The following is a 58,683-nucleotide window of genomic DNA, read 5'->3' on the forward strand; positions in this document are numbered from 1 at the left end:
AAACCTCTGTGAGAGTTGGGATGAATTTTCCTGCATCTATAATTTTTAACATTATCCATGATGAAGACAAGTTATGACCAATGCAATTTTTACTGTTTGACTATCGAGGAGAGAAATACTCTGGTCTGAAGCTGATTTCAAGTTCATATACTTCCTGTCAATCTTTGATTTGGTCACCTGCCAAGAAAACTTGAAACCACTTTGATGTGTATGAGTCATCCTCGAAGAATTAATACACGTTTCAAGTTATTCGTTGCAGAGTCCAATATCCTTTTTTATTGGTGACTAATTCTTAGGTCACCGCTACCGAATTCTGAAAATGACTCATTGTTTGTGCAGTGTTTTCTTTCAAGGAAACACACCTGTAGGAATAATGGACTTACCCTCTGAACTTTAACTCCTCCAGTCTTACGTCATGGTCTCACAGTGCGCATGCGGATTGGAATGAGAACGAGGCTCCAAACGTGGCGGCGATAATACTGCCTGAGAACCCTGATTTTCCGAAGAGAAATTTTTGCGAATTGAGGTTGAAGAGTTACCAACGTATTTAAGTAGGACAGTTTTAATTTACAACGACCAGCAAAAATGTCTTCTTCGGGAGATTTCGGGAATCCCTTACGGAAATTCAAACTAGTTTTCCTCGGTGAACAGAGCGGTGAGTAGTCTACTGAAAAAATGCCGGTTGAATGAATGATTAGAAAAGTAAGGTGTGATCCATTTCGCTGAGACGGTTTGCTAGCGTGTCTTGTGCATTCTTACGTTACCCCGACAGCGATTGACGTTATGTGAAAACCTTTACATGACGGAGGAAGTAATCATTCTGGTTATTCCTCCACCATGGTACTATAATCACTACGTGGACATCAAGTATTCGTATTAGTTCGGCTGCGATGTGACGGTGAAGATGCCCCTCCTCTTTTGAATTGTAGTGCGATGCGATGACAATCTGTGGCAACAACTTCCGTCTGTGTCTGAATTTTTTCCTTTCCCATGTAAATTTAGAATAGCCTTAAGTAGTCTGACCCCAAAGTTATGCGATACGGTCAGCACAGAAAGTCGTTGCCGTATTGTTTTATGATAACTGCCCAAGCTCAAGTGCGGAACACCGGCAGGGGATGGTTTTTCCGTGGAATCATGGGGAAAATGATGAAGCCATGGGCAACATGCGTGGAATAGACAATGACTTGAGTATAATAAACTCACCCACGTTACTTTTACTAAGACAGTGTTCAACGAGGACGCACCTCTTTTTTCCCTGGGAAAGACATCGTCTTTGGAATCTCAATACAAACAGAAATGCCCTTAGTGAGTGACCCACGAATTGCTTTACTATAAGTGTTTATTGTTTAATGATGCACTTTCTATGTGAAGAAAAATATAAACAACTGTTGACAAATCACCATGCACTATAATTTTTGACATCTTTTGACACTGAAGTCCCTATTGACCATCTTTCAGATGATTTTAAGACTCAATACGAAATAAATGAAATCAATTACCTGTTTCTCCGTCAGCTGTTTGTTGCTAATTAGAAAAAGTAATCTTAATTAAGTTAATATTAGTTTGATATACATGTATCATAAGTCATTTTTGTCCAGTATGTTGACAGTTAGTTACTTCTTTACTGAATTGGCCTTTAGCCCATGATCATCATGATGATTATTGGAAGAGTTCCAGGGTCAGGCCTCATTTACATATAATCCAGTTCAGTGGGACTAGTTGCAGCTCGTTTCCGGCCATTCATTATTTTATATGGGCAGTCTGTCTGTCAACGTTGTTGTGAGCAGCTTTTACTGAAGTCAGAGCTAGAATATGTCAGAGGATTGTATCACAGCAACAGTTTCAGTAAATTTAAGATGGGATGAATAATAGCCTAGAAAAGTATTTATTATGCACTGTTTTGTTGTAGCTTATGCAAATTTTCGGTTGAGCTTCTGGTATTGAAGACATCAGTGATGATTGGACTAGTTATATGTGAAATATTTTGGTACCTCATGGGATTTTATTGAAGACTATCGATGTAATATCATCAAATATTTAATTTGAGGATGTTTGTTCATGAATTTATAAGCCCACTTTATTAGAGAGAGATTTTATCAATTTCATAATTTTCATGCATAATGTACGGCAAGTAGGAATTGTACCATCCATGTCACCAGGTAAATCTTCCAATATTATGTTGTAGCCTCTCAGGGTATCAAGTGAAAGCAGCTGTACTCACAAGGAAAGGAAATTAAATGTCTCAATTTTTCAGTTCGTCTGAATTTTGAGAGATTTTTGTCATTTTTAAACAAATCACTTCAAATTCTTAATACCTAGGTATTGTTTATTGCAAGGGCGTAAATCAAATGTTTATCACCCTTGTCTGATCAGGCCAGGTTGGAAGATTTTACGTGTAATGATATGTCAGTGGATGTTTTCATCGGCAATAGGCCAAACCCGGAATTCGAATCAACCACGGTACAAACAAAGCCATGTGCGCAAACGCGCACAGACGTACGTGTATTTCCATACGCGTTCAGTACACATGTCATGCATGTGGGTTTGTTTGTACCGGCATCACGTGATTATTTTGGCGTACTGAGTATGTAGAAAGGCGTACGCATCGCGTCCTTTTTATTCCGGAGTAGAACCATTGTGGTAACTACAGCTTCGTAACAAGGAAATGAAACATGGTATTTTTCAAATGTAATACAACTTGTTTGTTTAATAATATACATCTCAGTTGACAGTGACCATGGTAACAATCCTCACATCTGGTCTATCATGTCAGTATGCAGATTTTGACAGTTACAAAATGGAATTTTTTCCTCTTCAATGGCTTTGTTGCCATTATACCAAAAATGAAATATTCACTAAGTTGTAAAACTGAAATCTAATGAATTTACCTATTCATACGATGATGAATTGGTAAATTATCTTCACTTGAGATTTGTATCATCGAAAAAGTACCCTCTGCCCTGATTTTGATCGCTCCGTGGTTAAAGATCTCTTTAATAAACATTAGCATAGGTTCATTTATTTCAAGTGTTCTGATCTCTGCCTAGAACATATGCCCGCTGTGTTCCCTAGAATGCAAAGTTGCGTTTTAATTAAATTATTAAGTAAGGAGATGACAAGGTCAGCGACTAGTCGCTCATTGCTGATTTTATCAGCCTCTTATATGCACAGCAGTTTTTGCTGATGTGCCGTATACATGTATCATGCTTGGAAGTTTTTTACAATTTTCACAGCTGATATTATTCTTTGTGATAGACTAGACACCCAGTCTCATCTGTGTCCAGCAGAACCATGCATCAGAGCTCAATGTATGAAACAATTTCAGAACGAATGAACTGGAAATCTGCCATTTGGAAATCCATGTCACTTTACAATTATTTTATTTGTGAAACAATAGTGATATATGTACTGAGCTTTGTTGTAGAATTAACACTCCGTGCTGTTATGCTATACCATAAGTATAACCTGTCCTAAATAGCACAAGCAGTTATGTGATGCAATGCCAAGGTCATAGCAAAAGCTTTCTTCGAATAACTCATTGAACAGCTGTTTGGGTCTTGATGTAAAAGAACACCAGGCATTCATGTGGTGGTATTGCTACTGTAGGTCAGTGTAAAGATGAGTAGGAAAAACAGCCAGCTGCTTATGGTTATGTTTCACATTTAGAATGTCACACCAGTCACCCGCTGTGTTGTGAGGTATCATGAGTAGTGTACCATTTGTAGGATTTTATCATCCAATCAGCTGTGGTGTACTATACTTCATTCAGACTGACACACCAATAAGCTCCAATGTACTGAATTTAAAATGTTTTACACCAATCAGATTTGTTGTATTATACTCTCACATACAGATCACCTGTAGTTTCAAGGGTTCAAATTTACTTCTTGTTTTGGAAAGATGAAGTGCCACATTGAAATCAGTAACGAAACTGAAAAATTATGGTAGGAAATATCATGGTGCGTGTCCATTTAATGTATCTTTACTTGACATTGAAGTTTATTTTATACTTGTCATCTGATTAGATAGATAGATATACTTTATTGTCCATAAAAACAAACATCCGGACCGCTATAAAAACACCAAATACGGAAAACACCCTACAAAACAATACAATAGTTACAGACAAACACAGCACTATATTAAAAAGGTTTACAGACTAGTGTATGTGTCAAGATTAGTGTATGTGTCATTTTGTTTCTGATAGACACTGGGATTTTTGTCATCATTTTCGTTATCTATTCTGTCTGTAAGCTCGGTTGAATGTATGGCTTGTCAGCAATACTGAAGAACCCTGGGCCTATTCTAAGCTACAGAACAATTTAAAGGCTATCCTGGAGGGTATGTTTGTATTTGTTCATCACAAAAAAGCACTCTTAGAACTAATTACTACCAATGTTCTTCACATGTGCCAGATTGTCAACAACTCATCATGTATCATTCAAGATGCTAAGCAACATAATGAAATTACTTCTAAAATGCTACAAAATTGAGGAAAATAAAATTTCAAGCTTTGAAGAACAACAAAAATAGTTTTTTCTGGTCCAACAGCTATGTTTGTAAGCCAGTAATCGAGATGTCTAGACTGCTTTCCAGCGTTACCGTATTTCAGGGCCGACAACTGTCTAGACGATAAAACCATACTGGGTATACAAAGATTGAAGCGAACCTGCTTAAATATGAACTGACAAGGTCAAATGCAGCCATAATACGAAGATTAATGCATCAAATTAGATTTGGCGATGACAAGGACAGTAACTGGGATTTCTTAAGATTGCCAGATATTGTGGTAATAACTATAAGGCATTTGTATGCAATGGGATTCTGATTTTCCTATATGAAATGAAATTGGAAATTATTGTAAACACAGACAGGTTGAGTGGCTGTATGGATCAGAGGGTGTGGAAGCTGTTTTGCATAATATATTTGATACCTCAGACAATGTTCATATTCTATAAGCCAAAGTAATTAACGGTAGTGTGATACCGACACAGTATCTGTGGCAACACCTACTTGCCGTTGCCAATCACTTAAACCACTCCGAGCCCTCCCTGGTGTACACTGTATGTATACATGTTTAATGTAGACAATCAGGCCCTGAAAATTGGGACATCGATTAAGCTGTAGTTCATGACCAAACATCAAGAATGCCTATTAGATGGCTTCTTTCATTGTGTGATAAATGACAGAGTTCAGAATGCTTACTGTCTGACCTAATATCTCTGTGCTGCATCAGCACTGAGTCGATTTCTCCCCATTCATTTTAATATCAAATCAAGACCTCAGGTGTCGCATAGCTCAGCACAGAGGCCTGTGCATGTGCTTTGGGATGCAACACATCTCCTTGGCCATAAAAAACAGACGTGATAGCCACATCAGGTGATGCTGCTCCACGTCAAAGTGCGTATATATATTTTCAACGGAGTCTGCAACAGCCGATAATTTAGCCCTGGCAGTAATGAGATTTCTGGTGAACTGACCCATATTCTTGGACTGCATACTGATGCATGTACTCATTAAATATTGAGGAAGCAGCCCCTTTGAAAAAATCCTACATTCATTTCAGAGTGCTATTCAGGATGGCTGCTCCTTTCACCCTCTTGTATAGAAGATAAATAAAGACTTTAGTTTTCTTTGACATAGTATTATCTCTCAAAAAAGTCACTTTACAGCAAAATATGACTGATTTTTTTTTCAGAAAATTGTTATTCTTTCCCACTTATTCTCCATTTTATTAAATCTGTGATTTCTTAAAATAGCCAGACATCTTGTATTTCCCCTCTCTCTCTCTCTCTCTCTCTCTCTCTCTCTCTCTCTCTCTCTCTCTCTCTCTCTCTCTGCTTATAATATGTAAATAAAGATAGGCTTTCAATGAGATGTTAGCATAGTAAAAAATATGGTAAGATAGAAGTGAGTAGAAATGCAAGGAAAGTAAGATATATGCAGGTGGAATGCGTACAAATGGCAAAATATATAAACTGGGAATGAATGAATATTTAAATTTAATGTGTTCAACTTCTGCAGCGTACACTGTAGGTTAATATAACTTTCTACATTTATAGATGAGCAGTACAGATGTCCACTATGTAGTCAGGAACAGGTTGCATTTAATATTCTGATTTTACAGATTGTGCTTTCCGTTTATTTATAAACGAACTAAGGCATTTGTTTATGGATTATTGTAATTTTGGTTGAGTACCCCAGAAAAACTAATCATGGTTCAGGATCTTTCAGTTGCTGGTTATTTCCCTTGATGGAAAGCAATGCAGGATGGTGTAGACAGAATCAGAACAGCTCAATTAATGTTGAGGAGTACAGATGATCAAATTTGAATGAGAGACACAGCAAGAGATAGACAGACAGATAGATACATGTAGATAGACATACCACCCAATAATGGGTATCAACATATATATAATATATATAGAGAGAGAGAGAGAGAGAGAGAGAGAGAGAGAGAGAGAGAGAGAGAGAGAGAAAGGGGGGAAGACATGGACAGACAGACAGACAAAGACACTCAGAGACACACAGACAGACAGATCCTTGGAGCATGTGTGTTCTCACTTCTAAAGAGACCGACTGACAGACCACAAATTAACAGGTGTCTACTTACAAAGGAGAAGTTACTATATGTCTAGTTCTTGCATATACCATAATTAAAAAATATTCATACATGATATTTTTCAGTAATGTTATGGCATTTAGTGAAGAAAACATGATGATACATTGTTCTTCAGATGTAAGATGAATGAGGTGCCCGATCAATGTACTTTTCACAATTTTGACAATAAATCAGGGAAGGAAGGTTTATTATTTTGCAAATGTATTCATCAAAGATGGATGATTGGTGACAAATTTACACTGCTAGTAATGCTGACATATTCAGACTTAACAGTTCCAGTCAGGTGAACTGAAGTACTGTATATTTGTCTGTGTCAATGCAATGCAACGATACATCCACGTTAATGTATCCCTATCATTCCCTATGTACCATGCAAATGCCAGCCTCCTCAACAATTTGCGTAAGTTGCTATGTGTACAGAAACAAACATTTACACAACACTTAAGTGCACACTACATATACCATGATAATATGTAGGGTTATGTAAAAGTAAGTGGTAACATAGCACCAGTCGTGACAATTTTGGCAGGTTATACGTCATAAAATCATAATTTTCTTTCAAATGTATATTGACAAAGGAGTCTGCAACATGATATACTCATTTAGTAATTATTATAAATGTTAAAAAGTTTTCAAGTAATAAATGAGAGGTTTTATTAGTGAATAAATATTTTTCTTACATGCACATAAAAATATCCTTTTACAATTCCAGGAACTCAGGTTTTATAGAATAGAATTCAATATAATTAAAATCTTTGCCAGTTGAATTATATAGCTATGTTGTTTGAAGTACCATAATACCAAAGCCATTTAGCATTATTAATTTTTTGTGTTCTCAGCAATAAAACTGCATATTTCCCCTTCTTAATATCTGTTCTGAGCCTATGTAGACATCGGGTGTATACAGTATTGATTCAGGACTTCCACAAATTCAGATATTCCAAATTGAGTATCTATCATTGAAAAGTTTGCTCAATCAAAGTGCATTGATGCGATCAAGGGAACAGTTTTGCCAATCTTTGACAATAAGTCTATCCACACATTTGTGAAGCTCTGGAGTATATTGCATCCACTTATATGTCTGTTATTTTGTTGTGTAGTTGACCTCAAAGAAACACAAATTGAGAGAGGGGTTGGGAGTAATTGATGACCATGGCTTATCTTGGCAAGCAGTATTATTTCCCCATCAGCCAAGTCAGTAAAATGCCGTATTGAGGCAAAACATATACATATTTACACTACATGACATGATAAGTGATATATGTATGTTATAGCAGGTTTAGTCAGTTAAAATCATATGCAATATCTATATTTTCAGGGGCCTTTCAAAAATGTTTGTCTTTTTTGAAATGCATTACATATAAGACATATTCTGCTTGGTTTTCACCAACATGACCTGGTAGTAACATGTGAATGTGATGTGGTCCCCCACCCCCTTGACAAATTACTATGGGGTGTCAACATATCAACAGAGGGGAATCCCCATCCCCCTCTCTAGATGAAACCCTGAACCCTAAGAGATAAAAGTCGAAGTCAAAGGAGAAGAAAATCAAGGAAGGTGGTATAAGGTTATCAAGTTAGCAGTATAGAATGAAATAGCAAGTGTCAGCTATGTAGTGAGTCGTCTGGGTTTTATGATATGAAGCTGTCCTGTTGAAGGGGAAAAATATGGGGGGATACATTAGCCTTGAGGGCGGGGGCTTATATTTGTGGTAGTAAAGAACGGAACCCATCAGCCACGTGTAGTAAAGCTCACAGACTTTCGATCTAATATTGATTCCCTATGTGCTGTACTGTGTTGAATGAGTGGCAGCTTTTCCCAATAACATGCTTTAAATATAGTGATGTGGCACATGTGTGGATTCATATGATAATGTATTCAGCCAACAGATGTGACAGCGAGAGCTGTTACTTTAATGCCAGTATATCTTGTATGATGGCCTAAATATACTGTAAAATTCTATGTTTCTGCCACCCTGTGTAATCAGATTCTAACAAAATACAAATAACATATATAATTTCCAATGAAAATTCATATGGATTGCAATATAGGTTGATGATCCAGGCATTCAAGAAATTAAAGACAAGCAGTTTGTATACGTGAAGACAGTCTCAATGTTATTATGAAATCATATGCAAATGAGATTCATTCATACTTTTACACCATAAATAACTTGCAAATGCTATGCAAATTAGATTCATTCATACCTTGACTCTTGCCATCGACCCTGGAGATCTCAAAGGTCTACATTGTATGCTGTAGCAAATGTTGCTTGAATGAGCAGGCCAATACTTGATTTTTACAAAGAAATTAATATATGTAATCTAATATCTTTAAATTGTTCCTAGTTTTGGTGACCCTTTTAATTTGATACAAAAAGAAATTTGTTGTGTTTTTTGCAGCTACATATATCTGCTAAACTTACAACAACCAAGACATGTTTGCATTAGGACTGGAACATCACCATTTTAGAAGTTCCAAGTATCATCAGACAATGACAGTGTATCTCTTACAATAGATAGTTGATCTCAAAGTGAAATTTTGACTGTTAAAAAAAGAGATACAGTGGTTCATGATGTCAAATTTGTTCCATGATGTAGAGTGCAGTTGTCGTCTGTTCTTTTAAAACTGTACTTCCATGGCTTTATTTTGCTTCCTAATGAATTTAATCAGTAGCCTTTAGCCCTTTCACCACTGTAGAAAAGTATAACCCTACGGCTTTGTAAGTGTGCCATTATAATGTGAAAGGGGATGAAAGTGTTGGTGGTAAATCTGCATTTTAACACAAGCACCTTCCTGTTTTCCTTTACCTTTGCAGCCAGGTTCATCCGCTACCAGGTCAAGTTGGTCAAAACTAATAAAGCATAACATGTCACCTGTGGCATATGTTTAATAATGAAAGATTTGACCATTTTTATGGTCTTTAAAAATGTACATATACAGAAAATAATTTTCAACAACTTGTCCTGATATTGAAGTAAGACATACATCGACATTATGATAAACATGGTGACTTGACCCGATAGCAGTAGTGTATGCTACAGCGTTGTTTTTCACAGAACTTACGTTCTTGTGCTAATTTTGAACAACTTGACCCAAAAGGTGTTAATGTCAAGTCCTCCATTGATGATACATCATCCCTTTGAATGCCAAAGTCAATTTTTGTTGCCTTTATATTATGTATAACCCAGACAAATTTTTTTAGATCAAGACAATTTTTCTTCAAATTTTTTTCTCAAAATTTTTGATCAAAAACTGTAGCCAAAGAAAAGTGATATCAATATGGCCCAAAATTATAAAAAAAATTGCATGAAAATAATTATAAATGGTAAAATGTTGCACTAAAATTTTGGTAGGAAAAATTACAGCACTCATAAGGGTTAAGTAGGCAAATGACTGAACATTTGTGAAACGCATTTTGGATTTTCGCTCAACATGTAAATACTCATGTTATGATGGAGGCTAGTATTACCAATCATAAATGCTTTCATTTGGTGAAACTACTTATCGTTACTTTGGTTAGAATTACAGGAGATTACCTCCAGTAGTGCTGTTGATCACATCCGCCATTTGCAGGAAAACGGTAATAGAAGAGAAATTATGCATTTAAAAAACGGCAAATTTTGATAAATTGGTCTATTTAAAGTTAAGTACATGTATGTATGGTACAATTGTAATGAAGATTGACATTGTTCGCTGTTTTTGTGATCAAATTCACCAGAATTATTGTTTTTAAACAAACATGGCAAGCTCCCTGATTGTGTTTTAATTTTAACAAGAAGCTTTATCAAACAGGTTAACAATTTGACGCGTCTCTGCGCTGCCATATTCCCAGTAGTTTAGCTGACTTGCATATTGTATATAGATTCTGCTATTGGAGTATTTTTGAAGGCATTATGTTCAAAATGTTACAGTCAGTATCTGAGCTTTTAGTTTTTTTGATGTGGTAGAAACACCAGCTGACTGTACCAAACCCCCAAAACATATTCTTCTTGTTGGTCAATACAGCTGTTCATTGGATGGCAAAAATATTTAGTATCACAATTCCTTATATCCTAAATTATATATTGAAGGAAGGGTATCCAGTGTGCATTTTCAGCCTAGTTGTTGAAAAACTCACAAAAAATATTCTTTCAATCAAGAAAATTTATGTTCTATGAAAACTGGTGTCTGATCACTCAAAATTTTCAGAAACTCCTGAGCCGAGTTACATGTACCCTTTCACACCTACTTTCCTGTGTAGAGGTCCAACTCTGCTGCAGTAAACAATGGGATTATACAAAACTTTGTGATTTAAAGGTTGAAGAGATCAGAAAAGTCTTATTTCGGAGGGCACACAACTAGTACTGTACTCATGTTGCCAGCTTTTGTAATAACATGCTACAGGCAGAGCAATACAGCTGATTGCTGGAAGCAGACAGTCTGATTGCCTCTACAGTAGTCTTGACATGTGCGTGCAACTATTATATTATCTCAGCGTGCTACTGGCTGATTCCTCAAACCTTCTGAAAAGAATATACAACTGTATCTATCCATGGATGTTCATATTAACATACTTATTTGAATGAGCAGATGTTTCCCTAAAGTGACCTCCTCCACCAAATTGGAGCTATGCCAGTGATTGCCACACGATACCATACATTGAAACTCAGCTTGAGATCAGTGTGTCCTCTATTAACAGGATTCCTAAACCTTTTTACTGGGTTTAACTTAAAGCATTCACCCTCATTTACCTATATATAGGTCCATCCACCCTGCTTAAAACAATTAGGTTATACTAAAATCTGGCAGTGAAAGGAGAATAATTTCCAGAAGTCTGATTATCAATTTACAGATATACATATAAAAACATTTCATCGTCACAGAGAACGTTTAATAGTCTATGGCATCTCATATTGGCTTAGGCATTCTGCTTGATACTGTATAGCATACACTTTGTGAAATGTACGTGCAGTGTATCATAAACCACATCACTTGATACAGTTTAAAATGACCCAGCTGCTGTTTCTCAGTGCTACTTTTATATTACTTCATAATTATTTGCCTTTTTCTCCGAAAGGGAATATCAGAATCCTGCCTGCATACATGCATTTACCTGTGCATGTATCAAGATTTGAGTTAAAACAGAAACACTTTCTTTTTCTCACTGGAAAAATTAAAACCACAGCAAGAAGAAACTGTACGTGCTGTAAGATCAAACAATTTATGATCAACTATCAGCGCCGTCATGACAAATGACATAATCATCACTGTTCGTCAAAACCAGCTCAACACCACAGCCCTCATCAGTTCACTCAGGTATAGACAAGCCGCAGTCAGTTAGACCTTTTGATTAAAGCTGCTATTAATGTCTATAGTTATTTTCCCAGCTTTTCACCCACCATCACCGAGGCCACTCACGGCAAATTGGATTCCATATGTGATTAGCAGCAGGGATAATTTGATTAGTCGGTAATCAGTATCAGGTTCAGCAAAAACTTGTCTCATTTTGCTGTGATAATTTTTACTCCAATCTGTGTATTGATTGGATGTAACCTTTGAGTCATTGGAGATGTATCATCCTCATTAAATTGTAAATTATTTCCGTATCTACAATGTAGATATTGAGTGTACCTAAATTGTACTTGGTGTATCTGTCCGTTGTATGTACTGGTGCTGTAAACTATATGTGCTTGTATTTATCCCTTTGAATGCTGTAATTTTTGCCACCAAAATTTTACTCAGTGTTTTCTCTGCATGTTCATTGAAAGGGGCACTTTCTGCCCCATTCATCAAAATTAGGGGGCGACTTGACACTTTAGGGGGCAGTCACTTTTGATGTTGATGTGCCTTCCTAGGAAGCGCCTCCCCGATATCATTACGATCGTCACCAAGTACGGTTGCAACGTCTATGTCTCATGCAGCACCCATGCTAGCATCGACACCATGATGTTTGTCAGCTTGTGATGTGCTCGCCTGCTCTCCATCTTCTGTCGATTTGTCACACACAGGTTTTCAGAACTCGACATATTTGTTCCATTGGACACGATTTGGTCCTAATTTTGGGGTTTAAATCTATGAAAATATGCTCCGGCCGAATGGGTCACTTTTTTACGAAAAAATCCCTAAACATAGGTCGATTTTTATCCCAAAAAACCCCTAAGCATGGGTCAATAACAAAGCAAATGTCCTATGCTTCAGGAAAACCGTCACGTGCAACAGAGTAAAGGTGAAATTCCTAAACTTTGTAAAGCACATCCCTAACAGTTGGCCATAATTTCTGAATATACGTGGGTTGATGTAATTGGCAATTGGCCAGCACATCCCCGTATGAAAATATCAGGTGTAGGCCTACCCCTCCTGGGTGCCAATAAAACGATTGTGTTTTATTGTGATCGAGATCGATCGTCTAAACCTAGAATTTTATTCATAATTTCATCATTGATGATTGTTTACTGCTTTCAAACTTTAAAAACATGAACATCAAATTGCACTAGTATCCGTGGAGACTGAACCGCAAATACGTCGTTGGCTGTTATTTTCGATGCGTACACTCCACGTCATGCACGTCACCAAAGCTGAATGACAGGCGATATTTTGCCTTTTCCGAGGGAGTATTATGCCTAGAAACAACAGCAAATTCACATGTCGCTACACTATGCGCTTGGAACACCCTCAAATAACAAATGGACATCTTTGCTTACTGTGTTTTGTGCGCGATTTCCGCGCAGTCAGTAACTTTTTCAGGGCAGACAATGGCTCGAAATGCGCAATTTGCGCAATTGCGCAGTCGAGAGAAAACCCTGTTTACTGCTACATTTTACCAATTTTAATGAATTTTTCTGAAATGTTTTTGATAATTTTGGACCAAATGGACATAATATTTCATTGGTTACAGTTTGTTATCAAAATTTTGGCAAAAATCTTAGAAAAATTGACTTGGTATTACAAAGGCAACAAAACTTGACGTTGGCGCTCAAAGAGTTATTAATGTGTGTACATGTTATGTCAATAACTCGTATGATATATGTATGGATGTCCCATGGACTTGCTTACCAGTTTCAGTTTTTTATCAATTACAATTTAGTTGAAGGATCTTTGTAAAATATGAAGATCAGTTTGCAAGTACATCCATAGTAATTTATAATCATTACAACGGTCTACCTCTGTATCTACATTTATACTACAATATGCTTGTTACAGTTGTGTTCAAGAAAACAGTTTTAAAGTTGCAGACTACCAGTACATGTACATTGTATTGACAGGATCCTCCACTAGCATACATGTACCGGTAGCAGACAATCAATAAATTGATTGTTAATCCAAAATAAATTGTAACATGGCACTAGCATAATAGTTGAACTTGCCGTGGTGAAATGACAAAATTCATCCTATGTATGGGACTTGTGGCCTGTATGGGCATTGAATTGGAAATGAAAGATTTCCAGATTTGTATGGCCCAGACATTGGATATATATATGGCAGCAATGCTTCAGATGAGGCTTGCTTGTTGTGCTCACCCCTCTCAGAGCACCAAAAAGCATGTATGTGTGTGTGTGACTCCATCTTTGTACTGGGAGTGTAGATTAGTCTTGTTCTTTTTGCTATCTTTGTTTTGGTAGTGTGACTTTGAGCACTTATGAATGAGAAAATGCATCATGGCTGGGACTACAATTTTAGGATGTACACATGTACATATTGTACATGTACACACAGACAGGCAGACAAGATACCTACATACATGTATATATACACAAACATCCATACATCCATCCCCACACACATGTACATTGTACATATGTAAATACATACAGTAAATGTGATGGTTTTCAAATTGGTTCATTTCACTTTGTTTTATTGGGTGTATTTTTTTTTGTTTTATGTTTGACGATATAAATGATTTCCATTAATCTGTGTTGTCTGTCAACAGACATGTCTCCATGTAAATGTCAGTATTGATGGTTTTCTTTCGGTGATTTTTCTTTACACTGTGACAACCTTTCTCTGTGCCTGCATTAAATTCACATATTGTAGAAAAGCACCTTGTTTACCTCTTACTTTTCAAATTTATATGAAAAGTGTAAAATTTATTGCCAGCATGTATAAGTAATTTACTGTAAACTCCGTCTTTTGCACGCATCTGGTTACATTTATACTGGGGCCCTGTACAGGTAAATCGAGAGCTGGAAAACGAAAATGATAGACAGAAGATTCATGTGATAAATACTCATTTGTACATTATTATTACAGGTGAAGAGACTAGAAACAGTTTAAGAAACTATTGCTTTTTAAAAGGTTGTGTATAAGCTGCAAGAGCATACTGTACGTTTTAGTGTCTTGTTTGTTAATAAATATATGAACTCCCTATCAGTGATTTTGTCTTCACAAGAATTGTCGTCTAACCCGCTAGATTTCTCTTAATAAATCTGCAGTGAGCTTGACACAAAAGTATTTGTCTGGTCAGTAATGCTAGGCAAGATGACAAGTTTAATAACCTGACATTGCATGCAGTATGCCAAATACGCTACCTTTAATAATCGAAAAAGAATTAAAAGCCTGATGATGAAAGGGCGTGTTTAATTTTAAAATCAAGGAGGGATGTAATTACTTTCAGTGTCATTGTCAATCAATTCTCTGCAACATTGCTGATAATATTAGTCAGCTGAACTTTTAATGGATGGTACTTTTACAGATTAACTTTCTCTGAACCAGATATTTGTACAAATTGCAGCACCATTGTTTTCTATCGTGAGGTACATGTTATTAATGTAAAGGGACAGTTGCTGTTACTTTGGATGATATTTTCACTACTTTTTTATGTCAATAGAAAGTTCTTGTTCTTCTTCCCAAAGCATGTTGAAACACCAACTATTTACATGTGTTGACCCAGTGTCTATATTTGTATAATGCATTGTTGTTGTTTACATTTAAATTCTAGTGCAGACCAGAATTTACCTGTCAACAATAACAATACAGTCTATACATTATCAGGCTGAGTTGACAAGCTGAACAATTGTGTATGTTAACATGTGAACAACTATTTTGTTTTACAAATTGATTGTCAATGGCATATTAGCAAGGAAGGCTATTTATCGGCCAGATTTTACATTTAGAGACTTTCTTAGGTATTTTCTAATCAAAAAAGTAATTTTGGTAAAATGTAAACAATAAGGTTTGACTCGTTCACATCTGAACATGCCTTTACTCTTTGATGATCACCTCTTTTGCTTCTAATGTATGGATGTGATGAATTCATGTACAAGTGCAAAGAGTTTTTGACGGCTAGAGGTGAACTAAGTAACACACTTTACCATAGCTTTATATTACGCGGTTGACATGAAATACAAGTATTTCTGAAAGCACTTAGATTATGTGGGAATGTAGCCAGACAGTGTTGTGAGTCTACATTCAAATTAGCATCATGTGTTAGCTAGTTTATTTAGATATACATATTGAAAACCTTGTACAACAGTGCTTACATCGTACCAGTATGTTGATAGTGCAAATACAGCGATCTGATTGGTGGAGACATGAAAATGACTATGCTATTTGTAATATAGCCAGATTGGAATACATGTATGCACAAGCTCTCAAGATAAGAAAGACTTCTTTTTTAACATTCACACGAGACTTTCAATAAACTTTTATGATATATGCTGGTAATAACAATAAACCACCTCTGCAATGGGTGTACCACTCGTTTTGACCAGTTCACCCCACACTGTATACATGTATATACCCTTGCTATTGCTCATGCATACACACTGCACATGTTCATGTATGTCGTGAACTGGTCAGAATCTCATGGTATACATGTACCGTCACTTGTTGTTGTTGATTGCTTAATTGTAGATTCACTGCAGTGATATGTGGTGAGAGTCAAAATCCTCTGTACAAAAAGTCTGAAAATTCTGATTGGCCGCCATTTTGTCGCCTCGTCCATACCATCAAATACTGCAATAATAAGCTACACGGCTGCATTGAAATGCAGTGCACCGTTTATGATGTTGACTTACCGGGTCCATCATTTGATTGGAACGGATTAGAAGCATTCAGGTAATTGACTTGGAATTTAAAATGTCAGTAACCTGGTCACCGCTGGGAAAGCTGTCATATGGTTTCAGAGCATATGTACAAGTCTAGTAAGGTAATTAAAATAGTGCAACTTTAAAAGGGCGTATTCTTGATGAAACAGAAAGCAAATTGTTTCAATAGATTTGAAATTCAATGGAAAATAGAGGATTGCCCGGTGTGAATAAGATAGATACTGTAGGTACCGGTACATGTACATACATTGAACTATAGGTGTACCTTGTCAAGAAATATGTTCCTTTAATTAAGTTAAAGAAAAAGCCCGTATAATGATGCAAAAGTTTGTCAGATTATACACCGGTATATGCTGTGAGGAAAAATCAAAAGATTTGAATTTAAAAAATTTTGCCCAGCATTGTATCATAGTTAGCAATGTAATAATGCTGATCTATCAGCTTAATCATGAACAGCTGTCCAATATGGAACCTAGACAGTGAGAATGTAACATGAATCATAAACTTTATAATATAAAATTCAAAAATCCATGTGTATATTCACCGGTAGAAACAAGAGCATGACTCAAATTTGTACCAATATGTCAGCAGACTACCAAGTAGATGACAAAATGAAGATCTTAATATCCTGTGAAGACACAGGTGATACACAGAACAAAGTCCTTTATCAGATATTTTTCATGATAAATCAATATTGAGCGCAAGCTATGCATGTATGTTGCCACATCAATGCACCATACATACACATTGCCAATAGATGGTTTATACAAAAAACATGACTCCTTATGAACCGAGTTGGCGAATACAAGGCCCATCTTCATTGGAGTGGCAGTTATCTCCTTGCCTAAGGGTGCCTTTTAATCGTAAATTAATAGCAACATACCCCCCAGGAGAATGCTGAATTGTAATATGGCTTAGTGTTATTCCAATATTCTGTGGTATGGCTTTTCCAAAAATTCAATGGTTGTGACTGATATTTTGTGACAGCCAAATCTCTGGTTTGACATCAGGCATAAATATGATTGGTTTAAGAAAAACAGGCAAAAAGGAAAGATCTTTGCAATGAGTAAATTTTGGCTTGCTACTGATGGATTAATGATATTGCGTTAATTTATAAGAGGCCTGAAGCATAAGAAACTTGCCGAATTTCAAACAGAAGCTATCCAATTATATGCAATGTCAGAGAAAATGTTTTGCCATTAATGTCCAGACGAACAATTTCGCTCATGACTTCCAGACTATTATTTCTTGGAAATGTTGCCTCAAGCAATGTACCGTAATGTTGTAATCCAGTGTACAGTATTTTCTGTGTGCATTGACCTCTGTATTAGTTAACCAATCCCATCTTCCCTTTCAAAGAGATACACTGTACACCTAGATCCCAAAAGATTTTGTATACCAGTATGCCAGCACAGCATAAATGCTGTTTTTACATCATCTTCTTTTTTGTACATTTCAGTGCATGGGATACATAAAATATTTATAAGTGTCCGTATTTACAATAATAATATATATATATAATATATATATATATATATATATATATATATATATATAATGTACTGCCCCGAGTGATACCGGTATGTAATGTTTCTTGTTCTTTGTCATTTGTGGACAATAATATTAAACTTCACTCATCGGTACACACAGACAGCAGTCACTGGTTGAACCGTGATTTTGGTAGGAGAACAAGAAACTATGCGTTACAGACAGAGCAATACACTGGAAAACACATCATAACTTATGGCGAATGAATTTGAACCTTTCTCCCCATTAATTGGATAGAATCATAAGTATTCCACTCAGCCTGCAAGGTGTGTGTCTGCAGTCATTTAGCTCATCTTGAATATTGGAATATTATGTGTACACGAATGCAAATACAGTAATGCAATAGTAAAAACAAAGCAGTTCAACCGGTCTTCAATCTTCAAGTGATCTTCATTTTAAACCAACACTTCGGTGACGCAGAAGTCGCCATCTTTAGGGTATACACTAACACGGAGCAGAAAAAAAGCAATGTATAATTTAGACTGACTCTTCCTACAATATAGACTTAAGAAGCGTCAATCAAAATATCCCAGACAAGGGAGGTTCATATTTCTGAAGATAAAAATAGTTGTGTAATCAGATGAGAGTCAGCCTTACAGATGATATTTTGTGTGTGAAAGTTGTCCAGGTAGTCTTTACAGTGTTCTGATAAAAAGACATACATTATAAGATTTAATAATCCACATGTAAAGTGGAGAATTTTGAGGGCAAATGATAGTGTACTGTACAGTACTGCCTCTGATTCTGAAGCAGAGCTTAACTACTTGTTTCAGACACACTTGCCTATGAGCATGGGCATAGAATACATAATATGGCCAAGCAGGAAATTTATTTTGGTAACGTTGTCAGTGACTACACAAACCAGCAGGAGCTGTCGGGCCAGTGTTCAAAAATTAGACTAAAATGTGCCTGTAAACGTAAGATTAAATTTGTGTCGCTTGTAGTCTGCCGAGGATTGGCATTGTGATTGTATGACAACCATGCCTGAAATATTAAAAGTGCCTGTTCATATCACCTTCACACTTTGCAGCATGACCTGTGTCAGTCATGTCTGACTGGATACAGATTTTCCCAAGAAGCAGAGGGATTTCTTTCTCAGCCAATCAGATTGCAGAATACATAATTTTGAGAATTACAGCCAATCAGACTGCAGGATGCCAAATGTTTTTACCTCGTAACTTCTACTCTGTAATCTGTCATTTTTACGACAGCATGAAGTTAAAGATTCACTCAGGTATTTGGAATTGCATGGAAACTAGCCCAGAATGCCTCTTTCATTTGTGTATCCGAAAAGAAAGATTTTGAAATCCTGGAATATGGGGTTACCTAAGGTATTGCCTTTGATTAGGGGTTGTCTTCGATAAGTAGGAAAAAAACATTCACTGTGGTGGCTGTGATGCTCAGTAGACTTGACACAGATTCAGAAATTACAGAGATGCACCAGCCACTCCTGGCGAGTACCTTCTGAATGCCAATAAATGTTTATAAACAGGGCAATTCTCCGAAGAGAGCCCTGCATTATGGTTTAGATACGTGATGAATCTCAATGAGACGTTACCCGTCAATGAGAGGCCGCAGCCAAGGAGATATATATTTTGCTTACTGTCAGTTTTCCAATACACAATATTAGGGTTTTTTTGGACTTAAAGTCAGCTCCAAGAAGCTTTCTTCAGTCTGAATTAAATTTCTTGTGGTTTCCATTTATGTTAAATGTGAAAATTTAAGCCCCTTTGAAGGTTTTCTTTTTTTCTCTGACAATTATGTGTCAAATTTTGTCATACATCTTCAACATTTTATTTGATGGTGAAGATTTCAAAAGCACTGATACTGCCCATTTGATAACCTTAAAAGATAATTTCAGATTTCAACCATGATATCTCCTGTAAAGTTTATGCGTTGATGCAGATTTTATCTGAAATGTTGAGAATGCACATAGTGAAAGCAAACAGGCAGTTTCTGACAAGTGTCTTCTATTCCTTTTTGCACATACACTACCCACTTGATCAACACCTACACTCTAAGGGTGTTTCTCTTGAAAGGTGAGCCGGACTCGTGGCGCCTATTCAGCTAACTGTCCTACTCTCGAGCATTTCACATTAATTGAAAAGAGGAAGTACCTGCTTACATCAGGTAGATGCAGATCCGCCAGTAATTGAATTTTGTGACAAGGGTATTTCACAGGCTGTGTGTTTCCATAGCATTTCAACCTCAAACTCTAAAAACAATTGTAACATTGCCATGGATTCTGGGTATTTAAAATTAAGCCCCGTTGCTCAAAAATCTCTAACATCACAAAAAAGCAGACAGAAAGTTCCCGTCAATACCTGCTTTTCTCTGCAGGTTATTCACATCACAACTGCCAGAGGCATAATCCACAGACATAAAAAATATTGAGAAGCAGGTGTCTGCCTTGGTTTACTGTCAAGCTACTTTCTCAGTACAGTCATATAAATACGCAAATCTACAAAAATAAGAAACTGCAATTGAAGGTTGACTGCCTTTTTTTTGAGTTGCACATATTGATTTCAGCAACGTCAATAAAATAAATCTTTTGTCGCTGCCAATAATTGATAACTGGAAAAAGCAGAAAACTGTATAGTGTGAGTATTTTTAAGCTTTTGACTCCTGTGGTCTAGTGTTTGGGTACGATATCACCCTAGAAATCAATGAGAAATTGGCCAACCATTGCTGGGAACAGGTTTAGGCACAAAATGTCCATTGATTTTGACACCATAATTTTGCATGTTCCTGTCAATCACTGTGTGGAACACAACAACTGAATATGCAGAATACTCGGAGTGTCATAATCTATTCATGAATGTGAACTTACTCTACGGTATATATGTGACAATAGACATAACGTTTGATAATATTTTCATTAGTTCTGTTTTTGAAAACAAATGTGATTTCTTCTTCTTCCCCTAAAAGTACATTCGTGTATTTTGAAAATAGAATTTATCAGCTTTTGCCAGTGCAGTATATTGTGGGCAAATGAATTCTGGTCCAGACTTGAACTCACTTGTCAGCAATAACTTTACACACATATAGACTCTATTGACGAGTAACAGTAAAACACAAAACATCTTGTCGTGATTTTACAGTAGAACACAAAACTCTTTAAAAGTTTGAAAATACAGCAAAATACATCTCGTGGAGCTTTTATTTATAAAGATATAGAAATAATCTGAATTTCATGAAGATTTGACAGTCATTGGCAGGGAATACGCACCTATCCTTTCACCCCATTTCCTTGTGTGGAGGTCCAACTTTACCATAGGAAACAATGGGACTGGGTCAAACCATGGTGGTAAAAGGAGGTTAAATGGCCTGTAGTTGAAAGCAAAACCAAAATATTTTGTTTCTAATACTGACTGAAGAACATTTGTGTCTACCGGTATTGTCTCACCCTTGTCATCACTCTCTGACTGATAAGATTTTACTCAAAAGCAGAGTGAAATTTTTTTGAAAACAAAAAAGGAAAGTACATTTAACCTTGTGGAAACCTTCAGCGTTCAGCCTTCGCTGGCCTTTATGTGGGAACACTGACAAGTCAAGGCCATTCGATGTGAATAATATTTCATCATAACGGAAGTCTTGATGGTCAGATCAATAAATTAGAATAAATCTTATTGGCTAATTTACATTTCAAGTGTTGCCATTGATCATTCTGCCCGACAGTTAGTTTTCAAAGCGATGCTTGTTATCAAAGGCAACTGGCTCTTCAGCCCTCTTGAGGCTATTTGAGGACATTAATGTCTGCACAGTGATTTTCCTCCGTGTGATTTTGATGAGCATGTAAGTTTGCCATTCCAATAAAAAGTTATGTTTCTTTTTTTATTGCAAATGGACATGGGCCTTTGTGGAGGTTACAGAATGTATGACCATGGTGTCAGTGACTTACGGTTTGAAAATACATGGAACAAATAGCCTGCTGAAATCACTGTGTCATGATTGGCTAAACGCTGAACACATGAGAAAGTGAAGCTTCCTGATTGGTTGGGTCAAGTAGTAATTTCCCTGTTGTTGGAAAATTATTCAGGACCAGTTTCCGTATGTTAGCGCATGATTATAAAAACATTAAAAAGTGCACAGAAACTTCTTTCATTTTATAATAAACGTATTGGCTCGATAAAAATAACAGTCACAGCCCCAGGGTACATGCTGGTTGGGTTATTGCTCAGACTTGGGTCTAATGATAAACTATGATTTATCTGTGTAGCGTAGCAGTAAATTGCAAAGATGGCCAAGCGCAGCGTCCTTCCAAGATATTAGATTAATTTACCAGTAATATCCCATTACTGTCGGCATATTGGCATGTTATTGTGTTCGATGTTCTTCAAAGAGAGTGATTTTATCCAAACACATTGCGCTGCTTCTTTGATTTGAAAACTTACATACCAAGGATTTGCCTCAAAAATCTACGAGTTTTACATGTGATCAAGTTTTCATGTCATGTCTGTCATATCAACATGATCAAAAAAAATTTTAAATCTGTTGAATTTCTCAGCGTTTCATATACTACAGGCTGCCGTTGAGCAATTTGTAATTTCTTGTTGAGGAGATCTATGGGTCAGCCATCTGGTGAGATGATAACTTACAAAGGAGATAGCAGTTTGAATTCAGGCACAGTTAGAAGTCCATGTCACTCTAAACCTTTAGCTGTAAATTTCAGGTAGACTCGATCACACTCCTGCCGTGTGTATGGCATCCTTAGGCGCGTCTTGACCCGATCGGAGCAATGGGAAAATGCTAATGTATTCTGCCCTTATTTCCATACCGTTCAGACAGTGCAGCGAGAGACATCTAAGTGGCTGCCATCAGATAATTGATTTGCCTTCAAAATAGATCCATAAACAAATGGCTCCTCGTCGTTTAGTGTACATATACATGTATACGAAATCCATCGATAGAAAATTCTTCATGAAGTAATTTCAATACACCAACAACTGTAAATGACAGAGATGTATTGAATATTAATTTTTGCAAAAAAAATGAATATTTCTTCTAGGAAGGGGGCTGATCAGTGACACTCAGAATATGTATAGTTGAATAGTTGAACAACTCCATGATTGGGACAGGAGCATTCAGAAATACAGTCCGAGTGCTGTAAATATGAATGGATAAGAATGTTGAATACCATTGCATCAGAAATTTTACGATTCTCTTTAACCCTTTGAGAGCTTTAAATTTTCCCGCCAAAATTTTAGTTCAACACTTTACTAATTTTTATGAATGTTTCTGTAGTTTTTTGGATAATTTTTGACCAAATGGACAATACATTTCATTGGCTACACTTTTTTATCAAAATTTTGGCAAAAATCTGAACAAAATTGACTGTGTTATATTCTATAAAGGCACCAAAAATGGACAAGATTATAGGTCAACTTTTGCTGCCTTTGTAAAGTACAATATACCCCAGTCAATTTTTATCACATTTTTGCCAAAATTTTGGTAAGTACCTGTACCCAATGAAATGTGATGTCCATTTGGTCCAAAATTATCCAAAAACTCACAGAAAAATTCATTAAAATTGGTAAAATGTTGCACTAAAATTTTGGTGGGAAAAATCTTAGCACTCAAAGGGTTAACAACAAGGAGGGGTTGGAACATGAAATATACAGATACATGTGCGTATAGACAACTCTATGATTGATTACAGAGAGATTGCATTTACATCTTTGTAATGATGACTATGCATTACATCTATATTCATAAAGACGTCATATCAAGCTGCCATCTAATAGGTTATCTCCAGAATTGACCGTGTCTCTCAAAATCATCGACTTTTACACAAGTTGTTGGATTTCAACCCTTGAATGAGTGCTTACATGAAAATCACATCTACTTTAGAACACTTATTAAAATTTACCATTGAAGGGTTGTACACTGTCATACCAGTGGATTACGATAATCTTGTCAACATTCCATCAGATCTGATTATCTTGTAGTTTCCAGTCTGATAGAAAATTGGATGACTAGGATGTTACTGTCACCGTGGGCTGGATCATTGAGCAGTACATGTACCTTATTGTGGCAGTGAATTTTCAGTCTTTCAGTGCACTTAAGATTCAGTTTGACAATGTGACGAGTAACAAACCAGTCTGTGTGCGGCAAATTTTTAACATTGCAATCTATTCAAACACCTACCATATAACCTGACAAACCACAAGGCAATGAGCACGGAAGAGAAGAATGTGACCCATTCAGTGTCTGTGTATTGGTACATACCCCGCGAGGCGAGACGGCAAATTTGATTTTCCTAATAGGATCCAGCAAAATTGAAGTCTGTCCCTCCAAATTTCATTTTGGCATATTGAGCAGACAGAGGTCAAAGGTCACAATACAGAAGGAAAGTACATTTCTATTAACATCAATGGCAACATGCAATAGAGTCGTACATGTGATCCTTGTATTGCAAATATGGTAGCTAGGTACATAATTACCTGCGTTGTTGTACTTCAAATTTAAATGTTTTGTACTTAATAAACAGGTTATCTGTTGAAGCCAGCTATTTTAGACTTCTTCTTCTGTTGATATTTACATTGATCATCATACCTACTGGTACCATGGCTACAACCAATTAAATGAACCAATTCATCAAAGCTTTGTTGTAACAGCCAATCAGAAACTGTCAATTATGAACCCTATGATAAATATTCAGTCAGCTTTATTGATGCGTCAGCAACAAAATGCTTGCAGAATCAGTTCCTAAAGGAAATTTTTAATTTGTAATTGAAATTAATTTAAAAAATGCTTCCTCACGCAATTAAAATGTATTCTAATATCAAAACAATAGTCGCAATATAATAGTTTGGCCCCATGAGGTCAAAATTTAAAATCAAAGATCGTTAGCTGTGCACAAAGTTGACAAGAACTATGAGTGTTTTTTTCCAGTAAGACTAGAGAATACTGGTAAATTGTTTGGTTAGCATGGTAACATTTCTGTTGTCCTCTGATTAAGTTGCTCTGATATAACTAGGAGAACCCCTGTAACATAAGTTGAGGACTCCAGAAAAATTTACTGAGGTACTGCTTATGACAAAACACTACAACATCATTTCATCAAATCACTTGCTGGCAAACTTTGAACAGAATCTACTTGTACATATACATGTTTCTCACTTTAGATTTTTTTTCTTTTTTTGCAATTTTCAGTGGGCAAGACATCACTTATTACAAGGTTTATGTATGATAGCTTTGACAACACATACCAGGTAAGTCTATCTCACTATGCTATCATGCTTATTACTAAGATTTCAATCAATGGAGCATTTTACAGTAGTTACATGTAACTAACGTCAAGTCGTAAAGCACTCTGCAAATATGTATAATGTTCATTCTCAATCATTTGGCAATTGTAACATTTATGTTAATCTTTCTTCCCTTATTTCTCAGTTCAGAGGTCCAATAGCAACATTTAATGACGAAAGGGTTGATGGTGCTACCAGGGATCACTTTGGGGCGCGATAACGCGATATTTACGCTCAAAAATCAGAAAAATTGCATCCAGAAAAATCAATTGGGCAAAAAAGTCTCGCCGATAATGCAAATGGCACGTACATGATACATTTACGCGATCTAAATTCATCGGTAATATTTGGCAGGTTTTCAGTACAGAACCACTCACTGTGTCGCCGTAGAGAGCGCTATAATTATGCGACAAAAAGCTGTTGCAGAGTTACCCGTTTCAAACAGCGTTTGTGATTGGTTGCCAACAGGAAGTTTTGCGTTCATTGACAAATCATTGGAGTCGATACAGCAAGTGTTCATTGCTGATGTACAGTGTGTTGTCGTCGCTCAAAATGGTGCTTTCGAAGGAATTCGTGTCCAGTACGAGTGGTAGTGCGAAGAAAAAACGAAAATGCACTATTCTGGACTACTGTACTTCCGTTACTCCCGCACTAGAAAGTATGGATTCGATCGCCTCCGATTATAACTACACTCAGTGTGACAGTTTTCAGACAGGGCACAGTCACTCGTGAGCTATTCAGCTCTGGGACTATTTGCCCCATAGACGTGTGTACATAAGCGAGAAAAAACTTGCTTATGTACACACGTCTATGGGGCAAATAGTCCCAGAGCTGAATAGCTCACAAGTGACTCTGGACAGGGTAGTGAATTTTGCCCAAAGCTGTTTCATAAATGACGAGCACTACAAAATCTTATTATCATACCTTTCGAAACTTTATTGTGTTTATCCTCAAACTGTTAACACTGACAGAAGTGGCATTTAGGGGATCAAAGTTGCCAAATTTTTTACCCATGTTGAGTGCGTAGTAATCGGACTGCTATCGCAGTAATCAGACGTCGTATTTGGAATATGATTATAGGGGCTAAATACTGATATTTTGAAACTTCGAACCCCGATTTTCAATTTCAATGTGTTTAGAAAACTATATGGAAATATTTCGTGATAATTAGTTATGTTTAATCCATGGACGACGCAACTATATTTTGACGTGTATAGCGCTTAGATATCGGACACTGGCTGTCTCTGTATGTTGTGTTCGACACCTTGTATCGTACGGTGTGGCTAACTTCACCAAGTTTGTAGCGCCCAAAATAGCTTCTACCAAAAACAAAAACTATCCAAAACGGGACGGCAGCGTCACCTGACTTAATATGCTGTAGCATGACTTGTAAAACGCTATCAAAACGGAGTGAAGTGAGTATAACAAACAGCATGTCATTAAATGTCTGAAAACTGAGGTCGTCCGAAAACTGTCTCACTGAGTGTATTGTTATGCAAATTAACCATCAGGGAAAGTTAGGTCCGGTTCCCACAGACTTTGAAATTCTCCCACTGTTTTTTTTCATGTGGGATTTTATCTCATGCAGTTCTTGAGCTAGGGTAATCCCTGTGCTAGGTAGACAAAAATCAGCTAACAGATCCAAGATAGGTAAAAGAAAAATTCAAATCATGTTGAAATTTGACAAATTTTAAAAAGTTATAGATGTCTGTCCCAAATGGTTTGTTATGGAAATGAATTATCCATTTTGTTTGATTAATTTGTAAATTATCATCATTTTTCATGAGTTACATATTTATGATGGCAGATAAATGACCGGATACGCTGACTTCAAAAATTTCCAAGTCAACACACCCTGGAAAGGAGCTCTCCTGTCTTTTGCTAGGTACCGCATGTCATTGAGAGTGTGTTACTCAGGCAATGCTCAATAGAGCCGACTAGAATGATTGAGTGACTTGCAGACAGGACGGTCTGTCGGTTCAAAGCTCATGTATTTGCACATTTTTATGCAATAAGGTACATATCCAGCTGGTCATTTTTCATGTTGGCGATTGCCGCGCCTCAAACAGATCTGAACACGGCACTGCAGTGAGGTGAATGAACCGTCATTGCCCCAGACACTATTATGTAGACGATCTAGATGAATAGCATGCAATCTTCAAAGTAGAGCTATTCTGTGTCAGTCTCTAATAAGCTGTCTGAAGATTCCTTATGCTCAACACACTACCGATATTTATCTAGTCTACTCTTCTCTCATGTCTACACTTATTAGATTTTGATTTGCCTGCCAGCAAGTGTCCTACATACATTATTTCTTTAATATTTTATTCATGACATTAAAAAGATAAAAATTTTCCCAATGCTCTGTCGACTGTTCCACCTTCGTTGAAATTAACAAAAGATTTGGATTCATGTTGACATCTAAATAAATTTATATTGACTGCCTGTCTTGTCAGGGAAAGTTCAACAGTCAGTCCACATTTAGAGCTTGATAACCCAGATAACTGCCGTTTCGACTTTCAGCAATTGGTAATATGTTTCCATAGAACCAAAATTTGCACGGTATTCCTGATTTTTCTTCAGTTTGAAAGACAGTGCTTGAAAGTTTCATTGAGGAAAGTTTGAGCAAACGTTGAAGTCTTTCACTTTCAAGGTGCATAAAAACGATGTTCTCTGAATGATTGCTACATATGTACAGTGTATGTGTATAAGGTGTTATTGAAGTAAATTCAACCAATAGCAAATGATCTGTCTAAAAGTGATGGACACTGATAAAGTTCTCTGAATCCTCAATTTGGTGTGTCATTTAAAATAAAAAGACAAAAAGGCAAACTCATACAAGCTCATGTTTCTGTGCTCTGAGCCTGCTTCATATTTGCCCTTCTGTAAAATATTTCACGGTGCTTTTGAAATTCTAACAGATATTTATATTTAGCAGCATCTTTGCAATAAAAAATTTACAGTGTTTCTGAAATTGTTTAGAATATTTCTTAAGTCTTCAAAACTTTGCTCATCAATAATTATACCAACAAATTTGCTACTTGAATTGGAAGCATCCATCATGATTGTGAACAGTTCAGGTTTGATATCTTCACTTTTAGGGTTTGCGTTTTAGCTTTAGGTTTTGAACACTAACAGCAATAAAGAGATATTCCTGTTCGGCCGTGTAATACAAGATCCAAGTATGAAAAATCTTTGAGAATAGTGAACAGAACTACAATGCAATCATTCATTTTTCGTTCAAAATCAAATACTCTCCATGGTATTGCACTATTTATGACTGGAAACCGGAGTAAGTTGCTAAGTAGCGCAATTTACTGACAAAGTAATGCAGTGTGTACTAAGCTGCTAATATACTTTAAAATGCAATCATTCTCGCTCTTTTTCTTATATTCATGGTCTTTTCCAAGTCAGGAATGAGTTGAAAAATGAGATATTGTGTTACAGGATTGATACCGGTGTAGACATTAGTTGGACATTAGCGTTTTGAATTATCAAATCAACATACACTGTTAAACAAGAAAACTCTGTCATTGTCCAATATTTTCATTCATGGCCACTCGTCTAAGTTTTCAATGGTTGAGAAAATACATTGTAGTTTTTCATGTGTTCAAGAAGTCAATTTTGGCAATTTCACGTTTGACTTTTTCACAACCTACCATAACGGTAGGATCAGTGATGTTTTTAGGAGTCTACCATAACGTCTAAGAGGCTTCATTTTATTTAGATTGTAGTTTTCTTTTAGCTCCGCTGTCAGTGACGCGGAGCTTATCAAATAGGTTGATTTTCCGTCGTCGTCCGTCGTCATCCGTCGTCGTCCGTCAACAATTGCCTTCTCCTCTGAAACCACAAGTCCAATTGCTTTGAAATTTTATATGCAGTTCACTTGGGGTGACCTCACCTAAGTTTGTTCAAATCGTGGTGAAATTTGCATATTTGAATTTTTGGGGCATTTTTTGGTGTTTTTGGTAAAAAAATCTTCTTCTCTGAAACCGCTTGTCCGATTGCTTTGAAATTTGATATGCAGTTTACTTTGGGTGACTTCAGTCAGATTTGTTCAAATTGTGGTGAAATTTGCATATTTGTATTTTTAAGGCAATTTTTGCCATTTTTGGTAAAAAAATCTTTAAAAATCTTCTTCTTCAAAACTACCAGTCAGATAGCTTTGATATTTGGTACATATGTCCCTAGGGATGATCTATTTGAGATTTGTTCAAATTGTGCAGAAATATGCAAATTTGCATTTTTAGGCAATTTTTGCCATTTTTGGTCAAAAAATGTATTTCTCAGAAAGTACTGCTCTGATAGTTTTGAAATTTGGTATACAGGTTTCTATAGATGAACTAAGTAATATATATTGAATTTCTGATGAAATCTGTAATTTTGTATTTTTGGGGCAATTTTTGCCATTTTTGGTCAAAAAATGTGTATTTTCAAAATTACTCATCTGATAGCTTTGAAATTTGGTATACAGGTTCCTACAGATAAACTTTATGATATTTATTGAAATTATGATGAAATCTGCAATTTTGTATTTTTGGGGCAATTTTTTCCATTTTTGGTCAAAAAATGTGTATTTCCAAAACTACTCATCTGATAGCTTTGAAATTTAGTATACTGGTTCCTACAGATCACCTTAATAATATTTTTTGAAATTATGATGAAATCTGCAGTTTTGTATTTTTGGGGCAATTTTTTCCATTTTTGGTCAAAAAATGTGTATTTCCAAAACTACTCTTCTGATAGCTTTGAAATTTGGTCTACAGGTTTCTATAGATGAACTAAATAATATTTATTGAAATTATGATGAAATCTGCAATTTTGAATTTTTGGGGCAATTTTTTCCATTTTGGTCAAAAAATGTGTTTCTCAAAAAGTACTGGTCTAACAGCTTTGAAATTTGGTATACAGGTTTCTATTGATGAACTTAATTTGATCTTTTGAAATTATGATGAAATCTGCAATTTTTGTTTTTGGGGCAATTGTTGCCATTTTTGGTCAGAAAATTTTATTCTCAAAAAACTACTCATCAGATAGCTTTGGTTGACATGTTCTTAGGGATGATCCGATGTGATATATTCAAAGTATGATGTACATCTTCAATTGTGTATTTTTGCCACTTTTTTCTGGCCACTGCATTGAGCTTTCAAAAATTTCCACCTTCTTCATCAACATGTGTCTAAAATAGTTATTCTCTACATAAACACAGCGGAGCTATATCGGCCGCTAGGTCGCTCGTTTTAAATGAATATTGGTTTCAACAGCTATTTGAAAATGCTGTATATCACCAGTCTATTCAGATGTCTGCTTTAGTGAAAAAAAAATGTTGTTGTAAATATAATTTTTATTTTCCAACAAGAATGTGTCGTTAAATGCCAGAATTTTCTAAGAAATGAAACTATCAACGGCTGATCATAGCATATTAATCTTTCACAATATACACTGGTGTTCTACATACAGAATACAAGATGAATCCGGCAATGTAGTGCACTGTAACGTGAGATCAAAAGGATTCTTGCAAAATTTATGTGCTGCATCCGAGATGATGTAACACAGGGTGACATCATTATTAAAGGAAGGATCTCTTCTTAAGTATTAGCAATAACTCACAGTATTTCCAGGCCATTGTGGTGAAAGTGGGAAAATGCATCACCTGTGCAAGTGATGCGTAGTGTAGATTGCATGTCAAAATGCTATCAGGGAGCGAAATGAACCTCAATCCTGCAGAAAAATAATGTTTTGTAATTCCCCGACGGGGATTACGTGTGCCTGGACACACTTTAAAACACACGTACTCCCAAAGGTTAAGAAACCAGTCTGAATTCCAATGAGGATTTAAGACGGTAATTTCACGGGTGTGTAAAAAATATGAAAAGGTATTGGTGAGAATAAATTGCTACAAATAATGATGCGTGGATTGTGTCTACGTCTGTGCACATACCGGCACTGTCTCACAACGTTTTGCACCAAAAATACTTGTGTACCATACCAGTAAATCCACTCAACCAATCTGAGGTTTCAGAAAGAAAAAAAACACACAAGCATTTACAAAAATTGATAAGGCTTAGTGGCTGATTATGGCAGATTGCGGGTGTTTGATTGAGCAGAAGTGGCGTAGCAGTGTATTAAACTGTCATGGGTAATGGAAGGGATGCCATAGCTGATAACACTCAACCATTTAACTGAGATGTTCATTTCAGCATTGAAATGTCAATAGAGGGCAGTGCATAATATTCAAACATCGTATGTTGATTGACTGTCTTGGCAATGGGAGAGGGATATATATATATATAAGTTGTCTACAGTGTGTCTATCTTATATATGTATGTATATGTATATATATATATATATATATATATATATATTACAGTGTGTCTATCATTTATAATATATATATATATATATATATATATATATATATATATATATATATATATATATATATAATATGACTACGTATATATATCTTAAATGAACTGTACCTGAATGTTTTTAATAACTAGGTAGAATGATACATTGTCATATGAAAGTACAGATATATATATATATATATATATATATATATATATATATATATATGTAATTTTGACATAATTTGTTTTTAGAATGGATACTTCTGCAGGCAGTAAGAGCATCTGAAGGCAGGGACTGTTTTCAAATAATCGTATTCTTGCATGAACTCTGACATGAAATGTGTAGACAGTGTAGGCGAGACATGCATGCTAATTTCTGAAATCTCAAGACACTGTAGCTTGTGTGTATAGACCGTGATTATCCCATTGTTATTGTTAATAATGTAGGATTTCTGCATTTGATAACTTTCCAGATAACAGATAAAACACATGTAAAATGACAGAAATACGGTCACATAGCAATATTCAGTGATACAAGTGTGACTTGTGTTAGCTGCTGTCTGCTCTAAGTGTGTACATGTATGTGTACTCAACCTCTCTCGTATCCTCATACCGGCAGTAGATTTGTGTTTTACCGGACAAATGTCCTTAACTCATTAATGATAGTAAACCTTTCAAATAGTTTTACAGAACCATATTTTTCGATGCAGTTGTTCACATAATTTTCTCAAAAATGTTTTATAAGATTTTTATAGCTTAAAATATTTGACAGCAATGTCATGACAATGTGTTGTGCCTTAGTCCTAGATCTAAACAATCATATGGTATGTATCGGAATGATGGAATAAGTTCAGCAAATAGTATCATTCCCAAATATTGGTACAATTGTGTTTCTTTTCATGGAAAAGTGGGACCCATTTACTTTGAAATGGGAGGAAATTGTTAACTTTAAAATGATAATGTAATACTGATAAAGTTATTGTGTTCTCTTTTGATGTGGATGTGTGGTGAAACGTGTGTCCACTTTTCTGTCATTAATAAAATATGATAATTCTTTCATGCGTTAATCACACACTGGTCAAAGTCGCTATCTTTCCAAATTAGTTACGGTAGCTCTGGTTTGTTTTAGATGAACAACTATTCATGACATTCTGCTCATTAAAACAAGCTAAATTGTTAATGGTCAGATCTCTTCTCCCTGCCTACATGTAGATATATGAATGCTTTGATTACATAATGCTGGAAATTATGTCATCAGCATATTTACATGTTATATGAATACGCAAGGTGTACACAGAGCTCTGATGATTCGTAATACAGCATTCTTCAGTACGCAGGACAACATATATAACTTCTTAAATGAAATAAAAACAACCAAAGCAATTTAGAAAGACTAGGATTGTATCCCTTTATTGTTGTGTAGATCTCTGTATCGTTAATTGACAAGAAATGAATGTACAATACAATCAAGAGAGAGCAGTCACCTATCCGTGTCATGTGTAGCAATATCCACTCAAGCTTGATAGCTAAGCTAACAGGCACTGGCTAACCGTATTCACAGAGTTCATCTCATTTTATTGAGTCAATTTGCAAGTATTGGCGTATTTAGGTTTCGACAACCTCAAGGAGAAACCATTTTGATGTGTTGGTACCATGAATATGACATAATGGGTGTTATGGCAAAGGCATTTTTGCCTGACTGACTCAATGATTTAGAGTTTTACAAAAGTACATGTTATGCATATTCCGTCAATTGCATTTCATTATCTCAGTAATGTACGTGAAGTTTTCTGCAAAACCATTTGAATGATAGACATGAAACTGAAATGTATGATTTTAGAAAAAAATTTTTTAGCGATATATACTGTAAATATGAATAAAAAGCCTGAAATTTGCATTGTGAAGCAGATTTTCTGTCAGTATTATGATTTATCTTATCACCAATTTTCTTTTTTTTTTTGAAATTCATGGTTTGCACAAAGTTCCTACCTTTCAGAAAAACAGACTTATTTTGTGCAAATTAAAATTCAGCAAATGTCGTTATATCTTCTTAGGCAAGTCAATTCTATTAAAAAGTCCTCTGCATATTAAGTTGACAGAAAAACAAAGCATGGATAATTATATGCTAGTGGGTGTAGTGAAATTTTATTTCCTTTCTAGAAAACTATCACAGTGCTCTGGCATAATTTATTAATATCTTTTCTCAGCAAGATGATCATCTCGCAGTTCAGTGATATTATTCTGCAAATATACAGTCGCAATCTCAGACAGAAAGTGGTCATCCTCTAGTTGGGTCTGTTTAGCTACAGTTTATAATATAGATATATTATTTTCAAGGAAACAAGGGTAAATTGTGACAAATCCCAAAACAAGCTTTGCAAATTTGAGAGAATCAAAGAAGAGAAAATCTCTCAGATCTGATTTGCCCTGTCAGCACCAAATTGTTGGTACATTCCCATTGTGTTCAAATGGATGGATGAGTTCATGTACAGGAAAATAGGGGGTGAAAGACTTAAACATCAATAAATTAATTATCCACATATGATTTCAACATCTTCAACTAACAGATGGAACTCCGAAGTCTGGATAAGAAAAAAAAATGATTTCTCAAGTCAGATAGCAGCTTGTGTCACTAGAGCAGTTCATTGACTGGGACAAGGATGTTAGTCATGACAAATAATGAAAATGTCAGAAATCCCACACACTACTAGCAGTACGTGTTTTACAAGACTGGCCTGTTAGTATCTCTCAATCAGTAAATTGAAGTCTTTTAAACGTCACCCAAAGTCATCAATGACATAGAAACACCTACGTCAAGCAAGGGTGTTCATGTATGGCAGGAAACGACAAATCAGTGCAAGTGAGAAAGTGTTTCAGAAAAGTAGTGGGGCCCCAATCCTTGTTTTCCTTCAAGACGTAAAGTGTGTTTGCTCACACCAGTTGTGGTACTCTCCTGATGTTCCTCTGTACTTCACCTTGAATTGTGACTTGACTACAAGTCTTATTCCTGCCCAGTGTTTTTCAGCGCCCCATAACCTTGGCATCCAAGAAATCGTGCAAGATTCTGTGACCTTCTTAAGCTGCGCTTTACCATAGACTCTGTACCTCAAGGTTATAGAGAGTCCTTGGACGCAAAATTCATGTTATGGGTTAGTGCGGCTCCCAAGCAATGAACCAACAATCTTGAACTTGCCTCCTTGAACCTCGGTGTAAGAATTATACTGTACACCTTACTTGTAGACTTTAATCATTCAATACTGACAGTGGCAATATTGTTCAATTTCCAAGCCACTATGATGCATCTCAGGGATGCAAACAAAAACAAACAGATATTTACTCAGAGAAACCACAGATAAATTGAAGTAATATCAAAACTGTTATTGGTAACCAAACTTTCCAGTGGTCAGTATTTCAATTCCATGACAAAAACTACCAGTCATGTACAGTATTGACAATGAAAACAAAGATATCCACCCATATTTTCAACCACAGAACTCTACCCTAACAAATGAACCCCAACCATGCCCCAGAATTCATTGATAATAATTTCATGTACTTTCCAGGGTTATTAAAATTAAAAGGTTCAAAAACAATATTGATCTGTGCTTTTCTATGTATTGTGATACTAACATGTTATTTACTTATTTATTTACATACTTATTTATTTTATTCAGTTGTTTATTTCTACTTGTTTATTTGTTTACATTGTGTTTTTGTTTACTTGTTTGCTTATTTATACATTCATGCAACTATTACAAGTAAAACCACTCAGCAATTATTTTCAAATTCTCTCTCGTTTTGCTTTACAGGCAACAATTGGTATAGATTTCCTTTCAAAGACGATGTACCTAGAAGATCGAACGGTGCGCCTACAACTTTGGGATACAGCGGGACAAGAACGATTTCGCAGTCTAATTCCTAGTTATATCAGAGATTCAACGGTAGCAGTGGTTGTCTATGATATCACAAGTAAGAACCTCTCACCGTCTCCCATCTGATTGGTTTATTCTAATTATTTACAGCAACTTAAGGAGTCTTGAACAAGCTATTTTCTACCTGATTGGCTGTTTGGAAATAATTCAATACAAACAATGAGTTTCAGCCAATCAATTGGCTAAAAGCTTCCCAGACACCGCATAGTCTTGCCTCAAGACTGTTTTGAGATGAATTTGTACATTTGTGTGAGCTCATAGAATACATTATACATGTAGATGCGTTACTCCTGCCACATTCATACGTCACTATCAGGTCAGATTGGTTAAAATCAGCGAGACACAACATGTTCTACATGTATGTGTTGCATTTTTACAAATACTTGAACATTTTAAGGCTTAGGAAAACAGATAGTGTATGGTACACATGATTTTCACTGACCAAACCTGTTACACCATACTGTGCCAAGTACAGTGTCAGTGAAAATACTCATGTTTCAACTCAAGACTGCTTCTTCCTGTCTCTACAAATGGGGAAGGGATAGGCCTGGTGGGATAAAGGCTACGTACTCACATTCAGAAATTCGCACATTGTGTATATACACACATACTGTATACATACTGTATACATACTGTATACATGTACATGTACTTTTGGACATGTGAATGAAATCATGCCATTTCTGGCAGGTTGCAGTACGCCTTTATGGGCGTTATAGTGATGAGATCTCCCTCAAACACTTCATTACTCTTCACAAGAAAACCTCATTCTTCAGAATTTTGTGTGAAATATCCCACATCAACTGAATCAAGTAGACCATTTATATTTCCGTTTGTTGCCTTTGAATGTTTCCACCTCCTGCTGAGGCTCAATTTAAACCTGTTCAACTTTCAGAATTGGCAATTTCCTGGTCTTTTCCAGGCCTAAGCTAATTGCCTTGATAAATGGTGTGGTGCGTAGCGTTTCACCACTGATCTTGAAATCATACGCTGAGTGTCAATTGTTAATATTTATACAAGAATCAATGTCTAATTTAAAAACTATGGCCAAGAGCCTACAATTCTAATAATGGAAATTAAAAAGAAAAGTGTTCTTCTCGTACCTGGGTATTTGCCATAATTGAATCTTTGCAGTAATAGACCAATGCATAAACTGCCTGCGATGTTTGCCACCCACACGTAACTTGAGATCAAATATGTAACATCAGTGATACGTACATGGACCAATGGTGTCAAACAGACAATTCGTGCCAGCAGCGTAACCTGTTCACCCCTTATTCCCTGTGAGCAAGTCCACACTCATCATTGATTACAATGGATTAGGGACAAACCATGGTAGTGAAAGGGTTAAAACTAAAATGTGCACTATTGAAGAAGTTTACAACTTATCTCTGTCAAGTGATATGTCCAAACCAAGGTTCAACACTTTGTTAGGCATTATATCATGGTCTCAAAGGTACACAGGTGATTTCTTACATATAATGCAGACGTTATCTGAACATGTATGGTGTACATGTACATTGTACTTTTGTACATATCTCTCATCAGGTGTTTTTCATAAAAGTAAATAGATGCTACTAGTTGTTTCAGCCAAAACGCCTCCTTCCTTAAACTGTCAATCAGCTATCATGCATGTCATCATGTAAACAGAACGTGACAGAATTGCGAAACACAGACCGACATCACCACTTCCGCATGCTGTCAGAACTGCTGTCGGGTGCCAATACTGCAACAGAAGGTCGAGGCCCAACAAATGGAACTAGAGCAACTAAAGTGAGACTTTCAGCCTCGTTTAAGTTCAACCCAATCCATCGAATCAACATCCAACGCTGACGAGTCTTCCGATATACCACCTCTGCCACTTATGCCTGAACTGAGCCCAAGTCGCCCAACCATCCAATCAGTCACAACTCCAGCCAATGTGGTGCAGGTTCCGCAGGGTGTAGTACAAAGTTTAGTGTCAGCTGGTGCAGCAGTACCCATGCCACAAACAAGACTCCAACAGCCAACAGAACTATCATTAGCTTTTCCGCCAATTACTGGTGAAGACGACATTCTGCCACAGTATTTGTCATACTGTCTTGAAAGCTTCAGCTCAATGAAAATTTTGCAAAGCATTTAGCATTTCTGATTTACAGCCTGCCCTGAAGAACGCTACGGCAAAAATTGCTCAGGAAAAAATCACTGTAAGACGAACACCCCAAAAACAGCCTTAAGCCGGAGACGTTTGAACAAGATACGAAATGCTGTGTTTGGTCATTACCAGAACATATACCGCTCGGTAGGCAGGCTAGTACATAGAAGGGCTGCACGGATGCTATAGATAAGGGACTCAGGGATGAGATGGCAGAATTGAATAGAATAGGATATCAGTAGATTAGGAAAAGACGTTTTCAGCATTACTTTTTTCGTAGTTTTTGTATTTTATAGTTTTTTTGGTTTTTTTGAAACAAGTTACTTTCACTGATAATAAGTTAACAATACTGTATCGCCCTTGAATTCTGATTCTTTGCAATTTGTGTACTGTATTTTCACTTGATGTGTGAATGACATTTAATAAGAATAGTAAATACAAGCATACATGGAATTTTGTTGTGTATTCTATATTTTGTTACTTTATTCAGAATTTAGTACAGAGTACAGTTTCTATATTTTTGGATAACGTTTTTTATAAAACTTAGTTGATATTCTGTCAATTTTGCCTTCATTTCGCCGATATTACAATTAATGGCAAAGAAGACGTAGAATGCCATTCGCGACACGAGATGACATGCTCCTCGAAATTGCATTGGTTAGAACGTAAAGTCTGCCTATGGTTGATACAGGATGGAAGCACAGACACTGGCAGCCACTTGTGGATGACACCTTGACCTTTTCATTGTCTTCATCACAACATCTTTGACATTTCCTGGAAGAAATCAGATTCAACAAGTCTTATAACGTACATGTACAGTTTCAGGTAAATTCATCATGTAGGAATTACAAACATCCTGTTTTTTACTTGCTCTCTTCCAGATGCTAACTCTTTCCACCAGACATCCAAATGGATTGATGACGTACGAACTGAAAGAGGTAGTGATGTTATAATTATGTTAGTAGGAAACAAAACTGATTTAGCCGACAAAAGGTGAGTCTTTCCAAACATTGGATTAAAATGTTTCCATCAGATCATCTAAGAATGTGAAAACACTTTTGAATATCTGCTCTGCATGGTTAAAAAATACACAAATATTCTATGTGCATGTGTGTGTCAAGCTAGAGTGAAAAGAAAAGTACAGTTCACCCGGCCGTTTTAAAGACTGAACGTCACTTGTGTATGTGTCAAACGTAAAGATGGCAAAGTACAGTTTGCTTGACTCATAGACTTTGACAGCAATTCAAATGCATGTACATGTATCCCAGTGACTTGGAAGTACATGGGTTTAATAACAAGTGTCATGTCTGTCCCTTCGGAGACATTATAGATGCAGTAAAGATCTAAATGTTCAGTGACTCTCCCAATGGGGCCGGCCCAGTTAGGACTTGCAATAGTTATAAGTGATTAAATAGAGTAATGAGCGAGAATGAAATTCAAAATGGCCGCCATCCCTGTATTAACTCTATGAGAAAACATTAACATTTTTGATATTCACAGAAAATGAGCATACAAAAACTTTATTTTCTCCATGCGCTTCAAAATGAGCCATCACAAGTTGTAGGCCAAAAATGACCATATATGTACCGTACTTCAGATCTGCACCGTGAGCTCAACACTATGAATGCAAGTTGTTTAAACCACGCCATTGCATTTGCAGTATTGGAATGAAAAAGCTTGAAATGGGATGTTAGAGCTTAGAGCATCTCTTTTAACCTGATCACCCCCAATTCCCTGTGAACAGGTCCACAATCACCACTGATAATGATCAGTTTGGGCCAAACCATGATGGTGAAAGGGTTATGTCCAAGCCTGCTACTCTCATAGAGCCACTGGTAATTTCACTTTTCCACAGCTGGATGAAACTACCACTGTCCATAGGTTAATCACTTCCATAGGATGCCAATAGCTGATCAAAGACAACCCCATCTACATGCACTTTTGTAAAACTTCACTTAGACTTTGAGCAAGGATGTTGAGAGAAAAAGTTCACACATCAAAGGTGTTATCTGGATTTGCATGTCTGACCTTGACACACAGTCACTTGACATTGTATGATAATTGCTGTCACATGTTGCATTGAGTATTTTATCGAGATCATATACGGTTAATGAACCTAGTTATGTTTAAACAGTTCCAAAATCATATCTGTAATTGTCACACTTTTCTCAATCATTTTGAGTTTATCAAGACAACTTAGGCTTCATTTCGATGTGTTTTATGTAAATTTTCATCTCGTATATTTTGTTGTGTTTCATGTACATGTTAATTTCAATTGCACTAGTAAAATATCCATGTCTTTATGATGTTATTTTAGCACATTTACTTTCTATTTAATTTCATATAATTTGTAATGGCATTGTTTTTCCCTCTCTCCATCATGTTCACATTTTCCTGTCAATCAACCACTCCACCCATCCATCCACCAACCCACCTACCCACCCACCTGCCTCATCCAACCCTGCCATCAGACAAGTGTCCATCGACGATGGTGAACGCAAGGCCCGTGAACTTAATGTCATGCACATTGAAACAAGTGCAAAGTCAGGATACAATGTCAAACAGGTATGATGGATTATGTTTTGGGGAAATCTTACGGTGTTGGTTTTGCCTTTTCTCTTTTCTCGTTTTCAATCTTTGCTGTCTTGGGCTGTCATGATGTTTGTAGACAAGTTTCTATTGATGAGGGAGAGCGCAAGGCAAAGGAACTCAATGTCATGCACATTGAAACCAGCGCTAAGACAGGATACAACGTCAAACAGGTAAGCCACAGAGAAAGATCACAGCTAATGAGAGCATCGATGGAAATTGTCACCTATGGTCATCTTGTCCATCCTATCACCCCATGTGCTTATTTAGAAGCCCAGCTTTGCCATAGAAAACAATAGGTGTGCATGAAATGTGGGGATGAAACTATCAATGGGGGAGCAAGTATAATTAATGCTTTCATCACCACAGTTGGGGCCAATCTTATTTTCATGAATAGTGTGGCTAGACATGTGCACATACATGCACAGATGGAAATGACTGTATGTATTATTGTGTCATCAATGCCCCAGTATGATCTAGATGGGGAGGGAAGTTTGTATGATTTTGCTTTGTCCAGGCTGGCTTTTGATGTTTGAGAACTCAATAATGCCATATATTGCTATCAAAAATTGCTTGCAAGAACCACAAAGTAATATACCCGGTATTTGATGATGACTGTTGTTCCTTGAAAACATTGTGTCTTGATTAATTTATGTATGTCATAGGGGGCCAATACTAAGAGGAAATCAGCTATTCTCAACAGTGCTTTGATTATGCTAATGTCAGCAAAGATGAACAGGCAAAACACCAAGTTTTTGTTGAAAAAATATTGGCAGGGAGATTCCTTGTATGATCCTTTCTCATATACAATCTTTGAATAAGTAAGATTTCCTATCAGGAAGGAGTATTGGTTAGAAAGGGAAACAGGTGTTACACAATTAAGTATTTCAAGGTGATTCATTTCCTGACATTTTGAGTTTATTTTTCCTGTTTGTGTCGTCTTCAGTTATTCCGTCGTGTGGCAGCAGCACTGCCTGGCATGGAGAGTCAAGAACAGAAGAACAAAGACCCAGATAGTATCCTTTCAATGCTACGGCAGACACAATGCTTATATTCATTGTGTGTGTATGTGTATGCGTGATTGCTTAGGTATTTTTTCATGGCAAGTCTTTGGGTTTATATACTTTTAAGCAGCATACACAGATGGATACTGTTGTTACGTGTGTCTGGAGGACGTTTGGAAGTAGTGTGTCACATATTATGCCTAGCAGCAGTTCTCTAAAAAAATAGATTTTGATAGATTACTTACATCCATAATTCTTTATATAAAAAGTTTGCCATACATTTACCAAATCCACTGTCCAATTACCTATAGCCAGGTTACAACTTGTGTCAGGTTAACATCACCGTCTCCCTCACATCATCTTCCCACCCACCAGTGTGCTTGGACCATTAACTGGCAAATTGGGAGAGGGATAATTTTGAAACAATCAGGATATATGTTAGATCTAGTGATTCATTCTTCAGAGCGGTAATTCTGTAGTCAGAGAAAAAATGTAGAATTTAGTCATAACTCACCAACAAGTTCTCGTAAAGATTTGAATGTCATGCCTTCATTATCGTTCAGTGTAGTTTCAATTCAATCAACCATTAAAGCATACAGAAAAGGAAAATTGTGCTAAAAATGTCACAAATCCTACAAAGGTGAACTTCAATAAAAGCAGCATTCCATGGTAATCTGTGCAACATTCCAGTCAAACTGTGCTACTCAAAATGGGCAAATGCTCTCATCTCCCTCCCCAAAAATTATGATTTCATCAAGCGCATTATCAGCAAAAACCCCTTAGGGAATGTGGACTGCAACCGCAGCATACAGAGGGTGGAAGACACCCCAGCTTACGAAGTCTGTTGAAAATTTACCAGCTAAAACTGTCAGGGTCAGAAATGCAAGATTACATCCTGTCATGTGTTTGCCAGACAAGAGAATTTCTGAAGTAGTCAAATAGAAGACAGCGCTGTCTAATTTGTACGAAGAATAGTTTCAGTGGTATTGAACTTCAGAGCTCTGTCAAGCTGATATGTGACATCACTATGAATTTCATGATCCCCGTTGCTACACCCTGCTTTCACAGATGACTTTGGACTTGAAGCTGCTTACTTTATTGTGTGTGTTCTTTCATTTGGCTAGGGAAGGAGGGGGGCATTGCACATGTTTTAAAAAATGTCACAGCACAACTGCTGGAGTTTCAGGTTTGCAGAGATCCCCTGGACTTGATGGTATGTTTGAATGTGAACAGTGCCTCACAGACTGGCAGCTTGTTTCCCATCGTAGAGAGGTTAGTGGTGTCACATTTTCATACACTGGTGTAAAATACTCTGCATGGCTTCATATGAATGAGTGTGAGTTCAGAAATATGTAAGTTGTGAAAGTGTGTACGGCAATCTTGAAGGAGTTAGTGTAAGGCTAAGTATATTATTAAGGTAGTATGCGCCTTGAAAGTGGAAGACATAAACTTTTGCTCAAACTATCCTCAAGGAATCTTTCAACCATTCTCTTTCTACAAGAATAAAAATCAGGGGTCACCATGCAAATTTTGGTACTAGAGAAACAAATTACCCAAGATTTACCGGTATTTGAAATTCAAAATGGCTGCCATCCCTGTGTTAACTCTATGGAGAAAAATAAAATTTCCGATTTTCGAAAAACTAAAACAGGAAAAATGTTTCTTACACCAAGAGCTTTAAAATGAACCCCACAAGTGGTAGATTAGAAAAAAATTGTAAAAGTTTAAGAGTCCAAATATCTGTCCCCGAGGCGCATTCTACCTTAAATGAAAGACGAGAGGTTGGAAAAGGGTATGCAACCACGTGAATACTTATGATCAACACATCTCAAAAGCAGAATTATTTGTATTTTGCACACTCAGATGACACAATACTTGTCCAGCTTTTCAATAGATGTGTGATAATAACAGGTTTTAAAATACAGCACGGTGCATGTTGCAGCCTCATGTAATTTTTTTTCAGAAAAAGATTTGACAAAAATCTGTTCATTTGGGAAAGTCATATGTGTATTATTTTATGGTTTTAAATGGTGCTCAATCATTATTTCTTTTTCTTCTTTTTTTTCGATCTTTATTTTCCAGTCATCGGGACAGACAGTCTGTAAAAGTTTTGGTGACGGTCTCTGTGTGGGCTCTCGTTCCTCCTTCACATCAACAAAAATTGCGAAGTGGTCTTTCTTTCATTTTTTCTCTCCCTTTGTCACTAACATTTTCAACTCCGGTGAACTGTCACACACTCTAAACCAAACCCACTGACATCACAAAAAATCTCAAACACCCTTCAAGACATTCCAACTCAGAAACCTGTCTTAGTTTTCTTTTAAGAAATTGGAAAGGCAAACAAATAAGGTATAAAAAAATTATCGGTTTAATTTTTTAAGATAACAGGCTGCTCTTCTTTCTTTCTATTTTAATTTGCTTATAAGTGCCTATCATTGTTCCCTTGTTTGCACCATTAACTAACTAAGTTCCTTTCTTTACCTTAGCTTTTTCTGCCTTTATTTTCTTTTTCTTTCGACTTTGCTCAAATTCTTTCTCATTTTCTTCTGTTTGCATGACTAAATTGTCCATTTGTTTGTTTGTTTGTATATTGTGTAGTATCAGTGATGTTCAAGTTCAGGCATGCTCAGTTCGAATACCTGCTGTACTTGTGTTTGTTTTATGTTGTGTGAGCTAGTACCCGACTACCTTTTTTTTTTTTAAGTTCGCAGCCATGTTTCTTGAAAATTTCCTTAACAGAATTTCTCCTTCAGTGATCGAAGTAAAACTGAAAGATACGCCACAAGAACCACAGCAACAAGAGGGTGGTTGTGCCTGCTAAGAATAGGTGCCCTGATTGGTCAATTGATCGGTCATGTGATCAGTCAGTAGCAAATGAAAGACAGCCTGTTTGCTGTTCATTGTGTCTTATCTCCAATAATGTTGCTCTTCAAAGAAAAAAAAGGAAAACAAATCAAAAAAGACTACCATTTGGGCTTGTTAGTACTATTCCGGTGACAATGAGATTACTTTCATAGTATCAAGAAAAAAATATCGCAGTGGTGTAGTTGTACAGTTCTGTTTCCATGGTGACTGGAATTACACATTTGTAGCTTTCTCTCTCTATAGATGTCAGTCAGTACGTTGCCAAAAATTCTGGTGCCAGAGCTTTCCTTAACGTTCACATCTCTCCCAGTATTTGAGACGCCTATAAAACTAGAAAAGTTGCCAGAACCACAGCAACAGGAAAGCAGTTGCTCAACCTGCTAAAGCAAGTTTGGCTGATCAGTTTGTAGTCTCTAGCAAGGCATTCCGATCTCCCCCCACCACCCCTACGCACAGACATCAGACGTCCACACACGTGTACATGCCTGTAGTGGACTGTTCCATTTGTATGCTCCACGGAAGGGGTGGAAGGTTGTCTTCGATATGCCCTGCAGAGATAAACCTTGTGCCCTTCTCTGTAGTTCTTTGCATTCTATTTGTAGTTTAGAATTCTTTCAAGGAGTTTACCTAATTTCTCATGTATTTTCAGGCGCAATTGAGTATGTACATTATTTCTCTGGGATTTTTCCCTTTTTTTACTTTACTTCGGAATTCATCAATCTGTCTTCCATATCATTACAACTTTTTCCAGTTTTATTTTAGGAGCTTTAAGACATGTACAAGAAAACCAGAAACCAAAAAAAAAAATGAGAGATTTTTTGCTCGGCACAAGTTTGGTCTCTGCAAAGAGTATTTTTATCAGGGGACGGGGAAAAAGCAGGGCAAGTCTTGACAATTTTGGTCTTAATGAGAAAATTTTAGTGTAATTTGTGGCGCGTTTCAGCCAGCTTTGTAATTTTGTGTGTTCAAGGTAATATGAATATAAATATGCAATATGATTCAAAAAAAGATCCTAAGACCAAGGGAGACTATTTCAAAGATTTTTTTTGTAAAAATACTTTTGTGTAAAATTTGCATCAGGCAAGTTGTAATATTTAACTAGCACTGTAGATGTGACTGGTAAAAATGGGTAGTCAATTGATATTTAAATTAGCACCAATTATTATGTAGATTAGCCGGTATTGTTATGTAGATGACTAGATGTATAGGTGTACTGGTACTTATTTGGTGATGACAAGATTTTACAAAGTTATATTCTCAACAATTCGAACTGACCCACTAAGCGTTATAGCGCAAAAGTTCACAATTTTGTTTTGTTCTGAGTTTTTATTAGTGCATTTTGATCTCTGCTACCAGTTTAGCTAGACTTTGCCAGCTGTTTGTTTGTAGAGATTTGTTTTTTTTATTTGAGGTAAGACCAGGGAGTCCATGCCCTCGTGCATATAAGCTCTCACAATGTATTGTTTTAAAATCTGAAATGCTAACATTCCAAGTAGAGCATCAACTTGATATGATTAATTCTCTCAAATCTGAATTTCTGTGATGAAAAAGGAAATTTAACAATGTGTATTTACAGTTGTTTGAGCTTTCTGCCAAGAGGGACAGACATTGTTTGAAAATTCACAGGTTGGAGATTACCTGTGTGACTTACTTAAGTCTCACAGGATCAAATAAAAAAAAGGGGCAGGGTCAAAGGTCACTTGGGTTGGAGGTCATAGGTGGTGGGTCTGAAATGTGAGTTGTCAGTGAATCAACACATCTAGCCTTCAAAAAGTGCATGAATGTAGTTAATATCAAAATTATTTTTGAGCTTGACCAGCAAGGTTCTGGGCGGAGTCATCTTAATACTCCCGCCGTCAAGAAAAACTGAAAGTTGTAATGTAGACATGTAGGGGTTTACTGGCTCTTTTATCTTTTTCATTCACTTCCTATTGCAAAAGAATTTTGCCTTAGAAAACTTAGTTAAGATTTGAAAACATGCAAAGATGTACTTTTCCTTAATGAACTTTTGCTTATCAAACTTTTGATAATTAGTTGCCCTCTCTAACATGCACCCATCCTGTCTAAAAATCAAGTGCTCATGGTTCTTCTATCAGCCAATCACATCTCACTTCAGGGAAGCGAAGGTGAAATACAAATGCATATTTCTAACCTTGCAGAGTGAACTCTTGCCAGTTAGTGCCATCACTTCACTCTTTAACCAAATCCTAAATGGCAAACAAGCCTGTTTATCACAGCTCTCATTCAATGCACCAAGAACTACCAGATAGATATGGTTGAGATTGTGAAATGCAGAGAAATGTTCTTGTGAACACTGACCAGCCAGCGTGACTGAAAAAAGCCTGGACCAGCACGAAATTTTTTTTTTTACAAATCAACAGAAGTCTAGGGGGTCCTTTAGCTCTAAAAGGCAACTGGAAGGCCCCCTAAGAAAATATCATTGTTTTCATCATAGATATGAGGCCCAGTGTTCTCCAGGTAAGCCGATCAGTCTTCAGATTGTCTTTTCAGAATATCCTGGATCTGGGGAAAGTGAGAACATCCCGGATTGGGGGAAAAGCAATGGTGGTAAAACGGTGTCAGCTGTTTCTCAATAATTCAAAAAATAATCATCAGCACTTGATTGTAAACAGATCGGTGACTTACCTAAAATCCTGAAACCACTAGAGATTTTACTAATACTTAGCGAAACAACTACTACTATTGGTGCTGTTAAGGGCCTGATAAGTTTTAAGGGACATTGTTTACTCTTTCTTCAATCAATATTTATATTTTTCACCTTGATTTGATTTGTATCAGATGGTGATCTTTGCATGGCTGCGATTTTGAATTTCTTAAGTAGATATTTGAAAAAAATCAATCAAATTGGAAATGGACGTCAGGAGAATTTAGTCTTTGTTCTCAAAGATGCCAGTCAAGGGCAGTCTTAACAAGGAATTATGTTTTTCTGTACCCATCACTATGAACAGATATATTGCATCATAGTGTTCACAAAAAATCACTATGAGTATTTGAATGTACTTGAAAAGGGATCTATTTGTTGCTGCATACAGATAAAAGTACTAGTGATGTTCAAAAGCAAGACTGGGAGACCTTAGAATCTAATTGGATGTGTATGCAGGTGCAGAAATGATTTAATATGCAAATGAGCAAAGACTGCATATGATTTGCATATTTTAACTGCCATGCATGTGTGAACAAGGTTTCTCCTAACTGATAAAAGCTCCTAAATTTGCATGAAGCATATTTTGTTTCGAAAATCCAAAATCTTGTATTTTGCCAAGCACAGAAGAAAATTCTCATGAGGTTTCATTTCCATATGTTTTTTCCTATGGAGAAGTAATGGGCCCTTAACCTGTATATTTAATGTATGTACATGTATTTCTTTATTGAACTCATATGAATATGTGCAAGATGGCAATCCAAATGTCAAGTATGGTCAAATTACTGTGTGTATAGTTCCTGAGAATAAATCACTATCTATTAAAAATGTGTACTGTATATATCAGTCGTAATTTTGTTCTTTTTGACTGTATCTTATGTGAAATGCCTTGTATCAACCAGAAGGCAGTGTGGTCGATTTCAGCAGTGGTCCAGTCCATTTCCCCCCTCCCAAATCTACAAAAACTTAAGCAATATTTGCATTTCAGAAACAACACAAAAGAGAATGTGTAAAAGACTAATCCCTTTCCTCACAAAATAAGACCATTAACATGAGTGACTTTCTTTCAAATTGGTTGCTATACAATATGCAAATTTAGACTTGATGGAAACCATGGAAACATTCTGTAACAGAATGACAGTTGTAAAAGCAAGCCACCAATACTGATTTGTCGTATTTGACACAGAAAATATTTGATACTGACCTCATGATATTCTAGTATGGCCTACATCACAAAAAACTGCCATCTTTTATCACGTGATAGGCAATGTAAATGCAACTGGAAAAGTCTATGAACAAAAGTCTTTGAAAACATATGTTGGTACGTTGGTGTTAATAGTGTGGCTATCATCACAAATAAAACACATTTCATTTGGCAAGCCCAAAACAGAACCCTCTTAAATAAAATATATGCTTAGTCTTGTAACACAATATGATTCTAAAAATGTGATCTAATATATATATATATATATATATATATATATATATATATATATATATATATATATATATATATATATATATATATATATATATATATTCGTGTGTGTGTGTGATCAAATTATAAGGTCTGATTATTATCACAATTAGAACAGGTATAAATAAAAAGTCGCCCACGGAACTTTCTTTGCAAATTTTTAATCAAATGAGCTTGGTTTCTCAAGTTTATCCTCTTAAAAAGTTGACACTCAAATGGTAGTATTTGAATAAGTGTTTGAATACAGTCTGCATAAGATTAACCATCAAAATGTACAAAGGAAATGTGTAAACATGATGAGCAGTTTCAAACAATACCGGTATTATACCTAGAGACAGTTTCAGTACATGACTTTGACACAAGTTTGAAGTCCCAAAGAAGCACAATCTTGAAATTTATTGGAATAAGCCTATTTCAGCAGATAATTGACAAATAATATATTACGACAAACAATCAAGTTTTCATGAAACTCATATTCTGAGAAATCAAACACAAACGTGTTTACTTTGAATTCCAAAAGTTTAACAGCAAGAAAACAGATTCGGTACATGCCTTTAGCAGGGTCTAATCAGTACCTGTAATGGTCCCTCAGAAATAACATCTGTTACAGGACCTGTAAAATTGGTCAGATATCAGGGGTGTATCATCAGGTCTGGTATTAAAGGAATGAATACAGTGATGTAATTTCTGAGTGTATCCAGTGCTGTGACCACATGATGTACAAACAGTGGTTTGTCAGCGTTGAATTTACAGGGCCTGAAAATTTGTCAGATTTCAGAGGTTTATGTTTTTAGAAAAATGGGCATGTTTTGATGACCAAAATGAATACAGGCATAATTGGGATAATTAGGGATATATCTGAATTAACTAGACCAAAGTTGACCGAGCTTGCTACATATATTGAAGATACTATGATACAATATTCTTGAAGGTCATTAAGCATTGTTACTCCATTTAATTTCTAATTTGCATATTTAATGAACTTTCCTAATTAAAGATATTTATCTTGATTGACTTGACCAAAGTTGACAAAACTTGATATGTACATTGAAGATTCTATGGTACAACATTATTCAAAGTCATTAAGCATTTTTTACTTCACCTCATTCCTAATTTGCATATTTAATGAACTTTCCTAATTAGGGATATATACCGGGATTTACTTGATCAAAGTTCGAAAAACATGCTATGTAAATTGATGATACATGGTTAAACAATTTTGAAAGTCATTTTGCATTTTCATGTCACCCAATTTATAATTTGCATATATAATAGGCTTTCACAGTTTAGCATATTTAGTTTGAAGGACTTGACCAAAGGCAATTACACTTGCTATATAAAGTGGTGATACAATGACAGTAATCAAAGAAATTTAGTATTTTTATTTCAGCTACATATTTGTATACTTAATGAACTTTAGAATCCATCTGTGCTGAGTATTGTTCATGATGTTGATCATAACATTTTCAATTAAGTTGCAAACATGTGGCAAAAATTTAAATTTACACTCAACTGCTATATATACAGAAACACGTGAGCATTTCAGTTCATATCTGGTCTTGAAATAGTCGCCACATTTTGATAACATTGTTTTGATGACATTTTTTCACAACGGCTACTCTTGCTTTATCTCCTTGTGAAAATTTTAAGAAATGGCATTACTGCAACTTACCAAAATCTCATTGTAACTGAAATAATATTTTCCTGTAATCTTATACCAGCATTGTAACATTACAAAGTACGCGTACAGCCATGGGATTTCGTGTTTATTTTTAATGGAATTTCTTTGGTAACACATTGAAATGCCTTTGATTCATGTATTGATCTATATAAATGTTTATTTATGCAGACCTGTTCTGTCTGCAATATGAATTTCCTTCCCTTTCTACTTCCAAATCAATGGAATTTACTAACATGGCATGACCCATGGCTTGACCCTTGTTTTTATGGGTAATTTGTAATATTGCTACTTTCAACTGTAAGGTATCTAACACTTTTGAAAAAACTGAACAATTAAAAGATCCCAATCTCCAAAATTCAATAGTTAAGATCATTTAAAACACAGTCAAATGGTTCATCTGAATGTTTTGACAAAAAGTTACAGGTACAAAGTCAAAGTCATAATAAGACTTGCTCTGCTCCTTTAGGTTCAGATGTGTAACACGAGCGAAAAATATCATGTGACCAGGTTTACTGATTTCGTATTTGTATTTTCTATAATTGCTTATTTTACCCAAAATGTAAGTGCTCTGGATAGATATGATAAACGTTTCGTTTTGAGGCTTGAAAAAAAGACAAACAGATGGAATATTTGATATTGCAATTTGATATGATTGTTGGGCAGAAAATACGTATCCTAATGTAGCAAAACACACATGATATACATTCTTTTGTAATCTGTACAGTAACAGGGGCCCCCTATGGTCCGATTCACGCGAATTTGTATGGTTAGTAGACAGACGAAACACTGGTGGCGCTATTTGCCAGAATCATTAAACATTATAATGAGCGATTCACCAGCATAATGAATTATAAATACTCAGTGAGCGGAAGTTTGCACAAGGAACTTTTGTTACAATAGATATTTTTGGCAGTGAGTATTTTACTCGTCTTGGCTCGCTGGCTGATCTTGATCTTGATCGTTCATTTTAAAGTGGTGACAGTGTGAAGACATAAAAGTTCTTATCAACTACTTTATTTCTTGGTAGACAAGCTTAAGGTAATATGCGTCTCAAAAGCGAAAGATTAAAAGATTTCTCAAACTTTCCTCAATGAAACTTTCAACCATTCTTTTGCCAAATCAAGAATACAAATCAAGGGGTAACCAAGCAAAGTTTGTTACTAGAGAAACCAATTACCTAACATTTACCTGAATTTGAAATTCAAAATTGCTGCCACCTCTATATGAATTCTATGGAAAAAATAATATGTCGATGTTGGAAGACTAAGACGTAAAATTTCTCTTACCCCAACAACTTTAAAATGAGCCCCCACGAGTGGTAGATCAAAAATAAAAAAGAAATTGTAAAAATTTGATAGTTCAAATTCTGTCTCCAGTGTGCATTCTACCATAACCAAGACAAAATGCATCTTCATGTTCCAGTTATATTGTTATTTACTCCATCCGTTCAGAAAGAAAGAAAGAAACAGACAGACAGACACAAACAAACAAACAAACAAACAACGAGAAAACATACGAGACTGAGCCCCCTCTGACTTCACAGATGCATTTGCCACAGATATAGTTTCTGGCAACTGCGCATGTATCTTGAGGTAATCGTCGGTCGTTCTGTCTCCTGCGCTGGCCTGTCCCTTTTCGTCCTGTCAAAACGCAGGTATTTAAACCATATCTTAGAGGTGTGGCTTCAATAGATATGAATCCAAGATAAAAGGGTTGGTATATCCAATCATAAACAACGATAGAGCTTTTGATTTCTAATTTATTTGTCACAATAAATATTCATAATTGACACGTTACACAACAATCACTATATTGTGATTAGTTAAATTACTTTGTGACCAAGGCATTATCAAAACACAATTAACGTCTCTGTGCATTTGATGCCAATTAGGTGTGTCTTGTTTTGTATGCAAATCAACTCAATATTGAGACCCTGTGTTTAAATTGATAATATTGGTGTCGATGACCTCTAGGTGCATTACCTTTGTGTGAGATAATTTGCCTTCGTAACACTTAATGATTTCATTTTGAATAACATTTTGAAACTTCCAAGTGAGAAACAAATTACAGACCTTATTTCTCCTAGCATAGGTGTTTCTGATGCTGTAAAGCTACAGGCAATAGAGAAGAACTTTGGGTGTAAGAAAATTATGTACTGAAAGAATTATATCATGCAGTTGACTTTGTTTATAAGAATTCAGCCAAACAGTACATTCAATTTATCATTGTCTAAGGCATGTTACGAAGATAGTTTATCTCACACAAAGGTTAATGAACCTAGAGGTCATTGATACCAGTAAAATAATTAATTAAAACAACAAGATCTCAATTATAAGTCGATATGCATACTAACCATATTCGAGACAAACGCACAATAATGCTAATTACGTTTTACGAGGATGTTTACTGAAGTCTGGATGAAAACAAGAATATATTGAATTATATTAAGAATCATGAAGGTAGTCAATTTCATGTGTGGTTTTGCAATGTGTCAAAGTGACGTTTGCATATTAATGGTAACCTGTCAATTTAAGATCAAGAGCTGTAAGCTTATTGATGTTTGTGATTGGATGTATCATTTTATCTTAATTCATGTCTATCGTATGATAAAAGCCACGCCTTAAAGATAACGTTTAAAATCCCATTCTAAAACAATACGAGTATATAGTTGCTTGAGAGAGAGGAATACAGCGGACCCAAGACATTTAGACTATGGGAGAAGCGTATCTTGGGCGATGGCAACTGTCTAGCTTGTCTACAGAGAAATAAAGTCTATGTAGTACCAACGAACTCTGAACGTTGTAACCTCCATAAATGTGATAATCTCCACAAATGTAATATCAACCACAATTGTAATAAAATCAACCACAAATGTAATAAAACAGTCAACCATTAATGTAACAACCCGCAACCACAAATGTAATAAACAAATTAACCATAAATGTAATAAAACTCAACCATAAATGTGATAATCTTGAACTTGCATATGTGATCATTTGTTTATCAATGCCCTGAGTAAATAATAACTTTCATAAAACTAGTGTAATGTTATAGCATACTTGCCTGAAACTAGGTTTCCTTTCCGAAACACAGAATGGAATACTTTGAGAACGCTATATGAAAACGGCGAGGTACTGATCAAACCGTTAAATAATGGAAGTGGAACAGCAGTTCTAGACACTGATAACTACATAATAAGGAAGCGTCAAAATAACTCGTCAACCAGTGATACCACACGAAGTTCATGACAGATGACTCAGAACAAATAACAGAGAAATATAAAACCTTATAACAGAAACTTACGACACAAAACATGTTGACGAGAACATATACCTATATTTCAATCTTGTAAAAACAATACGATCACTACCTTGAACACAGTAGAAAAAAATTAGACACCCTAGCATCCCCGGCCCAGTGAAGGAACAAACTTCGAGTGGGAAAACATAGGAATACAGACAATCTATCGATTATTCCATACAATTTATCCAATGAAGATGAATTTGAGGCGACTGATTAAGAAAGTACGGCAATTTTCGAAAAAACGGCGTTAAAGGATCGTAGTGTTATACAGTCTCCTCCACTCTGGAGTAGAGACTGCACTGACGTTCAGATTACAGCTGTGTCTCGCCATGGCCAAATAGTTCCGTACACAAAACAGGGAAACGTAAAAATACACTTTCAAATATACAAAACCCACTAAACACAAACAATTAAGATATGAATAATGTGTGGAGTTGCTTTCCTTATGACATAAATAAATATTTAACAGCAAATTCCTCAATTGCAACGACAAAATACATTTATTACATTTATGGTTGACAAGTATTACATTTATGGGTGATTTTTTTATTACATTTATGGTTACCATTTATTAAAATTATGGTTGGTGTTTTTATTACATTTATGGGTGATTTTTGTTACATTTATGGGTGATATTACATTTATGGGTGCATTTTATTACAATTATTATTGATGTTACATTTATGGAGATTATTACATTTATGAAGGTTACAAACGTCTCGTGTAGTCAATACACTGAAGATCCCCAGGTACCACTCAGCAGGCTAAGGCGAGTTTAAAAAACAAACAAACTCCCTTTTGAAAAAGCGAATAGTAATAGGCATTTTGGTGCAAACATAACATACATCATCATTTTTCTTGATCATCACTTAATTCCCACACAAAGCATCTCATCACGGAAAGTTATTTCCAGGTATGGAATAGAATGTTTGTACAAACTACACGTATTACTATCTCAATTCTGAATAACTTTGTATTGACACAGATAAAAATATAGATGTATATCAAAACAGATTTACACCGATACAGCTCGTGCTCAGGGATGTATATGATTCGTTAATGACATGTCTTCTAAATAGAGGCGAAGAGTTGTGTACATGTTATGAGTATGAAAAATAGCCTAAACACAATGGTCAGCTTGCCATGTGTCTTGAGTAGCATTTATTCATAAGAGATGAAATATTTGTCTATGACCTCTTTGACAAGCGTCACAGTGACGATTTTAAGTTTCCCGTGCTCTGAATGCCAGGTCGCGAATACAGTGTCCCTTGGCCCATCTTTCTGGTGCAGCCAACGGAGCTATTCATCGAAAAAGCTATTCCAGGAGCAATTTTTGAGGGCAGGGGAAATTTTAATTATGCTAGGGCAGGGGACATGTTTTTAGGTGGTAGGGGAGCAATTTTAGTTTTTTTTTGTCGGGCAGGGCGAATATCGGTTGATTGTCCTGGGGACAGGGCTTGGCGAAAAACTTTTTGAGGGGAATTGTTTCCAGGGCAGGGGAAATTGGCAAGTTTTTTTTCGCCACAGGGCGAGGGAGCTTCAAAAATTCACAGTGGGGAGGGGAAACAGGCAAAAATAAGTGGGGAGTGGGTAAAAATGAAGTTTGAGTGTGGGAGGGTAAGTCGAAAAATTTTCTGTGGGAGGGCAAATTATGAACAGCTAATTAATTACCCTCTTGACTTAAAATTAGTCAGTTCACATTATTTATCATGCACAATATATCTTATCATAGTAAGGACCTTTTTAAAAGTGCATTGTTCGTTGGCTGCACCTGATCTTTGTGGTCTGGATGTCTGAACTGTCTGAAATCTCCCAATGTATCGTGCGACTCTTCCATTAGTTGACTTCATTTATGCATCTGCCTGCCTCTAAATCAAGACGTTTTTATATCGAGGTGGAGAACAGCTTAAAATTATTGGGCCAGCCCAGCAAGACTATAGCAGGACACCTATTGGAAAACATTAAATCCAATACTAAAAGACAGCCACAACAGAGACGCCGACTTTTGAGGTGTGGTGTTTATTACCGCTCACCGTCTCCCCTCTGGAAATAGCTATGCGAGAGGAAGTCGAGATACAGAAACAGTCTAAAGGCTCAAAGTCTTTAAAGTTTACACCGTTTATTACTTATGTTATGTTACATCCTGCCAGGTGTTGCCCCTTCTCTTGAATGCTTGTGGTCATAAAGACACCTTTATCTACATACAGAGCAAGCTCTTCAAGTTTGAAAAGTTAACAGCGAGCGGAAGATTGCCATGTTGTGAGGGACACTGTACCCAGAAGGTAGCGATCCACACGTATCCTTCTGTGAAGGGTATTTAACCTCCCTCAAAATACCCGGATTCTCCACCATATAGTACCGCTCACCGTCTCTCTTCTGGGAAAAGTTATGCGAGAGGACGTCGGGATACAGAAACTGTCTAGAGGCCCATAGTCTTCAAAGTTGACACTGTTTATTACTTATACAAAGATGTTACATCCTGCTGTGTTGCTCTTCTCTTGAAAGCTTGTGTTGTAAAGACACCTCAATATACAATCTGTACAGTAGTTATTTACATACAGTTGAAATGCAAACTCGTCATTATAAGTGTCCCTCTAATGACGTATGTGTCGCCAAGGCTCATATCAACATCACCGGCCAAGAGTATAAACACCAGAAAAATTATGTGCTTGTTATAGATTTCTCACAGTACGTATCGCCATCGCACATAATTAACAATTCTGAACCTGATTATTGACCTTAATGCAGAATTGACGTCAAAGTGAATGACCCCTGTAACATGTTACACATTGAATAATGCTTTGGGAACAAAGACACGTGTTTTTACAGGTTTGTAATCCGCCGAAGCAGTAGACTGAACGTGGTAAGCGACCGTTGGTCTGTTAGGGAGTTTTTACTCCCGGGAGGCATGAAGGATTTCTCGGGGTACCAATTTACCGAAGGACAAATCGAGGACGGGTGTCATAAAAACCCAACAATCTTTTAGATGCCAATAAAACAGATCATTGAATACAGGGGGAGGTAGCTCCATTCATCGAAACTATTTTGTACTATAATTTTGTGGGGATTCTCTTGTGAAACATTCATTTTGAGCCGAATGCTTTGTTGTTGGTATGACTAGCAATATTATGGGATATACGAAGGCGAGGCGCTCTTTTGACCTGTATTAAAAAATTATTAATTTATGATCCATTTGACCAGCGTTTTGAAACTTAATATGTGGTCTTTTCATCAACCGCTCGATATATTGAGTTATCCCTCTTATTTATGTCAGAACTTAATATTGATCTTCCTTAAAGGTATACTGTCACCTGTTCGAATTTTGCCACAGTTACCGTGGAAAGAGAAAATCTAACCAATATCAGATTTTAAGCGGGTGGCCGCTTTTTAAAACCAGCACCCATGCATGGGCATTTTGAATACCAAGGAACGACCCTTTGACCATATATGGGCATATGTAGATTACAGGTGACTGTATACCTTTGAGGGATTCTGTTTTGTTCTCCCGTAAATTTGAGAATACGTATTATGTGTGCTAATTGAAATTCTTTCACTATTCCTACCATGATTTTTGTCATGTTTATTTTGCTTTTGAGACTGTATGCTTATATGCTTCTTTACCTTAGAAGTATGACTAAGCAGTAAAGTATGTATGTATTGTACAATTTCCGTAAGATAAATATGAAAATAAGTTAATTTACCAGGTGCTTTTAAAGTTCAATAAAGGGGCCAGTGCTCTCAACAACAGGGTTCTCTACAATAATAATTATCCATGTTTGGGATGAACAAAGGTCTGTTGAATTGAATTGAATAGATTGACAAGACAACGAGCACAGCTCACTATTACATGGATAAGCATTGGTTCTACGTACTTAATCAGGTACTTTATGAAGTTCTTATGAAGTACTTTATTTCTCTAGTTCCCATAAAATTTAAAACCTTTCCCCTTAATCAAGTAGTATTTCTTACTATTCACCTTCTTCAATTTTGATATTTGGTCAACCCTTTACTAGGTATGTGTTTCTACCATCACACTTTGCAATTCATCTTCGTAGAATGTATTTCTCCATTCTGCAAGTCCTTGTACACCGGCAGCATTGAGTAAATTATACCGGAGACTACAAAAATCTCTTCTGTCTCGTTCGGAAGTAACCCTTTCCTGAATGTGCCCTAAGCTTGTCCGTTGTTTTAAGTCCGAACCTTTTCATCAATGCCAAAGTTTGCTTTCTCTGTTGACTAGCCAGGTGCTTCACATGTTTGATGGTTGTTACGAAGCGTTACATCTTTCGGTTCCATATGAATACTGCTATGCCTGGTACTGTTGTAAGTTTTCAAGTAATACAGATAATAATCAGTCCACTGACTTTCAGGTCTTACAAATCACTTAGTGTTAGCTTTTGTGTCATAATTTCCTTTATTAATTACTAACAATATTGTTTATTTCTTTTCTTCATTAGTCAGGATCTCGGAAAAATAGAGGACTTCGGTGGCAATAATGCGTTTGAGGGTGATAACGGCTATGTCAGGTTTTTGTCTCACTTGAGGTCGAGTGGCAGCTCGGTAACTGATCTCCGTTTTCATCCATGACTTGAATATCTAAATCATCCTGTTCCACGTCAGCATTTATGAATATAGCACCTGACACAGGCTGGACTGCCTTTTTACTGATTCCATTGAACAACAAGTTATGTTCACCCTCAATTCTTATTTTGTATCCACAGAAATACACTAATTGGAGTGTTTAATGTTGATAAGATTAGTTAACTTTGTTCAGAGCCACCTTTGATGCCCAAATTTTTTTAGACTGCCAATACAGGGAAATTGGCCCGGCTAGTGCAGACTCTGTAACTGCAATACTATTGTTTACCCACATTTACAAATGGTTTTCCTTATCCAATAATGCCCGAAGTGGTGTAATTTTTAGATGTAGTGGAATTCCATGAAACATCAACCTTAGATCCTTCTGCGGGAATCATGTATGCAATTTATACTTCCTAACAGCACTGTTGTAGCTTCATACTTATTGAATGTCTGGCATTATGTGAAGGGCACTAGCAACTCCATATAACAACTCCGGTATTATTGGGTAGACTTTGTGCTGCCCCTGGTTCCAACTGAAACCAAAAGGGGATGGTATTTTGTTTGCTATGGTTACACTTATGTTAATTGAGTATTATCTTCTACCTCACTCAGGGTATCAGGCAGATGTTTGGTTTAGTACAAACAGTTTTTCAACA

At 36.2% G+C, this 58,683-nt stretch overlaps 1 protein-coding gene across 4 annotated transcripts; it reads left to right on the forward strand.

Moving 5' to 3' along the window:
* The first annotated feature begins 395 nt into the window (after window positions 1–395).
* On the forward strand, window positions 396–47,824 carry LOC139119308 (ras-related protein Rab6). 4 transcript variants are annotated; one of them, XM_070683058.1, is made up of 7 exons: window positions 396–655; window positions 25,352–25,410; window positions 35,609–35,768; window positions 38,747–38,858; window positions 40,337–40,430; window positions 41,401–41,470; window positions 44,212–47,824. In XM_070683058.1, the coding sequence occupies exons 1-7, from the start codon at window positions 586–588 to the stop codon at window positions 44,277–44,279; spliced, it is 633 nt and encodes a 210-aa protein (XP_070539159.1). In that variant the 5' UTR covers window positions 396–585; the 3' UTR covers window positions 44,280–47,824. The 4 variants fall into 4 exon arrangements, with proteins under 4 accessions (XP_070539159.1, XP_070539160.1, XP_070539157.1 ...); XM_070683059.1 differs by lacking the exon at window positions 40,337–40,430 and adding an exon at window positions 40,534–40,627 and having other exon boundaries at window positions 405–655; XM_070683056.1 differs by having other exon boundaries at window positions 440–655; window positions 44,625–47,824.
* Window positions 47,825–58,683: the final 10,859 nt, after the last annotated feature.

Source organism: Ptychodera flava, chromosome 19 (genome assembly GCF_041260155.1).
Source record: "Ptychodera flava strain L36383 chromosome 19, AS_Pfla_20210202, whole genome shotgun sequence".
Classification (NCBI taxonomy): Eukaryota; Metazoa; Hemichordata; class Enteropneusta; family Ptychoderidae; genus Ptychodera; species Ptychodera flava.

Excerpts from the sequence above, each read along its gene's own strand:
- LOC139119308 (XM_070683056.1), top strand. The coding sequence starts at position 586 with ATGTCTTCTTCGGGAGATTTCGGGAATCCCTTACGGAAATTCAAACTA. Across the intron at positions 25,411-35,608 it reads GCTTTGACAACACATACCAG|GCAACAATTGGTATAGATTT; the intron begins GTAAGTCTATCT and ends TTTGCTTTACAG. Across the intron at positions 41,471-44,624 it reads GAAGAACAAAGACCCAGATA|CTCTCCCAGTATTTGAGACG; the intron begins GTATCCTTTCAA and ends TAACGTTCACAT.